A 72,089-nucleotide genomic window follows, 5' to 3' on the forward strand; every position below is an offset into this window, starting at 1 on the left:
AACTGAGTATGTTGCTGCTAGCTCAACTATTTGTTATGGTATATGAATTAGGAATGTACTGAAGTATCTGGGATTTCTTCAAGATAACCCCACAGAAGCCTACATCGACAACTGATCAACGATTGCACTTGCGAAAAATCTAGTTTACCATGAAAGAAGCAAACATATTAATATTCAGTATCATTTTATCAGTGAGCATGTAAATAATAAAGAAGTGAAGTTGATATCTTGCAGAACGTATGATTAGATTGATGACATTTTCACAAAACCACTCTAACATGCTATTTTTGCAAGACTAAAGACAATGCTCGGAATAACAAAGTTAGGAGAGCCAAGTTTAAAGGGGGATGTTAAAAATTAAACTTTACTCGTCGGCAGCCGTACCAACAAGCCACTTCTGTTGATATTGAAGATCGGTAGCCACCAACCTCACTAACTAACCCATCATCGTTGATTATTTTTATTTAGAATTTGCTATAAATCGATGTGTGTGTGTGTGTGTGTGTGTGTAATGAAGAGTGGTGTAGTGAGGGTGAATAACCAGTGAGAGATTTTGTTTTGAATTCCTCAGTATTCTTTTATAGATTGAAATTAAATGTTTTACAATTGAGTGAAATAGTCACTGAGTTTCAATCACAACTAGTGGTTGAGTGAGTTCCCTCCACCCATCATTATCATTCTCTCTTCTTTTTTTTTTTTTTTGATGATCTAAAATTCCAACCTTAACAAGCGCTTTAAACTCACCCAGGTGGCACCAAACTAGAGGGGATGAAAATATTGTCACCGGCCCATGGACACATTTTTTTGGTAATTTAGTAAGCAAATTATAAGTGAAAAATCGAACCTAAGACTTTGAGGTCACCAAAACTCAACTTTGTTCTCATATTCTATGTATCATTCTTGTGTGTGTGTGTGTGTGTGTGTGTATCATTGTCTTAAGAAATAAAAATATATGTTGAAACAAAATTTTCCTTGCTATCCCATGAGTAGCATGTGTTGTGCTCTAGGTCTTGAATTCAAATTATTCATGCATTAAATCATAGTTGTTGGTAGTTCTAACGACTCTTTGGCTAAGCATTGGGTCTTTTCTTCTGCCCTAACTCTTGGCTTATATGCTAACTCCTTGCTTGTATATTAACTATGATTGTTGGCCTCTAGAAATTATGCTGTCTTGTTGTCCGTGAGCAACATGCACTGCTCTTTGAGTTTCGAAGCTTCAAAATTCAAATTGTTGTAGTAACTTGGGAGGTTGGCATAGCCATGTGTTATTTTTCCCATGTAAATATGTAGGTGGTCTTCATATATATATATATATATGAAGACATATTCACTACAATATACAAAGAGATGTGGTATAATAATATAGAGAAAGAACTAAGATGAATACGCTTTGAGAAAAAAAAATAGTCGTGCTGATTTTTAGAGAACTCAAGCTTCCATTGAAAATTCACTTGATTTCTAAGATTTCTTGTACTTTGATTCTTTATTTTGTTGAGAAGCTTCTTGTGATATAATTTTTATATTATTGTTTTTCTTCTCACATAGGTTGAAACGTTTGGTTTTTTTTTTTTCACCATGTCCTCAAGTATTTATTTTAAGTGAATAAGAAAAAAAGCTCTAGAGTAATTCTTGATTGTGAGGATCTTTGATCCAAGAGAATTCTTAGTTTAACTAGTTTGGAGCCTCTTTATAGCCCAATTGGGTCTTGCACTTGGATAGGTAGTTTGAGTACTTTTTAGCACATATAATTGGCTTTTTGAATGAAAGGGACTTGCATAGGAATTGTGGATAGGTCATCCCAAATGCTTCCTACCACATAGTAGTTGTATGATTAATAGTTCTCAAGTTGTTGTATGAGTAAAGGATGCAAGTCATAGTTAGCCAAACCACATAAATTGAGTATTTCATAAACTTGCTTCTGCATAATGTCTTTGTCATTATACTTGAAAAATAATTAAATTTAGTTAAAACATTGATCACTCAATTCAGCCCTCCCCCTCCTCGAGTGCCATTTAATTGGACCAAGAATGAACATGTTGAAGTTCAACTCAATTCAATTTGATTTCGACCCTACGTGAAAAGAGACATTACAGGTTCACATATTCAAAAGAAAATCCTAATTTCCATTTCTTTTGGAAAAAAAATTTGCCAAAAGCTCATTTTAACATTTGCTTTTCTTTTAGTTTGACTAAAGTTGGAGCAGGCTTGTATTCATAATTTTCTTTTCGTTATTTTTTATTTAAGTCAATTTTTATTTTTGAGATGATAGAATGCTTAGCTCATGCACGCTCTTTGAGTTCCAAAGATCCAAATTCAAATTGTTGGATCAACTTGGGTAGTGGTGGCCCCAATAGCCAAGTGTTGTGTTTCCTTTATAAATATGTAGATGGTCTTCAAATAATAATAATAATAATAATAATAATAATAATAAAAATAAAGATATAGTGACATATTCACCTCATATACAAAGCATGGTGTGTGACATAGTGAAGAGTTGAATAGAAAATTATTTTCTAAGGAAAAAAAAAAAAGTTGCATTGATTTCTAGAGAACTCAAGAGCTTTCAATAAAAATTTACTTGATTCCGAAGATTTATTGTGTTCTAATTTCTTATTTTGTTGAGAAGTTTTTTGTGATGTAATTTTTATATTATACGTTGGTTGAAACCTTTGGTTTCTCTTATTTTCACTAAGTGCTAAAATATTTTTTTTTAAATGACGAAGGCTTGAGACTTGTATTGTATTGATTGTTATTTGTGTAATTTTCAATTGGAAGGATTTTTGGTCCAATGGACTTCCTAGTCCAACTAGTTTGGAGGCTCTGTAGCCCGATTGGGTCATGCTCCTTTTGCTTTGAAAGGTAGTTTGAGTGCCTTCTTACACATGTAGGTGGCTTTCTGGCTAAAAGTGTCTTGTTTGTGAATTGGGGACCAGTTGTCCAAAGTAGTTTCTCATTATAAAATTTTTATGTTCTTGTTTGTATGATTTGGTGGGGTGTTTTCATAGTTTTGCTTCTGCATAATATCTTTGTTATTATATTAGCTTGAAAAATAATTAAAGCTTGTTAAAACTCTGATCACTTAACTCACCCCCTCCTCCCACCATGGGTGCCACTTAATCGGACCAACAATGAAAATGTTGAAATTTATATTAATTTGATCGCATTCTGATATTAAGAGCCATTGTATTTTGAGAATCTTTCACATATTCAAAAGGAATTTTGTTTCCATTTCTTTAAATTATTTTTCAAGAAAAAAGTTTTCGAGCCTTTTGGAAAAGCTCATTTCAACATATGATTTTTTTTTTTTTTAATTTCATTAAAGTCGGAGGAGGGCTTGGATTTTTGTTATTTTTTACTAAGTTCATTTTTATTTTAAGGATGATAGAATGTTTTGCTCATGCACTACACTTTGAGTTTCAAAGCTCCGAATACAAATTATGGCATTAATTAACAGGGAGTCCTATATAGAAACATGCTTTGAGAAAGAAAAATAAAAAGGGAGTCCTATTGATTTCTAAAGAAATCAACAGCTCTCATTGAAAATTCACTTGAATTCTAAGATTTCTTGTGTTCAGATTTCTTATTTTGTTGAGAAGTTTCTTGTGGTTTAATTTTGATATTATTGTTTTATTTTTCTCATATGTCGAAACATTTGGTTTCTCTTATGTTCACTAATTCCTTGAGTATTTATTTTAAGTGAATAAGAAAAGGTTTGACAGTTATGTTGTCTGGTTTGTTATTTGTGTAATTCTCTATTATAAGGATATTTGATCCAAAGGACTAGTCCAACTAGTTCAGAGGCCCTTTATGTGAATATTTTGAGAAACCACCACACATTAACGTGGGTGTGAATACTATATTTATAATTACAAAGAATAATTACAATTAAATGATACCGTATGCATAATGGAAACTAATATTCTAGAATGAATAAAATATCTACAATCATGGGACTCAATGCAGCTATATTTGGGAAGTCTCAATGGAATGAGTTGTGCGATTCTCAACACTCCCCCTCAAGTTGGAGTAGATAGTGATCACACTCAACTTGCTCAGTAAATGGTTGAATTGTGTGAGTCCGAGTGCTTTTGTGAATAAATTTGCCTGCTGTTGACTTGTGGGTATGTGAATAGTTTGAATAACTTGGTGTTGGATCTTCTCTAGTACAAGATAACAATCGATCTCTATATGCTTTGTTCGCTCATGAAAAACTGGATTAGATGCAATGTGAATAGATGTTTTATTATCACAATATAGGTTGATTGGTTGTGGGTGAGCTATCTGAAGATTTGTCAAAAGTTGCTTTAACCAAGTAATTTCACAACAGGTTGATGCCATAGAGTGCTATTCTAGTTCAACTGAGGACCATGAAATTGTTGTTTGTTTCTTGGTTTTCCAAGAGATTGGTGATGTTCCTAATAAGATACAGTACCCACTAACAGATCGTCGAGTATCTCTGCACCGATCACAATCGGCATCACAAAATGCATCTAATTGAATACCATTGGAAGCTGACAAAAGAATTCCTTGTCCAGATGATTGTCTGAGATAGTGCAAAACCCAACATGCTACATCCAAGTGGGAAGTTCAAGGCTTATCCATGAATTGGCTCAATGTGTGCAACGCATATGCCAAATCTGGTCTAGTGATAGTCAAATATATCAGTTTCCCAAAAGTCTTCGATATGAAGATGGGTTCGAGATAAGTTCTTCATCTGTCTCATTAAGTGCCAAGTTTGGTTTCATTGGTAAATTACATGGTTTGACCCCAAGGAAACCAGTCTCCTCAAGTATCTCCAAGGCATATTTCCTTTGTGATAGGAAAATTCCAGTTTTGAAGCGAACCACCACTGTCCCTAGAAAGTATTCAAGAGACCAAGATCCTTCAATTTGAAGCATTCTCCTAAGTTGTTCTATTCCAAGTTGTTTCTTGTCAAAATAATATCGTCTACATAGACCAAGAAGATGGTGAAACTTGTTTCATGGGATCAGAAGAATATAGAGTAATCTGCTTTAGATTGCTTATAACGAACATTGATAAGTGTGGAAGATAATTTAGCATACCACTGCCTAGATGCTTGTTTGAGACCATATAAAGACTTGTTAAGCTTGCAGATTCTGGTCTCCCCCTTTCGTCCGAAACCAGGAGGAAGATGCATGTAGACATCTTCATCGAGATCACCATGTAGAAATGCATTATTAACATCAACCTGAAAGAGGTGCCAATTTTGGGTAGCGGAAGAGCGAGGACAGTGTGAACAATGACCATCTTGGCTATAGGGGCAAAGGTTTTAGTGTAATCAACCCCTTCCTTTTGGTTGTACCCTTTGGCAACAAGGCGAGCCTTGTAACGTTTTACAGATCCATTAGGATTGTGTTTGATTTTGTACACCCATTTGTAGCCAACGGGTCATTTGTGGGGTGGAAGAGGATTCAAAATCCAAGTTTGATTGGCTTCCAAGGCATCAATCTCAGCACGTATGGCAGCACGCCACTTGGGATCCTGCATGGCTTGCAAAAAGGACAGGGGTTTTTGGCAATAAAGATAGTAGTGGTGAAAGCATGATGTGTAGAAGAAAGAGAATCATAAGAAAGAAAATCAGAAAGAGGATAAGGAGTACCTAAAGAATGGACCACCTCCGAGTCAGATAATGGGATAGGATGAGAAGGGAGTGCTTGGTCAACATGGTAATCTCATAGGTCGGCAGGTGGCTGAACTGCACTTGTGGATTGTTGAACAGGGACCATAGGAGCTTGAGAAAGGGAATAAAGAGGAGGTGAGCAAGGAGGTGTCTGGGTAGGGTTCGTGGAGAGGATATCTAGAGATTCAAGAGGTTGCGGTAAGACAGAATAGGATGTTTCAAAAGGGGTGTGACTAAATGGAAATTGATCCTCATGGAAGTTGACATCATGGGAGACAAAGGTTTTGTGAGTGGCAAGATCATTTAACGCATAACCCTTTTAAGGCACAACGAATGACACGAGGGCCAAATTTAGAAGGGTGGCATAAGTGAGTGGAGGCATAACAGAGACACCCAAATACTCGAAGATGGTGATATTTAGGCGGGGTGTTGTAGAGTTTTTCATATGTAGATTTCCCGCCCAAAAGAGGAGTAGAGGTTTTGTTGATCAAATAAGTGGCAGTAAGAAAAACATGACCCCAAAATTCTTTGGGCATGTTGGCCTGAAATAGAAGAGTGTGGGCAACATTTAAAAGATGATGATGTTTATGTTCCGCAACCCCATTTTGTTAAGGAGTGGAAATGCAACTAGTTTGATGCACAATGCCCTTTTCAGAGTAAAATGATGGAATGTTGAATTCAGAATCATTATCACTGCGCACAATTTTGATTGTATAGGTAAATTGATTTTCGACGAGTCAAATAAATGTTTAGAGAAGAGGACGAGTTTCTAACTTATGATGCATTAAATAAACCCAACTACATCGAGTGTAATCATTAATAATGGTCAAGAAAAATTGTGCCCTAGTGAGTGATGGAACACTATAACCCCCCAAAATGTCAACATGTATTAATTGAAAAGGCATAGTAGAAGAAATGGAACTTGAAGGAAATTTAAGCAGTGTTTGTCTAGCCAATGGGAAAATGGAACATGGATCTAAATTAGAACAAATGACTGACATATGTTGTGAAAGTAAAGACAAAACTTTATTGGATAAATGACTGAGTCGGCGATGCCAAAGTTGGGAATTCGATGTAGCCACCTGACAATGTGTAGGAGATGGCTTGCGGAAGTAGTACACACCATCCTTCTTAATGCCCTGTCCAATCATCCTCATCAAGCGTAGGTCCTGAATAAAACACAGGTGTGCATAAAAAATGATTAAGCAATTGAGATTTTGACATAACAGGTGAACAGAAATGAGGTTGAAATGAAAGGAAGGAACACAAAGAACATTTTTCAAAATAAGGGAAGGAGAGAAAACAATAGATCCAATATGTGTTACCACAGCATGAGAACCATCAGGGAGTTGTACTATGCGACCAGAAACAAGAATAGAATAGGTTAAGTCAGTGGGAGAGCGCATCATGTGATTGGTGGCTCCACTGTCAAGAATCCAAAGATTTTTAGAAGAATGATGTGAGAATATACTTGATAAATAGAATGGAGATGCAAACGAGTGCCGAAGAACTCTGCAAAGAAGATCTGCACGATGATCCGATATGCGTTGCGTCAAAGGAGGCAGAGAGTCGTCGGTTAGAGCCTGAAGAAGTCGATGCCAGAGAGATCGGCAATGAAGCATGGAACGGAAGCAACAGGGACAAGTAAAGGGACTGGCGACGGTGGGAATTTGAGATCGTCGAGACGTCTGAATGGTCGGGCATAGAATGATGTCAGAGATGACAACATCGGAGGATGATGTCATCGGAGGTTGATTAAGGGGATGCGAGGGAGGTGGCAGCCATTAGGTACGATGAAAACGATGATGGGAACAAGTGATGCAAGGGTGGTGGTGTTCATAGGGACGAACGTGCAAATCTTCTGCCGGGAATTAGTCTAGTTGCAGAGAGGATCTGTTGCAACTGTATTGGCAAGACAGAATAGCTGGGAAAAAGGTGTAGATTCAGAAATAGGTCACGCTGAGGAAGAACGGTGACGGAGAACGAGAGTGGTAATGGCTAGAGGCGCATGAGGCAAAACGGTAGAGGAAGGATTGTGTTTGTACCGTCGAGAAACTAGGAAAAAACAGTGGATGGAATCTAGAAAGGGAAAAAAAATTTTCTGCACTGGAAGAAAAAAAAAAAGGAAGGGAAAAAACTTCGCTTTGATACCATGTGAATATTTTGAGAAACCACCACACATTAACGTGGGTGTGAATACTATATTTATAATTACAAAGAATAATTACCATTAAATGATACCGTATGTATAATGGAAACTAGTATCCTAGAATGAATGAAATATCTACAATCATGGGGGTCAATGCAGCTATATTTGGGAAGCCTCGGTGGAATGAGTTATGCGATCCTTAACACTTTAGCCCATTTGGGTGTTGCGCTCGTTGTATGGACAAGTAATTCGAGTGCCTTTTAGCACATGCAAGTGGCTTTCTAAATGAAAGTACTCATGTATGCAAATTGCTATCCGAAGTGCTTTCAAGTAAGTAGTAATTGTACGACTGACTAATAGTGAATACTCAAGTTGTTGTTTGAGCAAAGGATGTAGGTCACAATTGACCAAATCATAATAAAATTCTTGTGTTATTGCTTGTATGATTTTCCTGGGCTTTTCATAAATTTTCTTTCACATAACAACTTTGTTATTGTACCTAAAAAATAATTAAAGTTTGTTAAAACATTGATAACTCAATTTATCCCCCCTCCTCAGATGTCAGTTCACCAAACCAACAATGAATATGTTGAAGTTCAACTCAATTCGATTTGACCCTGATCTTATGTGGAAAGAACCATTACGGTTTTAGAACCTTTCACATCTTCAAAAGAATACTCTTGTTTCTATTTCTTTAATTATCTTTGGAGGAAAAAAAAGAAGAAAAAAACAGTAGTCTGACCTTTTGCAAAAACTCATTTCAACATCTGATTTTCTTTTAGTTTGATTGAAGTTGGAAGACTTGCATTCATAATCTTTCTTTCATTAAGTTAATTTTTATTTTTAAGATGATAGAAAATTTGAAAGTTAATGTTGACTCCTAAAAATGACCATATAGCGTATCACCAATCACCTACATCTATTAAACGATGAATCATAAAAACTTGATCTTAATGGTCTTAGCAAAATATCTCTAACCCGAATCAATTATATTTTTAGAGTATAGAATATTGGTTTGGAGTAAAGAGAGCATATTAATTAGTAGTAAAAAGGCAAATATTTATAAAATTTCAAGAAAACTAACCTTGAAAAGCAAGCATGGCCAGGTACCCCACTCTAACACGGGATGCCATATAGTCAGAGCTTGTGTTAATTTTACACCCTGCAATTAGATTGATAAGGGCTTAGCTAAGAAGAAGATAAACATGCTAGCTTAGTCAATTCTTCACAATAGTACTTGTCCTTTTCTTCTTTTTGCATATTGTATGAAAGGTTTAGATATCATCCTCAGGCCACACTTGCTAGCTGCTAGGTTCCCAGTAAAGAGTAGCTATGCGTGTTTGTCAAGATCTTTCAGCACTATAAATTTGTATTTTAAGAAACCAATTTGAAAGAAAAATTATACTTTTGGCTTTCTTATTTGTGATAGAAATACATACACAAACATATAATAAAAGACTGCCTTTCCAATGGCTGACATATATCTCACTCTACAGCATGATGGTGGCAATACTAGATAGCTAGCCAGCATTAATTTTTTATACTTTGTAAAGAAACTATTCTTCCTAAAATATTTTTGGTGGGTTTATGCAAAAGTCATGTTGGAAGTAGATGGTTATGTAGCAATAGATTTGGAGAATTCCTAGCATTCCAAATTAATTACAACTTTTTTATTGATACACTAATGATAACTTTACAGCGAAATTGAAAATTGTGAAGTGGAAATATCTAGATAAAGAATTTTTTTTCTTTCTTTTAGTCATCATTCATAATTTTAGTCAATTAATAAAATGATTGTCAACATTGTCTTATATGACATTATAGCATATTATAATGAAAAAGTATCCACGCTTTTCTCCTTATTTTTTTTTTATGGCGAATTAAGTCCTAAATTAATAAGAATGAAAAAAATGTATACTGGATGTGAATGATTCTTAAAGTTATAATGGTAAATAAATGGGTTGTTAAAAATAAATGATGTCACTATGAAAGGAAAACTCAAAGCTAGCTTAATTAGTACAATGCTAAAGCAATTGATTGTGGTGATCAAGTTAAACAGAATTTTTGTTTTGAATGAAAAGGGCAAAAAAAAAAATATATATGATTGAAAAGACATCTAAAGTACTTTAAACAAACAAATCATAAAAGTTGAGAAATTTATTTTTACAAATATGAAAAAATTATGTTGTTGCGTATGCATAGATACAAAATATTATTAGATGTTTTAGTTGCATCTTATATGTCTTAACCATGTTAATGAATTATATTGATATGACATTTAAACTATTATATATCGTTGAATATTTAATTGATTATATTTATCTATCGTGACATTATTTGCGCGTAGTGGGTCGTTAATGACTAAAGAATGTCAAGCTTAACTTTTGAGGAGTGATATATAATAAACTTCAAATGTCATATTAATGAAACTATTTGGATGGATTGCCTAATCACATCATATTTTAAATTATTAATCCATGAAATCTTTAGATTTTAAGTAATTTTAAGTGTTAGTTTTACAGTAATCCCAAAAGGGGGGTGAATTGGTATTTTAAAATTTCTCTCTTAGGTCAATTAACCAGTAGTAGTATTACACAACCTTAGAGTCAATATAGTGCACATATAAAATAAATCAACATATATGCTGAAATTAAATTACACAAGTAAGCTAATTACGAATGGAAGGTAAAACTAAAGAGAGATAACACTAGATATATTATTGAGGTTTAGCAAAATATTTACGTCCCCACCTTGGTTTACAAGCATAAGGATTACACTAAGGCACATTCATGGGTGAAGCGACACCAAAATACAATCATGTCAAATTAACACAGGGCTGACCTCAACCTTTACAACCAATCATTTCGGACTGCATTAACGACCCCTCAGGCCATGCCTGGAATACAACCAAATCACAATACAGGATGCGTACAAATTATTTGTTTCTTAAACAAGCAGATTTGCACCAGTATTAATCAATGCACACCAATAATGTAAGAACAATAAGTTCGTGTGCAATCAACACTCAATAGTAATGACTATATCCAATAAAACACAAGAGTGTATCAACAAGTTAATCTTTCAAACTACATATAGATGTATATCTCAATCACATTTTAGGGTTTCATAGATTTTCACAAAGAGTATTCTAAATATCTCTAAAAAAATATTTTATCAATATTAAAGCATAAGAGATATTCGAAAAATGAGCTTGTGAAAAGATATTTGCAAACTAAAAAATACAAGCTCAATGAGTCTTGCAATAAAGATGCAAAGACTCACTAACTACAAGATTTTTCCCACACACTGATTTATTAAATTAAATCAGGGAAAAACCTTGTGTTTAACTCTCAATTTGAAAATCAAATATATAACACAATGAGAGTTTCCTAGCAAATGAGAATAATATATAACCACTCAAAGAACTCTCACAAGGATTGATTTAGCAAAGGAATGATTGTATGAGAGAGTATATGCTTTGTATGAAAAAATAAGCTTTGAAAAATTTTAGAGGATTTTGTTACTAATCAAAATGGTAATCCATTACTAATCTGAGCAAATGAACTCACATATATATATAGGCAGGGCCAAAATTGTAACCGTTGGGGATGCATAAGAAATAACTAAATTTTTTTTAAAATAGTTTAAGAAAAATAACCCTGTTTAACCCCAATTAACCGCGGTAAAAATTAGGCGAACCCGAGAGTTTTGGTCAACCGAGCCATAGGTTCGTTCGCCCGAATAGACACATAAAAAAAGTAACTTTTCCATGTTCGGGTGCGTGAATGAGGATTTGGTTTGCTAACCAAGGCGCTTTTCCAATTTGTCCAAGGTTTGGTTGCTTGGTCTCAAGTTTCGTTTATCAAACTCACATGTTCAGTCGCCCAAGGGTGATTTGAACGCTAATATTTAGGCGCCCAAGTAGTTGGAAAAAGTTAGGGTAAATGTTCGGCTGATCGAAGATGGTACAGTCTTTTTGGTTCGATCGCCCGAAGTGAGGTCAACACGCTGACTATTCAATGGTTCAGTCGACTAAGGTGTTTTGAAAACCAAGGTTTGGTCGCCCGAAGCCCTATAATTTTTATACCTTTAGACCTGTTTCAGTTCAATAGTTTCCCCAGATAGTGTATGTGATAATGAGGACTAACTTAATTATAAGTGTAAGGACCTAGGGTCTTTCTATGGTCTTTGAGCTTATGAGTCCCTACATGCATGATGCACATCAATTATTACACACCATTCCTACTTAAATATTACAGACTTGAATTGAAATTAATATAAATTACAACAAATGAATATTATGGGTCGTTAATCTTCAAGTCACCTCATGCCATCATATGATCATGCTAATATGAGCTTGCACACAAACTTGATACACATTAAATACCAAAGTATTTGTCATAATCAAAACAGGGCATGACCTATAAGGTCAACAATCTCCCCTTTTTTGATGATGGATGACAAATACCTTATGTAAAAGTGGGTACAGCCAAGAAAGGCTCCCCTTGAAATGTATAAGGGAAATGTAAAGATTAAAAAGTTCAAAACATTTATCCCAAGTACCCAATTTTGCCTCTTCTCCCCCTTTTGGCAACAGCAAAAAGTGTCATAAATTTAAAGCATATAGGCAAGGCATTGAGCATGAATCATTTAAATACAAGATATGGTTGGGAAGATTTTTAGAAATTTCGCCAGCATATTGTTTGAAAATAGAGCATTTCCAAAAAATATATGTATAGAAAAGACCCTATTGAGTTCAAATTTATAATTATTCCCAATAACTAACTCAAACAGTCCAGTATGTTCAATATGGAAAACATAAGTAAAGTTATCAACATGCAAAAGATATGATAGTCGTGCATTACAAAACACACACAAAGATAGATTTAAAGTTCAGAGCAGTATATTTTCTATGTTAAGAAGCTCCCCCTAAGTTTGTGCACTCTATCAAAAATCTATGTGGCCTCCCTACTATGCATTAGTCCTAGCTCACATCCAATTTGTGTGAACCTAACTTCCTAAAGAGGTTTGATGAAAATATCAGTCCACTGCTCATTAGTGCACACAAACTCAAGAATCACATCCCCTTTTTGCACATGATCACGAATGAAATGATGTCTAATCTCATTATATTTGGTTCGTGAATGTGCAATAGGATTTTTAGATAAATTAATTGCACTAGTATTATTATCACATTTAATCCGAACTGTATCATAGTGCAATCCAAAATCCATAAGTTGTTGTTTCATATAAAGCGTTTGAGCATAACAACTTCCAACCGCAATATATTCTGCTTCGGCTGTGAATAAGGTAACAGAGTTTTGTTTCTTGGAGAACCAAGAAACTAGAGATTGTCCTAAATAATGACAAGTGTCGCTAGTACTCTTTCTATCTACCTTACTACCAATAAAGTCAGCATCAGTACAACTAACAACCTCAAATGTCGTATGCTTAGGGTACCATAAAGCTAACTCAATAATTCCAACTAGGTACCTAAGTATTCTTTTCATAGCTAATAGATGAGACTAATTAGGAGCGGCCTGAAACCTAGCACACATGCACACACTAAACATAATATCATATCAACTAGCTATAAGGTATAGGAGACTACCAATCATGCCACGATATAATTTCACAACAACAGGGATACCTTACTCATCTTTATCAAGTTTTGTGGAAGAACTCATAGGAGTACTAAGAATTTTACTATCTTCCATATTAAATTTCTTGAGCAAATCCCTAACATATTTAGATTGGCATATACAAGTCTCATGTTTAGCCTATTTGATTTGAAGTCCTAAGAAGAAACTTAGTTCAACCATCATGCTCATTTCAATGTCACTTTGCATGTATTTGGTAAACTCATTACACAAATCATCATTAGTTGCTCCAAAAATAATATCATCAACATATATTTGAACAAGGAGCATATCATCATTTTTAGATTTGATGAAAAGTATAGTGTCAATTTTGCCCCGGATAAACCCATTTTCTAAGAGAAAACCACTATACCTCTCATACCAAGCTCTAGGAGATTGTTTTAATATATACAAGGCTTTGGACAACCGGTATACATGATCATGATATTTATGATTTTCAAAACCGAGAGGTTGTTTTACATACACTTCTTCATTTATATAGCCATTTAAGAAGGCGCTTTTAACATCTATTTGGTACAATTTAAAGTTTTTAAAAGTGGCATAAGCAAGCAACATACGAATGACTTAAATTCTAGTTACAAGAGCATACGTTTCTTGAAAATCTATCCTTTCTTCTTGATTATATCCTTGGGCAACTAGTCTAACTTTATTTCTAGTTACTACCACATTTTCATTCTTTTTATTTCTATATACCCATTTAGTTCTAATAATAGTACGATCACTAGGCCTAGGAACTAGGGTCCAAAACCTTGCTTCTTTCAAATTGGTTATGTTGACCTTATTGGTCATGCCCAGTTTTGATTATGACAAATACTCATTGTATCTAATGAGTGTTTGAGTTTTTGTGCAGGAATCAAGAATGTTAAAATAAAGATGTGCACAAAGTCAAGTAAAGCCCGAAGACCAAAGTTTTATTCCATATTGTAATATATTTAATTGGTCTGTAATAGTAAGTAGGTACTTGGTTTGTAATAAGCTCACACACATTACATGTATGATTTACTATGTAAGCTCAAACAAACCATGAATAAGAAAGGACCTTAGAAAGACCTTAGGGTGTACCCTTTGGTCGACCGACACCGGACTTTTTTGGTGTCTTTATTTTGGACCCAAGTGACCCTAAGACACACACATGTACACATATGATTGTTAGACACTTGAATAGGGCTTGTTTGTTTCAAAATGGGACCGAAATGCACACATTATGCACTTTCAGTTGACTAGCCAAGCCAGTACATTTTGGCCTAGTCGACCGAAACCGGTCCGGGTCAACTGTTGACCAAGACCCTGGTCGACCGAGCCCTTACAGTTCATTTAACCCTAGTCCACCGAACCACCTAGGAGTCAACATTTTGACCTCCCGGTCGACCGACCACTTTTGTACTCCAACTACCTAGTCGATCGGAGGGTCCTCGGGAGAATTCCCAGTGGTCTGGTCGACCGAACTAGCTAGTTCAAAATGACCTGGTCGACCGAACCTCAGAAATTTGGAAAATCACCTTGCCCCGGTCGACTGACCACTCAGTTCAAAATACCCCTGGTCGATCGTACCACTTGAGTCCTAGTCGACCGAGACATTTCTGGTCGATCGGACCTCTCGGGTTGCCCTGATTTTTTTTACCGCAGTTAATATTTTTAAACAGGGTTAAAATGCTTTAAACATCATTAAACTTTCTTAATAATACCCAATAGGTCCCCAACGGTAATATTTTCTTCCATGTCTATATATATGACTTCATTTGAGAAAATTATATGTGATTAGCCACTTTGATTAGGGAAAAACTCTCTGAAAAATAAAAACCCTATACTACTCATTTTTTAGCCTCATTCACTCAAGCTTACCTTCAATTATCATCTACATCATTTGTAAGTGGATTGAGTGTGTGCTTGGTAAGGTTTGCTCTCCTTGTTTTATTTGCTTAACATAATTTTATTTGAGAGCAAAACCTAAGGATTCTTAAGGGACTTTGTTAATAAGTCTATCCTAAGAAGACTTTGTTGGATCTTCCTAGCTTGCACTTTCATTGCAATATCCTGAGAAGATCGTATAGTATTTTGTTTGCCAAATCTTTTCAAAATCATCTTCAAATATCTAGTGTGCTTTATATTGAATAAATACATTTGAAGAGATATTTTTTTGTTTGATAGTGGTCTTTGTAGCAATATTTGCTGAATACAAAGATTACACATCTTTACGAACCAAGCATATACATCATTTAATACTTACATGCTTGAGTTATCTTGTTGATTGAAATACTGGAGACTTGACATCTTTGTGTGAACTTATTTATTGAACATATCTTGTGATACAAAGACTGTTTTTTTGTCACTCTCATGTACGCATTACACTGATAGAAAATACATTTGAGAGTTGAACCATTTAGACCACATTGAGCTTACATATTATTTCATATTGTGGTGTATGTTATTGCGCGCATTTGGGTACATATCTGCTTTACATGAAAACTTATTCATTGTACCATTTGATTTTATTTCAAATACTGTTGTATTTCCAGGCATGGGCCTGAAGAGGGAGACTAGCCCTGGAATAGTTCCGGATTGGCTTAGACCCGGTTAGGAAAGCTAGGTGCGTCGTCCTGTTAAAGCGTATAGGTTGAGGTCATCCTTGCTAATTGACCTGGTTAAGGTTGAGGTCAGCCCTATGTTAATTTGACCTAACTGTAAACGGTGCCGCTCCACCCTTAAGTGAGCTATTAGTGGAATCCTCCAGCTTGCGAGCTAGAGGCGGGGACGTAAGCACAGTTGGCCGAACCCCAATAACATATCGTGTGTTCATTTACATTTTTGCACTTTATATTTACCTCGTGTATATATTATTGCACATTTGATTTAATTTCCACATCATTGTTATCTCGTATTCAAAAATTGCACAGACAAGTCCCTAGGTTGTGTATATACTGTTGTTGAATAGATTAACCTAGGAGAAAAAGTTTTAAATTCCAATTCACCCCCCCCCCTCTTCTTAGGAATACACCTTTTCTAACAGGTTAAGTTCTTCCTGTATAGACATTACCCAAGATTCATCTTTTATGACTTCTTTAATATTTTTAGGCTCATCCTGAGATAAGAATATAAAATGGCTAACTAGGTTTCTTAAGGAAGATCGGGTGGCTACACCACATGAAGGTTCACCTATAATTTGATCAAAAGGGTGGTTCCTAATGAATTTCCAATCCCTAGTGAAATTAGGAATAACTTCCCAAGAGGGGGGGGGGTGAATTGGCTTTTGAAAACTTTCTCTTTAGTTCTTTTAAAGTTTTTAACTTCTTTTAATATTTAACCAATTAACCAATTCTTTGACTTGTTTATTTATTTTTTCAATCAAACAAGAACTTGATTCCTTTTGAACAATCAATCAACAACACAATTAAACACAATTAAACATTCAATCTTCAACCACACAAATAATTAAACTAGTCAAGCCAATCAACCACAATGCTCAAACCAACAACCAATTTGATTGCCAAATATAAGTTCACTGCAACACTATTAGATTGATGAAATCATTCAAGATTTAGTACTCTTGGAATATAAAAAAAATCTTAATACCATCCAATCACAATCAATATAATATATGTAACTTTCAGCTTTTGATGTTTTCAGTCCTGTGGTGAATGTGAGTTTTGAACAAAGCCCTGTATATATGAAATTTCTTCTTCAATATGATGTTCAATATAAAATCCAATTACTCTATCCAAACTTCAGAATTCAAACAAACTCTTAAGTTAATTTATCTTTGGGATGTTTAGTCAAGTAACGTACTCCCATATGGTTTCCGCAAAGAATGGATCAACCAACGTACTCCCTTTCAGTTTCTCAAACCCAAATCAAAATCAAACTTTAAGGTTTACTTGATTTCCCAATATACGTAGTTTATACGATTTTCAAATTTAAACCATCCACGCAATTTAAATATGTACTGAAAATAAAGAGTAGGAAAAGAGAGAGCGAGACGGAGATTTTTACGAGGTTCGGCTTATGCCCAGCCTACGTCCTCGCCTTTGGTAAACCACCAAAGGATTCACTAAACCTATTCCTTTAATGGGCGGAACAAACCTTTACAACACTCCTTGGGTAAGGCTAGAGCCCACCTTCTCCAAACGACATCCCTTCGTCTGGTCACTCCTTAACTAGGTTAGAGCCCGCCTCTCTAAGAAATATCCCCTTTCTTAGCCAACAATCCAAACAACTCTCGGAATCATCAATCTACAAGATAAAGATCAAATAGATGTGTACAAAGAACTTGCTCCTCAAAGAGCTGGTTAGTACAACAATTACAATACAACTAATATACTTCAAAGTAAATCACAATATGAAATATAACTTGAAGCTCAAGGGAGTATATCACCGATTAATTCTTTCAATGATTGAAAGATTTAGAATTTGTAGCGCAATTCCAGGGGAAGAAGATCAGCTAAAACCCAGTTGAATTTGTGCACAATATGTGAGCTTGAGAGCAAGAGAGAGCCTTAAGAATTTGAGAGAAATTTGAGAGAGACTTTGAATATTTTCAGAATTTGAATTATTGGTGCCTTGATTCAATGATCTTTGAGGCTTATTTATAGACTTTAAAAAGTGTATAAGTTGATCCCCAAGTGTCCTGGAGTATTCCCAAAGTTTTTTATAAATTTTGAGCCCCAAGCAACCTCATTTAAAAATTTGACCGTTATGAAAAAATTCAAAACAGCCGTGTGACATATGACTGTCCATTTTTGGTAGTCATCTATCTAGTTAAATTAAAGACACAGTAGGGTGGCAGTCATCTGTCTAAACACGAACAGACATCTGTCAGTGCAACATCAAGCTGTCAGCTTTGAGCACCCTTAAGTCATTTGATCATAACTTTTTCTGTGTAACTCCAAATTTGATGTTCTTTGTGTCCAATGAAATATAAGAGAAAATTCTACAACTTTCATGTTGAACACATTTTAAAATAATGAGTTTTGATAGAGAAAAATGTACCTCAATGTGGATATAGAAAAATTGACAGCATTTGGAAAATCCTCTTTTTGGTGTTTTTCATTCCAAAAATGATTATAACCTTTTTGAAATAATTTTTGACCTTATAAAAATATTTTCCAAGTATTTTCAAAGGTATCTAGGTCCAATAAATTTACCTAAGAGTTTCATGCATCCATATTGAAATTCTTTGAAACACTTACATGAAATTTCCTAGATTTTTTCAATTCTTGAATTCCTCGAGGCCTTTATACTTGTTTCATCTTTTTTTGAGTTTTTCATGTTTGATCACTTGGGCTTTCATTCTTTGAAGCTATTTCTTTAATATCAATTCTCTTATGATCTTTGGGTTTTAAACTTTAAATCCATTTTTGAATCCATGCTTCAAACTTGATATAATCATCCTTATCTGAGGTACAAGCAATCATGAACTCTTTAACCTTGCATTCTTCATTTAGTCCTGAAAATACATCACTTAACATAGCATGTTAAGATCCACTTTTTCGTTAGTATCAAAATAGGATATTAAGTCTTGTAAGGCCAACAATCTCCCCCTTTTTGATGATGACAAACAAGAAGCCAAAATCGTAGTGAGCCTTAAAAAGACTCCCCCTTTCAATAAGCATCATGTTAACAATATTTGCAAGATCAATATCAATTTCAAAAACCTCTTTTACAATCATTCTCATCACTTCATTTAAGTTCATGTTTATCAAACAATATCAAATACTTCTCCTCTTAATATATATTATGTTTATGCTCAGGTTTTGCAATTTGCAATACTATACTTAATTTTTACTTTAAAACTTCTCCCCCTTTTGACATCCATAAAAAAAAAAATGATTAAGTTCAAGTAAAATCACATGTTGAGCATATCATCAAACATACATATCAACATATGTACACTCTCAATTTATTTGTCAATATAGCATGTGTAGTGTGTTTTAATTGTCATATCTTTACTAACAACTTTTTTTCCTTTGACATTATTCAAGATTTCTTTATGATACCAATTTAAAATTGAATTCATGATATCTATTTAAAATTCATGATACCAATTGAGAATTTATACCAATTGAAAATTTAATTCATGATACCAATTGAAAATTCTCTGAATTGATTAATAGGAAAACAATCATAATATAAGCAATATGACATAACACTCCCCCTGAATTCAATACATTCAGTTTTGTTATCAATTTTGCTTTCATCATCCCATGTTTCAAAACATTGATTCACATCATGTATCAAATATCAATATCATGCTAATATCATCAATGCCATACTATGCTCATAGATATAATCATACTTATCATGCTTAAAAGACAAATTTAACTTTTAGATTGTGATACCAAGTGACCTTTGTAAAATTGTGATACCAATTAAAATTTTTAAAATGTGATACAAAAAATATTTGTGGATACCAAAGACTTTATAGATATCAAAGTCATTATCACATTATACATAGCTCATGGATACCAATATAACCATTATATCTCTCATAGCTCATGGATATCAATATAACCATTATATCTCTCATAACTCATTTAGACTTAAAATCTCAATTTGTTCTTCTTTGAAAAATAAGTTCCAAGACTTAAAATTACAGCCTCTAAGTCTCATTGCCTAGTGAGCTTAAAAAAATCATACTTGAATGAACTTGAAGTACTTATGTAATAAGTTCAATTTGATATTTTCTCAATATTTTCTTAAGTTAAGCTTTGTAAAAATCATCCTATGATTTTGGCCAACAATGTCATTTTGAATCTGTTATAATAAGCTCTTAACTCATTTGTTACGTTTTTCTATTTCAACTAGTTTGTTTGTTGATCATGAATTAAGTTACTTTCTCAATTTTTAAAGGGGAATGACTTAATCCATGGAGTTTTTCATTTATAAACTAGTCTTTCACCTTGGTACCCATATTTTCTTGGGTCCGGTTGGTTTAATAAAGGATGTTTCTTTAACTCTCCATATTTGTTTAGTTTTCACACCTTTCCTCTTAAATGGACATTCAAACTTTATATGCCCATTTTTCTTACATTAACAGCATATGGTGTTAGTGTAAGCATTAAAGGATGTGCAGGCATTATCTTTGGAGGCTTTTGAGAAATAACCCATGTAAAGATTCCTTTTCTTTTTATTTTCAATTCCATTAAATCTAATGCCTTCTTTGTGTAGAGACATTCTTTGGGAGCCTACCATTTTGTCAAAGTTTGTTTTTCCTTTTGTAAAGTTATAAATGATTCTTTCTTTATCTTTAATCTGGTTTTTGAGATCATTTAACTCTGTCTCTTTATTGTTATCAACCTTCTTGACATGAGGAATAGCTTCCCAAGAGGGGGGGTGAATTGGATTCTTTTTTAATTTTAATGTTTTTTAAGCTATTGATTTTAATTACCCAAAAAACAAGATATATAAATGATAACTACACTTAAAAATACTAAAATTCACAAGTCAATTAATGAAATTAACGTAATTCAATCACTCAACCAAAAATATTAGAGCTTTAGTCTATTTTTCTGTAAACTCATAGTATGCACTTTACTTTATCAAGATTTCTGCAGATTAACCAACGTACTCCCTTTTTGGGTTTCCGTAAATGATTAATCAAAACGTACGTTCTAAATATCAAGTACCTTTGTTTCTTTCTCACTTAAGAATCTGCAACCTGCACATTTAAATCATACCACAATAGCAAGTAAATAATATAAAGTAAAGCAGAGGGAAAGACACAAGATTTTTACGAGGTTCGGCTTCAACACAGCCTACGTCCTTGCCTTTCGTAAAACACTAAAGGATTCCACTATATCGGTTCCGTTACCTGGTGGAACAATATCAATTTATAACCACTCCTTTTGTCAGGCTAGAGCCTGCCTCTCCAAACAGTAACCCCTTGTTTGGTCCAACGATTCAACAACTCTAAATCGTTTAAGAATGATGATAAAGAAATTTGTGTACAAAAGAGAACTCTTACAATAGAGTAGATTAGTACAATGATCAGCTCACTTATACTCCAAAGTAATTCAAATATAAGAAATTTGAAACTCAATGCTTAGTATGAATTACCAAATAATTTTTCAAAGAAAATGAAAGATTCTAATTTTTTAAAGCTTTGCTTCAAAAAATATAAATCAATATCTGATCAGAAAGTTTAAGCATAAGAAAATTTTAGATGCTTTGAGAAATTTGAATATTTGAAAATCACTTGATCTAAAAACCTTTGAAAAATAGTTTGATCTAAAAACCTTGAAGGTTGTTTGATCTTAAACTTTGAAAATTGTTGGATCTGAAACTTTGAAGATTTCTGAATCTAAAACTCTTGAAGATTTCTGGATCTAAAACTTTTGAGAATTGCTTAATTTCAAAAACCTTTCAATATTGCCTCTATGATCATTATTTTAAACCTTTGAAACTTTTGACTATTTATAGATTTTTTTAGAAGCCATCCATTACTCCCAAAGATTCCTAAAATTTATTTCCAAATATTTTGAAATAAATATGTTTAAAAATGTGGTTTAAAAAATCTTCCCTTCTTAAGCCCTTTTTATTTATTAAAAAAAAAAAATACTTTTTAGAGTATATATGTTTTAAAAAAAAATATTTTTGATTTTCTATGAGCTTCGAACCACTTTATATTTGAGTTTAACCTTTGAAGTTCTTACATTAAGAACATCCTAAAATATAATTCTTTAATCTTCAATCTTGTTCTTCCATCATTTTTGTTGTTTCAATCTTTTATTTGAACTTTTCACCAATATAATTTTATTCCCTATGTTGTTTGTAATCCATAAGTTTTTCTTTGTGTTCTTCAAGGATTCTTTGTAATCCATAAACTATACTTGTGTTCTTCAAGAATTCTTTGTAATCCATAGGCTTTTTTATGCACTTAGGCTTTGTCACTTTCCTGAAAAAAATTTTACTTGAAACATATTAAACATATCATTAATTTTTTATCATCAAAATAAGAATTGTAAGCCTTATTAGGCCAACAATCTCCCCATTTTTGACGATGACAAATCGAAAGCAAAAATAATAGAATTTTAATATTCATGGCTCCCCCTATCAATTAGCATGATACAATTCATGTATGTAAGTCCAAAAGATAATCCATGAATAAACCATACATACACGTAAAAGATTCATCCATCCATTTAAAAGGTATTTAAAACGTTTTACAAACCATTATATATCATATTTTTGCACTCACTTCTCTTAAACATTTTCTCCCCCTTTGGACATCAATCAAAAAGGAAAAAGAGATACAAAAACAAAGAAATGCTGCAAGTCAAAGTACTAGTTTTAGAAAACCAAAGATAGCCTAGTCGATAAAACTTGAATTACATAAAAACACATAAAAGTGATAGGTAAAGGCACATCAGTCGGAGGCTTCCATATTTTCACTTTCATCATCTCCTTCTTCTTCTTCTCCAGATTCATCCTCACTGGATGTAGCAGAACTGATACTCATAGGAGATTTTCCTTTAGAGGAATTGGCCAACTGTTGCTCAATCTTTTCAACTTGCTTATCAATTTGTGAACAATGAGTTTCTATGGATTTAACCTTCTTTTGCAAAGTACTGAGGTCAAATTTCATACCATCACTAAATGTCATGTAATGGTTAAAAAATGGAACAAACCATGACGGAGTATCTGGATGAGGCTAAACTAAAGGTGTGTGGATAGATAATGAAGAAGGTGGTGGTGCAGATAAGACATTCTTATGTCCTTTATGGAACCACCCTTGAGGAGAATTTTTGTAGCCCATCCGTTTTAGAACAGTGTCAGAAAAGATATCATAGTATGTCTTGCTAGAAAAGTTGAATGGGAGTTAAAACATTAAAATGAGCAAAAATCATATTCAACATTCCCGCATATGGTAGGACAACACGGGGAGCATCAACTTTCATGATAATCCACTGAATGATCAAACTTGGAAGATCCATCTTCTTCCCTTTGAAGATGCACCACATTACAAAATAATCCAGGAACAAAATGTGATCGTGAGAACCAGATCTCGGTAAAATGTTGTTTGTAATGAGCTTGTGCAAAATGAGGGTTTTCAAACTAAGCTGCTTATAAAGTGATGGATGACCAAATTTTACTGGAGTGGCAGTCATAACCAGTGGCAAAAACTCTTGTGGTGTAAAACCTTGAGCCATAATCCATTGCTTCTCAATAATATGAATCTCAAAATCCCCTGGCTTAATTCGAAGAATCTTTCCCAAAGATATGGGATTTAGATGGATGTATTTCCCAAGAAAATTTGTTTTGATTCCATTTTTGCATCGCTCCATGTTTACGTAAAACATACGTACAACATTAGGATAATAGCCTTTTGCTTGGTAGGTGATAAACTTATCCCTTCCAATGTTCTTGAAAAGTTCCAAGATTTCCGGAAAATCAGAATTGAAGAATGTTACGTCGAGTACCTTACCTAATATCGGTTCAGCTGAAGCAATTTGATTTTGGTAAAGGTGCTTGGCGTGTGGAGTGACTAGCCATTTCTCCACCTCATCGTTATTTATTCTTGTGGAAGAGGAACATCCTTTAACACCAACGGATTTTGATCTAGGCATGTTTGGATGAAGAAGAAAATCAAAGAAACTCTAAGTTAAGCTTGGTGCTTGTGTGGAGGAAGGATTTGATACTAGGTTGCAAGATGCTTTAAGCAAGATTTGTGTATGGAAAGTGATGGAGACGAAGGGTTTCAGAGAGAAAAAATGAATGGTCAGGTGCCTGGTGGGTTTTAAAATGACTTAGGGTTTTAAACCCTACCCGCCACGAGGCAGTCGCCTGCTTCAATGTGGCAGGCGCCTGTCTTTATGGAATTTTGAAAAACAGGAGCCAGGTAGTTGCCTGGTACCCTGGTGGCAGTCGCTTGTCAACCAGAACAATTTCTAGATTACTTCACGACTGTGAAGCATGCCCAATTCTTTTCTTATAAATATGAATCATTCTTTCGACAAAGGTTTTGTAAAAACATCTACTAATTGATCATGTGTATTTACGAATTCTAGTACTATATCTTCATTTTGTACATGATCTCTCAAGAAATGATGTTTTATATCGATGTGTTTTATTCTTGAGTGAGATACTGGATTTTTTGAAATATTAATAACACTTGTGTTGTTATCACAATTGATAGGGATAGTTTGATATTGTATTTGAAAATCTTTTAACTGTTGTTTCATATATAATGTTTGAGCACAACAACTTCTTGTAGCAATGTATTCTGCTTCTGTTGTGGATAATGCTACAGAATTATTTTTTTTTAAAAACCATGAAACTAGAGAATGTCCTAGAAAATGACAAGTTCCACTTGTGCTTTTTCTATCTATTTTACATCCAGCAAAGTCTGCGTCTAAATAACTAATCATTTAAAATCTAGATTCCTTTGGATACCATAAACCTAGTTCAAGTGTACCTAAGAGATACCTAAGAATTCTTTTGATTGCTGTTTGATGTGATTCCTTTGGGGCTGACTGAAATCTTGCACACATACATACACTAAACATAATATCTGGCCTACTTGCTATTAAATAGAATAGGCTTCCTATCATTCCTCGATAATGCTTAGTAACAACTTGTTTCCCTTTTTCATCTTTGTCAAGACTAGTTGAAGTACTCATAGAAGTTCCTATGGGTTTACTTTCTTCCATATCAAACTTTTTTAACATGTCTTTAATGTATTTAGTTTGATTTATAAAGATTCCATTTTTTGCTTGTTTCATTTGTAATCCAAGAAAGTAATTTAATTCTCCCATCATACTCATCTCAAACTCGTTTTGCATACCTGTGGCAAATTCTTTACATAGATCTTTATTTGTAGCTCCAAATATAATATCATCCATATATATTTGAACTAATAACAAATCTTTGTTTTTAGTTTTAATGAATAAGGTGCTATCAACTTTTCCTCTTGTAAATTCATTTTTAAGTAAGAATTTACTTAATCTCTCATACCAAGCTCTTGGAGCTTGTTTCAAACCATAAAGAGCTTTTGTCAATTTGAATACATGGTTTGGATTTTTAGAATTTTCAAACCCTGGTGGTTGTTTGACATATACTTCTTCATTTATATATCCATTCAAAAATGCACTCTTCACATCCATTTGATATAACTTAAAATCCTTATGGGCCGCATAGGCTAAAAGCATCCTAATGGCTTCCATTCTTGCCACAGGTGCAAAATTTTCATCGTAATCAATTCCCTCTTCTTGATTGTATCCTTGTGCCACTAACCTAGCTTTATTTCTCACAACAACTCCATTTTCATCCTTCTTATTTCTAAACACCCATTTAGTTCCTATAATTGATTTATCTTTGGGTTTTGGTATTAGTTTCCATACTTGACTTCTTTCGAATTGATTTAATTCCTCTTGCATAGCTATAATCCAAGAGTCATCATTTAAGGCATCTTCAATATTTTTTGGCTCATGTTGGGATAAGAAAGCATAATGATTGCAAATATTTTTTAGTGAGGCTCTAGTTGTTATTCCTTTTGAGGTTTCACCAAGAATTTGTTCTTTTGGGTGATTTTTGTCATATTTCCACTCTTTAGGAAGTTTCAGTTTCTCTGAAAGGTTTTCATTTAATGCATCATTGTTCTTTTCTTCTTTTATTTCAAGAACATCTTCCTTTTGTGAAGTTACTTCTTTTTCATCATTCATATCTTTAATGTTATAATGATTTGATTCATCAAAAGTTATATGAATTGATTCCATAATTGTAGAAGTTCTTTTATTATAAATCCTATAAGCTTTATTATTTATAGAATAACCTAAGAAAATACCTTCATCCGACGTTGCATCAAATTTTCCTAGGTCATCTTTAGTATTTAATATAAAACATTTGCAACCGAATATATGAAAGTAGGATATATTTGGTTTTCTATCTTTCCAAAGTTCATATGGTGTTTCATCTATTTTTGATCTTATTGATACCCTATTTACAATATAACATGCTGTATTTACAGCTTCTGCCCAAAAATATTTAGGTAAACTATTTTCATTAAGCATTGTTCTTGTCATTTCTTGCAAAGTTCTATTTTTCCTTTCGACAACTCCATTTTGCTGTGGAATTCTAGGTGCTGAAAAATTGTGAGTTATTCTATATTCATTACAAAATTTATCAACTTCTTTATTTTTAAACTCTCTTCTTTGGTCACTTTTAAAGCTTGTTACATTATAACCTTTCTCATTTTGTAGTTTCTTGCATAAGGTTATTAATTGATTGCAAGCTTCATCTTTGTTTGCTAAAAATATTACCCAAGTAAATCTTGAAAAATCATCTACTATTACAAAAGCATATTATTTTCCACCTAAACTTAAGGTTCTAGTTGGACCAAATAAGTTTAAGTGTAGGAGTTCTAGGGGTCTTTTGGTGGATATGAATTTTTTCTTTTTAAAACTTATTTTTACTTGTTTTCCTTTTTGACAAGCATCACATATCTTGTCATTTACATACTAAATATTTGGTAATCCTTTTACAAGATTTTTCTTAGATAATTTAGATAGTAGGTCCATGCTAGCACGTCCTAATTTCCTATGCCATAGCCAACTTGCTTTATTCATGGCTGTTAAACAAGTTATGTTTTGATTTGTTATTTTCTCAATATTTATACAGTAAACATTATTTATTCTATGAGCCATAAACAAGGTTTCTTTATTTTTGGGATTCTGGATGACACATTTTTCTTTCATAAACATTACTTCGAACCCTTTATCACTTAATTGACTGATACTTAAAAGATTATGTTTTAGTCATTCTACTAATAACACATTATCTATAGTGAGTGAAGGTTCTTTACCAATTTTACCTATACCGACAATTTTACCTTTGCCATTGTCGCCAAAGGTGACGTATCCCCCATTTTTTGTTTTAAGGTAGTGAACTTGTTTTTGTCACCGGTCGTATGTCTTGAGCATCCGCTATCCAAGTACCATTTGTTCGTTGTCGTTGTTGTCTTAAAGCAAACCTATAATAAGAGACACTATGTGTTAGTTTTTGGAACCCAAACTCTTTTGACTTTCATTGTTTTACTGTTAGTTCCATTATTTGTTTTCCATTCTCCTTGGACTTTAACATATTTTTTCTTTAATGGGCAATTAAACATTATATGACCTTTAGTCTTGCACATATAGCAAGTGGTGTGTTCGTGTTTTTTATTTGATGAAGTGCTAGCATAAAACCTAACTTCCTTATTAAAGTATCCCATGTATAGCTTTTTATTCTTTTTATTTGTTTTACCATTGTAGCCTATTCCTTCTTTGTTTCCATGAAGCCTTTGCTATCCAATCATCTTTTCAAAGTTCTCTTTACCTTTAGTAAAGTTATAGATAATCTTTTCCTTATCCTTAACTATCTTTTTGAGTTCATTTATTTCTAAATCTTTCTTATTCAAACCATCTATATGAGTTTTATCTAATTCTTGTTTTATTTCTTCTTCCAACTTCTTAATATAAGTATTTCTTTCTTCTTCAATAACTTTGAATGATTCTAGTTGCTTTACTAGTTCTTGATTCTAATCTTTCAAAGTTATATTTATTTTAGACACTTTTATAAATCTTTTATGTAGTGAAAATAATTCAGTTTGTAATTCCTTGTAAGAAGGCAAACTATCACATGACTCATCACAAGACACATTTTGAGATTCTGTTGAAGAGTAATAAGAATTTACCTCTTCATCATTTTTCATGAAGCATATATTTGCCATCTCTTGTTCACTTGATTTAGTTTCAGTTCCGCTGAAGCTTGAATTGTCCCAAGTAGCTTTCATTGCTTCCTTCTTTTTCTTCTTGTCCTTCTTGAACAATGGATACTTCGGTTTAATATGTCCTGGATTTTTGCAATGATAACAAATTGGTAATTCATTCTTACCTTTATTTTCTTTCCTACTTGTATCTCCTTTTTCAATTTTCTTTTTGTAGAATTTTCTAGGTAACCTTTTATTTCTTCTATAGAATTTTCCTAGTCTCTTAGTAATGAATGCCAATTCATCTTGATCTAGGTCACTTGTTTCACTTTGTTCTTCACTAGAGCTATGGCTAGATGTCTTTAGAGCTATGGATTTTTTATGCTTTGGTTCAGGATTTCTTTCTTTCAGTGCCATTTCATATGTAAGAAGTGAACCTATAAGTTCATCCAAAGACGTAGTCTTAAGGTTTCTACCTTCCGTGATAGCTGTGGCCTTTGGTTCCCAAATAGAGGGTAGACCTCTTAGAATTTTCCTAATCATTTCATATGTAATATAGGTTTTTCCTAAGGCATTTAAAGAGTTTATTATGTGGGTAAATATGATATACATGCTTGATATTGTTTCTTCAGAATTCATTTTCAAGGCTTTGTATTCACTTGTTAGCATATCTATCCTGTTGTCTCTAACATCGACGGTTCCTTCATAACTTACTTCTAACTTATCCCAAATTTCCTTAGCTATTTTGCAAGCCATGACTCGATTAAACTCATTAGCATCTAATGCACAATATAACGCATTTATAGCACTTACATTTATCTGAAGCATTTTATAGTCTAAGTTTGTCATGTCTTTCTTTTCTTTTGGAATGTGTTTTCCATCAACTTACTTAGTGGGAATAAGATTTCCATCCATAACAACTTCCCAAGCTTTCCAATCCATGTGTTGTAGATATATTTCCTTTCTTTTTTTCCAAAAAGTGTAATTGTGTCCACAAAAGATTGGTGGACGGGTTGAGGATTGTCCTTCACCAAAGGGTGCTACTCCAATGTTTGTCATTAGATCTTTTTATAGTTTCTTGTTAGGAATTTCTATAACGAGGCTCTGATACCAATTGAAATGAGGAATAGCTTCCCAAGAGGGGGGTGAATTGGATTATTTTTAAATTTTAATGATTTTTAAGCTATTGATTTTAATTACCCAAAAAACAAGATATATAAAAGATAACTACACTTAAAAATACTGAAATTTAAATTTACAAGTCAATTAATGAAATCAACGTAATTCAATCACTCAACCAAAAATATTAGAACTTTAGTTGATTTTTCTGTAAACTCTTAGTATGCACTTTACTTGATCAAGATTTCTACAGATTAACCAACGTACTCCCTTTTTGGGTTTCCGCAAATGATTAATCAAAACGTACTTTCTAAATATCAAGTAGCTTTGTTTCTTTCTCACTTAACAATCTACAACTTGCACATTTAAATCATACCACAATAACAAGTAAATAATATAAAGTAAAGCAGAGAGAAAGACACAAGATTTTTATTAGGTTCAACTTCAACACAGGCTACGTCCTCGCCTTTGGCAAAACACCAAAGGATTCCACTATATCAGTTCTGTTACCTGGTGGAACAATACCAATTTACAACTACTTCTTCTGTCAGGTTAGAGCCCGCCTCTCCAAATAATAACCCCTTGTTTGGTCCAACGATTCAACAACTCTGAATCGTTTAAGAATGATGATAAAGAAATTTGTGTACAAAAGAGAACTTTCACAATAAAGTAGATTAGTACAATGATCAGCTCACTTATACTCCAAAGTAATTCAAATATAAGAAATTTGTAGCTCAGCCCTTAGTATGAATTACCAAATGATTTTTCAAAGAAAATGAAAGATTATGATTTTTTAAAGCTTTGCTTCAAAAAAATATAAATCAATATCCGATCAGAAAGTTTAAGCACAAAAAAATTTTAGATCCTTTGAGAAATTTGAATATTTGAAAATCACTTGATCTAAAAACCTTTGAAAAATAGCTTGATCTAAAAACCTTGAAGGTTGCGTTATCTTAAACTTTGAAGATTGTTGGATCTGAAACTTTGAAGATTTCTGGATCTGAAACTTTTGAAAATTTCTCGATCTGAAACTTTTGAGAATTGCTTAATTTCAAAAACCTTTCAATATTGCCTCTATGATCATTATTTTAAACCTTTGAATCTTTTGACTATTTATAGATGTTTTTAGAAGCCATCCATTACTCCCAAAGATTCTTAAAATTCATTTCCAAATATTTTGAAATAAATATGTTTAAAAATACGGTTTAAAAAATCTTCCCTTCTTAAGCCCTTTTTATTTATTAAAAAAAAAAAAACTTTTTAGAGTATATATGTTTAAAAAAATATTTTTGATTTTCTATGAGCTTCAAACCACTTTATATTTGAGTTTAACCTTTGAAGTACTTACATTAAGAACATCCTAAAATATAATTCTTCAATCTTCAATCTTGTTCTTCCATCATCTTTTTTGTTTCAATCTTTTATTTGAGCTTTTCACCAGTATAATTTTATTCCTCATGCTCTTTGTAATCCATAAGCTTTTCTTTGTGTTCTTCAAGGATTCTTTGTAATCCATAAACTATACTTGTATTCGTCAAGAATTCTTTGTAATCCATAGGCTTCTTATGCACTTGGGCTTTGTCACTTTCCTAAAAAAATTTTACTTGAAACATATTAAACATATCATTGATTTGTTATCATCAAAATAAGAATTGTAAGCCTTATTAGGCCAACACTTCTTTTGAGATTTCTCTAACTCTAGAGATAATTTTGTTATTTTATCTACTAATTCATAAATATATATATCTTTCTTATATTCTATAGAGGATAGGGATCGAAGGTCTTTTATCATCTTTTCGTTCTTGCTTTCTAATTCTTTAATTTTCAAATCTTTTTTATTTTCAGCAAGATTTTTAGATTCTAGCTCCTTTGTCATAGCTTCATTGTTACTTTCTATTTTCTTGATTCTTGAATCCTTTTCTCTTTTAAATTTTCTAAGCGATTATAACTCTTTCATCATTCCTTCATTCTTGTTTTTCAATGATGAGTTTTGTTTGGTTACTTTAACTAACATCTTATGCACCTTGAATAAGTCATTTTGAAGTTCTTCATAAGATGACATGCTTTCATCATCGGATTCATCACTACAAGACTTATTTGAAGATTTAGATGAGGAGCTTTCCTCATCATCCCAAGCCATAAAGCACGTATAAGCAACCTCTTGGTCACTTGATTCATTTTCCGAACTACTTGTACTCATCATGTTCCAAGTAGTGGCTTTCATGGCCTTTTTCTTTTTCTTCTTAGACTTTTTCTTAAGTAGAGACATTCCAGTTTTGAATGTCCAGCTTTGTTGCAATTATAGCATATAGGAGTTTTATTTTTAGATTTATTTTTGTTAATTTCTTCTTCTTCTTCATCTGATTCGGAGTTTTGGTTTCTTCTTTTAAATTTGTTTCCCCTTCTTAGTATCCTTACTAGCTTTTTAGATAATGAAGGCTACTTCATCTTCATCCATTTCTTCTTCACTACTAGAGTTTGAGGCTTTGAAGGTTATAGATTCTTGGCTTTTGGTTTTTCGATTCTTTTCATTCATTGTCATTTCATATGTAAGGGGAGAACCTATAAGTTCATCTAAGGAAGTGTTTTTCAAATTTCTTCGTTCGGTTATGGTAGTGGCTTCTGGTTCCCATACGGTTGGTAGCCCTCTAAGAATTTTCCTTATCATCTCACGAGTAGTGTAGGTTTTTCCTAGTGCATTTAGGGAATTTATTATGTGAGTGAACCTAGTAAACATATTAGTTATGGATTCATTCGGGTTCATCATAAAAGCATATTGATCCTATTATCCCTAACATCTATGGTTCCTTCGTAAATGACTTCAAGCTTGTCCCATATTTCCTTAGCTGATTTACAAACCATTACTCTATTAAATTCATTGGCATCTAAAGCACAATATAGAGCATTCATAGCATTAGAATTTACTTACAGCATCTTATAGTCTAAGTCTTTTATATCAATTTTATCCTTAGGGACTTGTTTTCCATCAACTATCTTAGTCGGAATTTGGTCACCTTCCATGATAACCTCCCAAGCTTTCCAATTCATAGTTTGAAGATATATTTGCTTTCACTTTTTCCAAAAGGTATAGTTCAAACCACAAAAGATTGGTGGCCTAGTTGAAGATTGTCCCTCTTCAAAGGGAGCTACACCTAAGTTAGCTATTAAGATCTTTTTATAGCTACTATTTAGGATTTGCTATAATCCCTCTCATATACCAATTGAAATTAGGAACAACTTCCCAAGAGAGAGAGGGGGGGGGTGAATTGGCTTTTGAAAACTTTCTCTTTAGTTCTTTTAAAGTTCTTAACTTCTTTTAATATTTAACCAATTAACCAATTCTTTGACTTGTTTATTTATTTTGTCAATCAAACAAGAACTTGATTCCTTTTGAACAATCAATCAACAACACAATTAAACACAATTAAACATTCAATCTTCAACCACACAAATAATTAAACTAGTCAAGCCAATCAACCACAATGCTCAAACCAACAACCAATTTGATTGCCAAATATAAGTTCACTGCAACACTATTAGATTGATGAAATCATTCAAGATTTAGTACTCTTGGAATATAAAACAAATCTTTATACCATCCAATTACAATCAATATAATATATGTAACTTTCAGCTTTTGATGTTTTCAGTCCCGTGGTGAATGTGAGTTTTGAACAAAGCCCTGTATATATGAAATTTCTTCTTCAATATGATGTTCAATATAAAATCCAATTACTCTTTCCAAACTTCAGAATTAAAACAACCTCTTAAGTTAATTTATCTTTGGAATGTTTAGCCAAGTAACGTACTCCCGTATGGTTTCCTCAAAGAATGGTTCAACCAACGTACTCCCTTTTGGTTTCCGCAACCCAAATCAAAATCAAACTTTAAGGTTTAGTTGATTTCCAAATATACATAGTTTATATGATTTTCAAATTTAAACCATCCACGCAATTTAAATATGTACTGAAAATAAAGAGTAAGGAAAGAGAGAGTGAGACGAAGATTTTTACAAGGTTCGGCTTATACCCAACCTACATCCTCACCTTTGGTAAAACGCCAAAGAATTCACTAAACCTGTTCCTTTAATGGGCGGAAAAAACCTTTACAACACTCATTAGGTAAGGTTAGAGTCCGCCTTCTCCAAACGATAACCCTTCATCTGGTCACTCCTTAATTAGGCTAGAGCTTGCCTCTCTAAGCAATATCCCCTTGCTTAGCCAACGATCCAAACAACCCTTGGAATCATCAATCTACAAGATAAAGATCAAATAGATGTATACAAAAAACTTGCTTCTCAAAGAGCTGGTTAGTACAACAATTATAGCACAACTAATATACTTCAAAGTAAATCACAATATGGAATATAACTTGAAGCTCAAGTGAGTATATCACCGATTAATTCTTTCAATGATTGAAAGATTTAGAATTTGTAGCACAATTCTGGTGGAAGAAGATCAGCTAAAATTCAATTGAATTCGTGCACAATATGTGAGCTTGAGAGCAAGAGAGAGCCTTAAGAATTTGAGAGCAATTTGAGAGAGACATTGAATTTTTTCAGAATTTGAATTCTTGGTGCCTTGATTCAATGATCTTTGAGGCTTATTTATAGACTTTAAAAAGTGTATAACTTGATCCCCAAGTGTCCTGGAGTATTCCCCAAGTTTTTACAAATTTTGAGCTCCAAGCAACCTCATTTAAAAATTTGACCGTTATGAAAAAATTCAAAACAGCTACGTGATAGATGACTATCCATTTTTGCCAGTTGTCTATCCAGTTAAATTAAAGACACAGTAGGGTGGCAGTCGTCTGTTTGAACACGGATAGGCGTCTGTCAGTGTAACACCAAGCTGTCAGATTCGAGCACCCTTAAGTCATTTGATCATAACCTTTCTGTGTAACTCCACATTTGACGTTCTTGGTGTCAAATGAAATCTAAGAGAAAATCCTGCAACTTTCATGTTGAATACTTTTTAAAATAAGGAGCTGTTGATAGAGAAAAATGCACCTCAATGTGGATGTAGAAAAATTGAGAGCATTTGGAAAATCATCTTTTTGGTGCTTTTCATTCAAAAAATGATTCTAACCTTTTTGAAACAATTTTTGACCTTATAAAAATATTTTACAAGTATGTTCAAAGGTTTCTAGGTCCAATAAATTTACCTAATATTTTCTAACCTTCTTGAAACAATTTTTGACCTTATAAAAATATTTTACAAGTATGTTCAAAGATTTCTAGGTCCATATTGAAATTCTTTGAAGTGCTTACATGAAATTTCCTAGATTTTTTCAATTCTTGAATTCCTTGAGGCCTTTATACTTGTTTCATCTTTTTTTGAGCTTTTCATGTTGATCACTTGGGCTTTCATTCTTTGAAGCTATTTCTTTAATATCAATGCTCTCATGATCTTCAGGCTTTGAACTTTAAATCCATTTTTGAATCCATGCTTCAAGCTTGATATAATCATCCTTATCTGAGGTACAAGCTCTCATGAACTTTTTAACCTTGCATTCTTCATTTAGTATTGAAAATACATCACTTAACATAGCATGTTAAGATCCACTTGTTTGTTAGCATCAAAATAGGGTATTAAGCCATGTAAGGCCAACACCTAGGTAGCTCTTGAACATCACTTTTAACTTTATCATTTTCAATTGATTTATCATTTGCTTCTGAATTAATATTCACATTATTTTCAATAGATAACTTATTTAAACCTTTTCTAATATCAATATCATCTTTATCATCTCTTTTAGAAAACAAATTAGATTCATCAAATACAACATTAATAGATTCAACACCTGTTAAAGTTATCTTGTTAAATACTCTATATGCTCTAGTATTAAGTGAATAACCAAGGAAAATACCTTCATCAAATTTAGAGTCAAATTTCCCTAAGTGCTTATTATCTCTAAGTACAAAACATTTACAACCAAAGACATGAAAATAAGAAATGTCAGGTCTATGGCTGTTCCACAATTCATATGGAATCCTATTAAGTGAAGGTCTGATTAACACTCTATTCATGACATAACATGTAGTACTCACAACTTCTGCCCATAAATATTTGGGTAATTTATGCTTATTTAGCATAGTCCTACCCATTTCTTGCAAGTACCTATTCTTTCTTTCTACAACTCCGTTTTGTTGTGGAGTCCTGGGTGCAGAAAAATTATGCGAAATGCCCTCTAAGTCACAATAGTTTTCTATGCCATCATTTTTAAATTCAGTTCCCTTATCATTTTGAATTCTTCTACATAGTTTGGTGAATTGTTCACGTGATTCATCTTTATAAGAAAGAAATAGCACCCATGTGAACTTAGAATAATCATCCACAATAACAAAGGCATACAATTTTTCACCTATACTTTAAACTTGATTAGGACCAAATAAATCTAAGTGTAGCATTTCAAGTGGTCTAGTGGTAGATATGAATTTCTTTTTCTTAAAACTTGATTTTGTTTACTTACCCATTTGACATGCATCACAAATCTTATTTTTCACAAAAGGTGTTTTAGGTAAGCCTTTAACCAAATCCTCTTTCACAAGTTTTGATAACAAATCCATGCTTGCATGTCCTAAACGTCTATGCCATAACCAACTAGCTTCATTTATTACTGAAAAACATGTAACTTGTTGAGAAGCTAAATTATCAAAACTGGTGTACAAATTTTCATGTCGTTCAGTAATAAAAAGTACTTTGCTATTAGATTTACTTTACTCTTCAACAATGCATTTATCATTTTCAAAAGATACTTTATACCCTTTATCACACAATTGGTTAATACTTAACAAATTATGTTTCAAACCATCAACAAGTAATACATTATCAATAACAAGGGAAGGTTCCTTACCAACCTTACCTACATCGATGATTTGCCCCTATGCATTGTCTCCGAATGTCACATATCCTCCACCATTGGAAGTGATGGATGCGAACTTGGCCTTGTCGCTAGTCATATGCTGTGAGAAGCCACTATCCAAGTACCACTTGTCCTTAGATGAGGACGATCTTAAGCACACCTACAAGAAAATTTAAGTAACTAATGCTGGTCTCCAAATTCTGTTAGTTCCATAGGTGTTAGTGCCTCAATCACCTTTGACTCTCCAAACCTTTTTAATTCTTACATATCTATTTCTAAGTGGACAATCAAACTGAATATGGTCAATTTGTTTGCATTTAAAATATATTAATCGACACCGAGGATCTTTAGGTGGAATTTTGGATTTTGATTCTCTAGTAAAATGTCTTATATAAAGATCAAGTCATCTCACATTTTAAATACCATTAAATCCAGGACCTTCTTTGCTAAGAGAATTTCTTTAGGCCCCAAGAAGTTTTTCAAAATTTCGTTGGCCCTCAGTAAATTTATAAACAATTTTGGAGCTATCCTCAAATTTTCTCTCAAACTCGGCAATTTTCAAATCTTTTTTTTTTTTTTTTTTAAGAATCGAGGCATGAGAATTTTGTACAATTTCAAATAGTTTTGACGATTTTTCACATTTTTTTTCACAACATTATTCTCCTTGGTCATTTTGTTTAACAATTTAGATACACGAATATATTCATATTGCAATTCTTTAAAAGCAGGCATGCTATCAGAATCACAATCATCATCAGAATAATATGAAGTAAGGAATAAGAAGACAATGCCTCATCATCCCGTGCCATCAGGCCCAAGTTGGCAATCTTAGAGTCACTGTAATCTGAATATGAATCGCTGCTATTTTGTCTATCCCATGAAGTGCTTGCTTTCATGACATTCTTCTTTTTCATAGACTCCTTTTTCAGCAACGAGCAATCAGGTTTGATATGCCCGACCTTGTTGCAATTGTAGCACGTGGGAGCGTTCAATTTTTTTTTCTTTTACTAGGCTCTCTCTTCTCAAATACTGAATCTCTAAACTTTCTGTATGACCTACTGTTCTTTTTGAAGAACCTGCTAAATTTTCTGGTTAGCATGGCCATATCATCTCTAGATTCAGGTTCACTGCACTCACTAGATATATTAGTAGACGTTTTTAATGCAATCACTTTTCTCATTCTATTGTACTTATTCAGTCTCTCATTAATAGCTAACTCATAAGTGATAAGTGAACCTATCAAATCATCTAGTGACATAGTCTTAATATCTCTACCCTCAGATATGGCCATAGCATTTGCTTCCCAAATAGGTGGCAAACCCCTAAGGATTTTCCTAATCATTTCATACGTGGGATTGGTCGTACCTAATGCATGCAATGAATTAATAATGTGTGTGAAGTGAGTGTACATGCTCTGAATGGACTCACCAGTATTCATTCTAAATGTTTCACACTCACTAGTCAACATGTCTATCCTACTATCCTTAACATCCCTAGTACCCTCATAGGTGACCTATAACTTATCCCATATCTCCTTAGAGGAAGAACATGTCATAACTTCGTTAAATTCATTAAAATCAAGACCACAATAGAGATTATTCATGGCAGTAACATTTATACTAAGAGTTTTCATATCATCATTTGTATATTCTTCTTCAGTCCTAGGAACTCTGGTTGATCACCATCAGATTTCATAGGAACATAGTTTCCCTAAGAGACAACTCTCCACACCTTCCAGTCAATATTTTGAAGATAAATATGCATCCTCTATTTCCAGAATATGTAATTAACACCACTAAAAATCGAAGGACATGTGGAAGAGGGTCCCTCAGGGAGATGGGTTATAGTGTTATGAGCCATCTAGATCTTTTGCAAAATTTTTTTAAAATCTAAGCTACTAGGCTCTGATACCAATTGTTAGCTTTACTGTAATCTCAAGAGGGGGGTGAATTGATATTTTTAAAATTTCTCCTCTGTGTCAATTAACCAACAATAGTATTACACAACCCTAGGGTCAATCTAGTGCAGATATAAAATAAATCAATATATATGCTGAAATTAAATTACACAAGTAAGCTAATTACGCATGCAAGGTAAAATAGGTAAAGAGAGATAACATCGGATATCTTATTGAGTTTCAGCAAAAGGCCTACATCCCCGCCTTGGCTCACAAGCACAAGGATTACACTAAGCCACACTTCACAGGTGGAGCGGCACCGAAATACAACCAGATCAAATTAACGTAGGGCTAACCTCAACCTTTACAATCAATCCTTCCGACTGGATTAACAACCCCTCAAATCACGCCTGGAATACAACCAAATCACAATTCAAGATGTGTACAAATTATATGTTTCTTAAACAAGCAGATTTGTACCAGTATTAATCAATGCACACCAATAATGTAAGAACAATAAGCTCAATGTTATATGTGTGCAATCAACACTCAATAGTAATGACTATATCCAATCAAGCAAAAAAGTGTATCAACAAGCTAATCTTTGAAACTACGTATAAATGTATATCTTAATCACAGTTTAGGGTTTCAAAGATTTTCACTAAGAGAATTCCAAATATATCTAAAAAATATTTTCTTAATATTCAAGCACAAGAGATATTCGAAAAATGAGCTTGTGAAAAGATTTTTGCACACTAAAAAATACAAGCTCAATTAGTCTTGCAATAATGATGCAAAGACTCACTAGTTACAAGATTTTTCCCACACACTGATTTATTAAATAAATTTGGGGGAAAAACCTTATGCTCAACTCTCAATACGAAAATCAAATATACAACACAATGAGAGTTTCCTGGCAAATGAGAATAATGTATAACCACTTAAAGAACTCTCACAAAGATTGATTTAGCAAAGGAATGATTATATGAGAGAGTGTAGGCTTTGTATGAAAAAATAAGTTTTGAAAAATTTCAGAGGATTTTGTTACTAATCAAATGTCAATCCATTACTAATCTGAGCAAATGAACCCATATATATAGGCAGGGCCAAAATTATAACCGTTGGGGATACATAGGGAATAATTATATTTGTTTTAAAATAGTTTAATAAAATTAACCATATTTAATCCCAATTAACCGCAGTAAAAATTAGGCCAACCCGAGAGTTTTGGTTAACCGAACCATAGGTTCGATCGCCCAAACAAACACATCAAAAAAAATATTTTTCCATGTTTGGGGTGCCTAAATGAGGATTCAGTTTGCTGACCAAGGCAATTTTTCAATCTGTCAAAGGTTCGATCACCTGGTCTCAAGTTCGGCTTACCGAACTCACATGTTCGGTCACCCGAGGGTGATTTGAACACTAATATTCGGGCACCTGAGTAGTTGGAAAAAGTCAAGGTAAATGTTCGGTTGACCGAAAACGGTAAAGTCTTTTCGGTTCGATCGCTCGAAGTCAGGTCAACACGCTGACTATTTAACAGTTCAGTCGACCGAGGTGTTTTACTCCAAGGTATAATTTTCATTATACCTTAAGTCCTGTTTCAATTCAATAGTTTCCCCTGATAGTATATGTGATAATGGGGGCTAACTTAAGTGTAAGTATAAGGACCTAGGGTCTTTCTAAGGTCTTTGAGTTTATCAATCCCTAGATGCATGATGCACATCAATTATTACAGACCATTCTTACTTAAATATTATAGACCCGAATTGAACTTAATATAAATTACAACAAATGAATATTTTGAGTCTTTATTCTTTAAGTTATCTCATGCCATCATATGATCTTATCAATATGAACATGCACACAAATTTGATAGACATTAAATACCAAAATATTTGTTAGAATCAAAACAGAATATGACCTATAAAGTCAACATTAAGAAAACTTAATTTCATTCGATAACTATTAATTGACCGAAAATCATATAAATTAGATTTAAGAATATAATTAATTATTTAAAGTATGACATATAATAATTTTTGTCATATTAAGGTATAAAATTAGTTAATAATTCAAATTTTTAAGTAATTGTATGAAAAATAGATAAAGTATTGGAAAAAAAAAAAAAAAAAAACCAATAAAAGGTGGCCTTCTAAAATATTACTTTTATATTTAAAATAACCTGAGAAGAACATGAACGCAGGCTTCCTCCGCAACCGGGTCAGAAAAAAGAGAAACCCACCAGTGTACACACTCATAATTCCACCCACATGCATTAAAAAAATAAAAATTCAAGGATTAAAATAAAATTAGACAAAAATCCCCTCATGAAATAACCCTAAAACAATATTTATATAGCAAGGCCCAGGGTAGTCAAAAACAAACCACCTCACCATCTTTTTTTCATCATTCAAAAAGTAAGCCACCGCATAAAGCCACAGCACAAACAATCCCAAAACATTCTTTCTTGCATTAAAGGCCAGCAGCTGCAGATAATTAAAGGTCGTGATCTCTCTCTCTCTCTCTCTCTGAAGACATCAGCTATACTTTTTTTTTTTTTTTTATACTTTTTCTCCATCTATCTGAGTTCATGGATACTGATAAATGGCCGCAGGTAGGGATATTAATTTTCTTGCTTTATATATGCATAGCATCTTTTTTCTCCCCACTGCATAATAAAAAATCGACCAATTCATTCTGGCCTAAACTGGGTCACATCGATCTAAATCTAATATAAGTTTTCAGAACATGTTGTGGGTTTCAATATTCTAGGAGTTACTTCTATCAGAGAACTAATGTTCGATCTTGGCAAGTGCAAGTCCCGCTCATAATATATGTATTTTTTTTTTCTTTTCTCTTGTTTTTCAAATTCAACATTTTGTTACTATGTTCTTGAAACATGAAAGCAGTGCACTTTTCTTCCTTCCTTTTGGCTTATTAACTGAAAAAGATACTAAAAAGTATGATTAGTTATCACTAGAAATGTTCTACTTTTTTCTTTCTTTCTTCTTCTTCACCTTTTTTTTTTTTTCCAATATGATCATCCAAGTGAAAAGCTCCAGCTAGCTATATATATATATATATATATATATATATATATATATATATATATATCTTGTTTTGTCTGTCTGTTCGTTTTCTCTATTTGTTCTCTCTATTGTGGATTAATTTCTTAGTGTTGATCCCTTTCCTTGTTGAATCTCTCTCTCTCTCTCTCTCTCTCTCTCTCTCTCTCTCTCTCTCTCTCTCTTACAGGATAGTAGTTCTGAACTGGTGAAGCCCATGGAACAGATAGGTGGCAATAGTAATCCATGTTCTAGGCCTCTGTTAGAGAGAAGGGCAAGGCCTCAGAAGGAGGAAGCTTTGAACTGTCCAAGGTGCAATTCAACCAACACCAAGTTCTGCTACTACAACAACTACAGTCTCACCCAACCAAGGTACTTCTGTAAGACTTGCAGGAGGTACTGGACTGAAGGTGGCTCTCTAAGAAATGTTCCTGTTGGAGGGGGCTCTAGAAAGAACAAGAGATCCACTTTATCATCACCATCATCATCAACATTGACAACATCGTCATCATCGTCACCGGCCTCGTGCGTAAAAATCCCCGATCTGAACCCACCAAGCATCTCGCATTTTTCATCTCCTCATCAAAACCCTAGGATCCATGAATGCCAAGATCTTAACCTCACCTTTCCAGCCACAGTGCCTAATTATCTTGGTTTGTCCCAATTTGTCCATGCACCCAAAATTGAAAGCAGCAGCATCAATCAGCATAACCCTTCTAGTGCTACTACTACTACTTCCACTTCATCTGCCCTTCCAGCCCTGGAGCTGCTTAGGAGTACCACTGGAATTGCCCCTAGAGGGTTGAACTCTTTCGTCCCACTGCCGATGACGGATTCAAGTTCGAGTAATTCGTTATACCCATCGGGATTTTCATTTCAAGAATACAAACCAACCCTTAATTTTTCAGTTGATGGACTTGGTAATAGGTTCGGGAGCACTTCAGGCCTTCAAGGGATTCAAGAACATGGTGGAAGGCTTATGTTTCCATTTGGAGAAATGAAGCAACTTTCAAGCACCACAGCTAGTGAAGTTGATCAGAATAAGGGGCAGGGAGGGAGTTCATCAACTGGGTGTTGGAATGGTATGTTGGGTGGAGGATCATGGTAAAGAAAGAAGACAAGCATTGCCAAGGAGTATCTTTTTCACTTGTTTTTTTTTTTTCCCCTTTCTTTTGCTTTTTCACATGGTTAAATATATGAATGGATGAATTCCCAGAACTAACATATAAGATACATTTGCTTAATTTGTTTGCTTTTTTTTTTTTTTTGGTTCTCTATTTTTCTCTCTTCTCATTTGGTAATATTAATTACTGTGAACTTAACGTTAATTTGATGTTGATGAAGTTTAATTATTTGGCTTCAAAAAGATTTTATATATATATATATATATATTTTGACGGGTGAGCAATTAATCAGCACCAGTATCCTTAATTAATGTATAATACAGCAATATTAGTGTGTTCAATGTAGCTGGTTTAGTTCAATAATTCTAGTTGTCGGCAGTTAGTGAGTTTAAGTTGTGTATATATATTAAAAAGTATTTTCTTAGTGCGTTTTGTTTGATTAACAATGAACAGATCCATATTGGTAAGGAAGGGAATGAATGAATGAATGCCAATGGGTTGGGTCGGCATCACTAATCAATTATATATAATGATGCTGATAACCAGCCAGCAGCAGAGTTGGACACTGGAATGATGGTCTTGACCTTCTTTCCAGCTCTATCTCAACACTCTCGTGTCTTATCCACACCGCAGCAGCCATTTAAATCACCTTCATCCACTGATCAAAGGATCTTTCTCTCTCATTCTTTCTCTCTCTCCATATATATAATACGAAAAGCTGGTTTTGACCCATGATGAGGTTGATGCATATTCTGCAAAGTGCAAACTACAAATTAAATGAGTTTATTTTATATAATATATAATCTACATATCTTCTGAGTTGTTTCCTGTTCAAGAAAAGTTACTTAAAAATGCCTTTCCGTAAGTGTAAAATCAGCGCAGATCGAACAAAATTAATTAACCATGTATTCATCAGATTTTTTTTTTCTTTTTTGAACTAAAGTATAAATTAATTAATTGACCAGCTCACCTGCCTCAACAAAAAAAAAAAAAAGAAAAAAAATAACCTAATCATTTTAATATGCAGTGATCAGTTTAGGGAAGACCCTTCTGATACTGCCCCAATGTCTCTGTGTGTCATCATTACTTCCATGTTATGAACCTTCTTTTTATATTCAAAGATTGAGAAAAATCTGACAGACCCACCTCTCTTTGGTCTCTGGAGCGACTTCCAAACATTCCTCTCCCCTCACTCTATACCTAGACTTTATTTTATATAATAATACATAATATTGAAACTAAGGCAGCATATATTTGCTAAATATTTGATTTGATTTTTTATTTTTTTAAATATAATAATTTATAATTAAATACTTTATTTCACTGTATTTGTCATATGGTGTAATTTTGTCCGCAATTGGAGGCCTCCCTCCCTCCCCGGTCACCACTCCATCATGGGCCCCTTTCTCCCCAATTTTAGGCCGGCGCCTCTCTCCATATGGATTGAAATCAACACTCTAATTAGAGAAATTAACCAAATATATATAAATACATATATATATATATATATGTAATGTTTATGCTTAAAGTGAGATGAAGAATTAAAGGATATTGTATCTTTTTTTATTACATTGGACTCCCGACACCAACAAGCCTTTCGGACCCCCTGGTGCGGCACCAAACTTACGGATCATCGTCCTCCCCCTAGGTCTCGCTGATCAGGTAAAGTTCGGAATGCGGACTCGGCTTCCGTGCATCAGTTGGACGTTCGGCCAACCCAACCCCCGGGACACACCTCCATTACCATCCACGGTCCTCACTGACTCACAGAACAAACCCTCACCATTTACAGTCTTCGCTAGCTCATAAAGTAAATTCTCATTATCCACAGATACCGCTGGTTCCGTAAGTATATTTTCATGGAATTGAACCTCCGATTCTCCTTCTTACGTGCTAATGTCTTTCCACCGCGCCATACCTGTGGGGGCAGGATATTATATTTATATTAGACATTAATATTCGTTTTGTATGTTTCTAAATATACATTGGATGCTTTAACAACGTACTGGTATTTTGATTTTGAAAAAAAACTAAAAAATGAAACATTTTTTTAACAAAAAAGGGTTTATTATTAATAATCATGTATATTAAGGGCTCGTATAGTTGTGAAATATGTTTTTTAATTTTTAATTTTTAGTTTCTCAACAAATTGTAAAAAATTTTAACTTAATTTTTATTTTTTAAGATTCGTACAAAAAAGTAAAAAATAAAGAGTTTGTTTAAATGTTCAAAATAATTTTTTATTTTTTATTTCTAGATTTCAAAATAATCACCAAAAAAAAAAAGACAACTTGTTTTTCAATTTTTCATAATTTTATGGAAGGTAACATTTAGAATCAGGAATTTTGGGGAACGAATTTGAATTTGCATGGATTTACTAGAAACTTTATGCATAATCAATACAAATGAAAGTTTAAGATCCAAATTTCATGTTTCCATACGCAAAGTAAGACTTAGATATCTAAAAGAATTATGAAAGGATGTCTTCTACATTTTTTATAAAAATTTGAAAAATTAAAAAACAAGGTGGTATTTTTGTAATTATTTGAAAAATTAGAAATAGAAAATAAAATTATTTCCTTAGACAAATAGTGTCAAAATTGTTTTTAATTATTCATTTATATCATACAAATGTTGTGAAAATGAAAAATCAGCTAACTTTTTTGTAATTTTTTGAAAAACTAAGATAAAATGAAAACTATTTTTCATAACTAAAGAGACCCTAAGATTTTATTCTTTTTCAAGGAAAAAAAGTATATAACAACACAACTGGAAATTCATAAAGTATCGTGATTCATATAAATTGTATAATATGTTTAAATTGGATTTATGGGTGGCTGAATTTAGACAAGATTATGTTAGAAACACTCAAAATCAATTTCAGCCCATTGTTTTATAAACGAGTTCGGGTTAGATTCAAATAACTTACCATTAAGAATATTATATGCCAAAGTAAATTTTAGATATACTAAAGAAAACCCATGAGGTCATGCATTTTAATTAAAATGTTGACTACGCTAATTATTAATTACCAAACAGTGTTAACAAATAGATTATACACAAATATATATATATATATATATATATATATATATATATATACATATAATAAACAAAAATTCATTAGCTTGCTGTAATTTGAAAAGATCAGTTAGGCCAACTCAAGCTCACCCCACATATATATTCTCCATGAAAAAGAAGGAAAAAATTTTTCTCGGGCATTTCTTTCCCATATTCTTTAAAAAAAAATAATAAAATCTAAAGGAAATTTGATTCTTCTCTTTGAATAAGTTCCTTTTGTCTTACCGCTTCTTTTTTCCTTTGTGTTTTTTTCCCAAAACAGAAATATATATATAGATCAACTGGAAGTGACAGCATTACGTAGATCTTCCAGCAATATAGATATGTATATGATGTCAATGGAGGCTTCCATATCAATTTCTTTAACTAATTAATTCAGAAAGTGCATGCTCAAGTGGCCTCGTACAGCACTTGTACGTACGTTCTCTAATATATAATACCTGCAATAATGTTTCCACAGAATTTTATCAGCATTGCACTCTGAATGATTAATCAAAAGCCATTGATAGATTAAAACTCCTTTTTTTTTTTCTTCTTTTTCCGTTTGGATTAGTGAAAGTTCCTCGATATTACTGAAATGAATCGCTGGGAGTACTTACTACTTAATTACTACTTGATGACATATATGCATAATGGGCAATCTTTCTCGCGTTCTGGTGGTCGGATATGGTTCATAACCTACAGCAAATCATTTTGCAGCTTCCAAGGACACACACAGTGATTGTATTAACTTAATAGGACATTCCGCCGGACCATAGCATATGTTGATTTAGGTTCTTCTCCTTATGGTTCTCTTTTGACCCATCCCTCCATAAAGGGGCTAGTGAAAATTGCTGTGATCACATGGACTGCTACAATTTAATTCCTAGTCTATAAAGGCTACTGCCCTAGGCCATTAAAAGGGTTAAAGCTTTGGTGGTCCTTGAATGATTCCATGATACATAATTGGTCCATATATATGTCATCATAAAATAGTTATAGGGTTTCATTTTGCCTTAAAATGACTAGTTTGCTCTCCCTACTAATTCTTGGCACCCAATCAGGGAAAACCACGCAATACAGTATTTCGGTTCCACATGCTTTTGTGGGATTAGTTTTGATAGCACTTTTCATGAGCCCGTCCGCTCTAGTTCAGAATGACTAGTCAAGACTCTATTCACCAGCTACACGAGGCTATATACACGACTTTTCTCATGTATTTGACGTTGGACCACATGTGTTAATGCAACCGTGATAGTAGGATTACCTATTATAATGTTTTTGATATTTGAAAAGGATCTTTATACTATATTTTGGCTCGATAGTTGTGAGCGAAAGATATTTTAACTATTGAATTTGTGCTTTATAGCCACATGCCGTCCAATGAGCTCGAGATCCACCCCACCTCCACTGGATTTGTTCCCAAAAAGTGTCTAAAAACTGTTGACCTTCATCCTTGGTGGAAAATAGAGAACTCAAAATGCGTGTAGAGAGAATTTAGAGAAAGAATTATAGAGGATTTTGAATCTTTGAACCCACTTGATTCCCTCCCTACAACGTATCTGGGTCTTCCTTTGGGAGTTAAATCAAACTCTCACTACATTTGGGACCCAGTGGTGGAAAAAATAGAGAGGAAGCTGACTCCTTGGAAGTCTAAATTTCTTTCTATGGGAGGTAGATTGACCCTTATTAATGCAGCCCTTTTTAATCAACCCATTTATTCCATGTCAATGTTTTCCCTACCTAAGAAGATAGAGCAGGCTTTAGAGAGGATGCAAAAAAAATTTCTTTGGAGAGGAATAGAGGAAAATTTTAAATATCCATTGGAAAAATGATATTTAGTCACTTGCTCTAAATCCTGTGGCAGATTGGGTATTAAACACCTAGAGATGATGAGCGAAACTCTTTTGGGGAAATGAATATGGCAGTTCGATAGAGAAGACAACGATTTTTGGAAATTAATAATTTGCATTAAGTACAACGTATCCGATTAGTACCCGCAGTTAAGTTCGGGAGGATCTGGGTGGAGCCCATGGAAAAGTATCATCAATCTTATGCCAACTGTTTGGGATAATCTAAGAATCAATGTAGGGAATGGGAAAAAAACAAAAACAAGAAAACAAAATTTTGGCTTGACAAATGGGCAGCAAAATCCACCCTTCAGGAGCTATACCCGAATATCTTCATAGCGACTAAACAGAGGAATGATGTAGTGGCTGACTTGCTTAGCTTCCACAACAACAGGTTGTTCTAGGATATCCCATTTAACAAATATGTTAGAGGTAAGGAGGCCAAAAAATTTATCGAGTTGTTTAATTTGGTTTACAATGTCATGATTAGCAGGGGAAGATCGATTCATGCTTGTGCGAGCTTTCCACAACCCAGAATTTCATAGTAAAAAGTCTTTACAATTATCTTACTCATAAGGACGCTCAAATTAATCCAAGCCTTCCATATAATCAATTGTGGAACTCAATCATCCCTTTAAAAGTGAGTATATTTTGTTGACTTGCAACTGATAACAGGATTATCACTACTGATAATTGTTACCTTTTTTAGTCCGATCTCTATTTCAATACTGAAAAACACAAATGTTTCTTATGTGTGTGTTTAAGTGCTGAACATGTATAATCCAGGTCACACATAAGATCAATAGAATATGGAAGCCAAGACAGGACTTAAAGCTCAAATCTAGCGTATTCCATGATGTCAAAGAGCAAAGGAGAAGAGGAAGACATAATATTTCTTTTGTAATTGCATTTATTTTTATTATTTGGTATGTAATAATGCATGCATCTGCATGATATGGTTATTTGCTCAGACAGGACCATAGATTGACCATAGGGAGCCACAAGACCGTAGACTGTCTCAAAGACCATAAATTGACTTTAAGTCCCAAAATATCTCATGAAAAGTCCCCTGTAACTTAGAAGTTATATTTATGTGAACAGGTGTGACTTTGAATAAAAATTCTGGACTTAAATGCACAATTTTAATATGCTTGGTCAACTGAACCTGAACCTACATAGACTTTCGGTCGACCGAACCTTCCAGGGTCAACAGTTGACTATTCAGTCAACTACTTTTAAAATGACCTTGCACTGCACGGTCGACCGAACTGGCACGTGGGTAATTCCCAATGCGCTAATCGACCGAACTCTTAGTTGAAATTTGATCTGGTCGACCAAACGTCAAAATTTGGTCAACCGAACATGCCCTGGTCGACCAAACCTCAGAGGATCCAAAATCATTTAAATATTGTCGACCAAAACTTTAGTTCGAAAATGCCATGGTCAACTGAACTTAGTGATATGGTCGACCAAACCTCAAATATGGTTAGCCAAAACTCTTGGGTTGGAATTTTTTGAAAGCGCTACAACGACATTAACTTTTAATTAAACTTTTCCAAAATACCGAGCGTGTCACCAATGATCATAATTTTCGAAAAATCTATAAATACCCCCTCATAACTCTAGATTAGCAACTTTGATTAGTCCAAATTTTCTCTCTAATCCATTGTTAATCAAAGTTCCCCCTAAATGTTTTTTTATTGTTAAAATCATTCTTTTGGAGCCAAATCTTTTATACAAATCTCTCTAACTCTCTTTCATGCATTTATTTCAAAATCATTTTTTAGGAGAGTATTTTATTTAGGGCATTTTATTTGCTTTTACTCTCACATAGCTTTTATCTTTGAAAAACATTTTTGAGAGTATTTGCTCAGGTTTTCTCCTAGTTATTTCTTTGATAAATATTTTTGGGAGAAAATTATTTACAGCTCAAATATTTTCTTGAGTTTAAATTCATAGATACTCCAAATATTTTTTATTTGCAAAAATATTTATAGGAGAACAATAAGACTCATTTTTCATATATATTTTATTTATACAAAATTATTTAGATAAGCACCCTTTACTCTACTAAGCTTAACTCATATCATATTAGAGTGCAGGTATTTGAGCTTTTAATGTTGGACATCTCTGCTTGTTTGTAGAAGCATTTTTATATGTACAAAAATGGTTTATTGTACTAGTTGGGTTCATCCCATTAATTGAACTGGAGAGTCTCAGCCCCGTAAGTGAGACCGATTTGGTTCAGCCTAAAAATTGAACTGAGATTTTTCATCTCCCTGTAAGGAGAGGATGTAAACGGCTTCTACTCTACCCATTTAAGTGAGCAGGGATAGTGTAATCCTTGGGAGGGTATGCCCAAGGCGGTGATGTAGGCTAGTTTGGCCAAACCTCGATAACAAAAATCATGTGTTCTTCTCTCCCTATCTCATTTACTTTCTGTACTGTAATTTTCACATGTGTATGTTTGTCTATTTATAGTTATAATTATTTGTGAAAAGTAAGATATAATCCCAAGAGGGAGGGTGAATTGGATTTTAAAAATTTCTTTTATTTCGTTTAACCAATTCTTGACTTGTTTGTTTGATTTACCAATCACACAAGAACTTAGTTCTTTTAATCCACAACACTATTTTTTTTATCCAAATAAGTAATCAACTAATCAATTAAACTATCCAATCAAGAACAATGTTCAAACCAAACAACCAATTGATTTGCCAATTATAAGTTAACTGCAACACTATTTAGATTTGCAAGATTCAACACTCATTGGAATATAAACACAATCCACTCAATATCAAACTTTTAAACCATTCAATCACAATATAGCTTTTGTTGTCAGCCCTGGATATATCAATTTGAATTAAGCCCTGTATATATGAAATTTTTTTCTTTAATGCAATTCACAACTCCAATCCCAAACAACTTCAGAATTTAAATAACCTCTTGGTTAATTTTTCTTTAGGTATTAACCAAACAATGTACTTCCATTTGAGGTTTCCGCAAAAGTTTGATCAACCAACGTACTCCCTTTCGGTTTCTGCAATCCCAAATCAAAATTAAACCTTAAGTTTATTTAACTTCCAATTTACGTAGCTTGTATGATTTAAATATTTAAAACATCCACGCAATTTTATATGTACGGAAAAATAAAGAGAGTAAGGGAAAGAGAGAGTGAGACAGGGATTTTTACGAGGTTCAGCTTATACCCAGCCTACGTCCTCGCATTTGGCAAATCACCAAAGGATTCACTAAACTTGCTCCTTTAACGGGCAGAACAAACCTTTACAACACTCCTTGGGTAAGGTTAGAGGCCGCCTTTTCCAAACAATATGCCCTTGTTTGGTCCAACGATTCAATACTCAAACTGTCAATCAATCTGTTACAAAGATTCAGAACAAGGCGTACAAGAACTTGCTCCTCAAAGAGCTGATTAGTACAAATTGAAAAACTATGTACTTCAGTAAATTCAGAACATGAAAATTCAATATGAAGCTCTAAAGATTTATCACCGTAAGTTTCTTTCAATAGATGAAAGAATCAACAATCAATGCATAACCACAGTGAGAAAACTCAGCAAGACTTCAGAGAATTTCGTGAGTGATGAGAGCAATAGAGAGCTTTCAGAATTTCAATAAGCTTTAAGAGAGTATGATGGCTGAATTGATTTCTTGGTGTCTAAATTTATGAAACTTGAGGGTATTTATAGATGTAAAAAGGCTTCTTACTTGTTCCCCAAGTTTACTTTGAGTAGGGTCCAAGTTGTAAATTAGTTTGGGCTTCAAATAATTTAAATTTCAAAAATATGCCCCTTAGAAATTTTAAAATCTACCGCAAGGCAGACGATTATGTAGTCACTGGCAGTCGACTGTCCTTGTATTACACTTATAAAATTCACAAACAAAGAGGTGGCAATCACCTGTCCTCAGGTTGGCAGTCGTCTGTCACTAGAATAACTCAGTTTTAAAATCTGTCATGTCATATTTTTGCGTGGAACTGTCATATCATATTTTCATCAAATTCATAACATTTTGAAATCAATATAAAATCATATCTTGCTATATATCATCATAAAATAGTCTAGTCATAATCGTTTAGTCATTTCTCATGCCACACAATTTGAGTGATAATTCATAATATAATAAGTGCTTGGGAAAAATATAAATTTTTCTGAAAAATAAGATATAACCTTTTCTAGGGCTTTCTCAAACTCATAATACCAGGTTTTTCCCAAATACGAATATATATAATAAATAAACCATAATTTTCATACCTTGAATTATTTAGAAAACCACAAACAGTATTCCAATAATTATATACTATATTTTAACCGATTGAATCCTCTAAAACAACTGAAATAATTTACTCCCCTTACCTTATCCTTAGAGTGGTGCCTAGAATCCCTAAACCACAATTCTACTCCTATTAAAATGATAAGAATCGAAGTTAGGACCTTGTGGTGGTGTCCGATCATCGATTTGGTTGAAGATTTAAGAGAAGTTGAGGAGAGAGAGAGAGAGAGAGAGAGAGAGAGAGAGAGTATTTTCACAGCCCTAGGAGAGAGGAGAGAGAGAGAGAGAGAGTGTATAAATTTCTAAACAAAATGAGCTGCTGCCCTATTTATAAGCCACTGTCCCAGACAAGAAACCATCGAAGGTTTGGTTTTTAACCAAGCTGTTTTTTTTTTACAATTTTACCTTTACCAAGCCTCAGTAACTCAAAACCGTCGACTTTTTTTTCCTGAGCTCCACCAAACCGTCGATGGTTTGGTCTACACCAAACCAATTTTCCTATTTTCTTTATTATTCTTATTATTATTATTTTTTATTTTTCGGGTCTCTATAGCGACGATATTCTATGAGAGATTTTCTGCTACAGTTTCCTATTTTGAATTTCAAACCTTGTTAAACCCTTTTGGGTATAAAACTAAGTTCTGTCTATGTTCCTAGGGTTTCTCGTTGGCCTCTTTTGGGTTAGTGACAGACCTAGAAAGCCATTGAGAGCCAATTAGATTAGGATTTTCTGCTTTCTATTTCAATTTCTATACTAGTTTATGCTTGGATTCTTGAAGGCCTGTAACAACCTTCAAGTTCCTCATGTTGCCACGTAGATTAGGGTTATCTATTGTATTCTTGATCGTTAGTGACAGAATTTCAAGTTTTCAATTGAAGCCATCTTTTCTATTTTCTTTTACATGTTTTCCTTTACATGCTTTCCTTTATATGCTTTCATTTACTGCTTTCATTTCAATACCATGCAAGTTTATATCTTTGAGATTGATGATACCCTAGGGGATAGGATAGCCTAGTTAGGGATTCGCCACCTATACGGATTAAGCTACGGTTCATGTATGGGTTGGATTCGTGATCATTAAGATAAAGTACACCTTGGTTCCTAATCATGCTCCGAACGATTGGTGCACCTTCGCTACTCTATGCCCTCGAATGGTTCACTTAGCCATTAGCTTAAGACGAATAGCTGACCAGACATAACTTGCGCAAAACGACAATCCAAATGTGATTCATGATCTAAGATCTGCTTTATAGGAGTAATGATAACATAGAATTTACTTGCTTTCGGTAGATTGTTAGAAAAACCTCCCAAAATCTCATCTTTTTCCTTTTTACACAAAGTTATAGTAAACTAGGTTGGAAGTGGTAAACACTACCTTTTAGTCCTTGAGGATCGATACCCTACTTACTCACTATTCTACTGAACTTGGGAGTAAATTGGTTTATAAATTTTATCTTTGATAGTTAAGGACCTAAGCCTTGGTGAAGCCTACCATATTTTGGCGCCGTTTCCGACGATTAAGTCATAGTTATAAACCAATATCTAGTTTAGCGTGTTATACTTTATTTTTCTTTGTTTTATTTTATGTTTCTTTTATTTGCTACTCTAAAGTCTTGAGTGTGTGCTACATGTGTATATGCTGGGTTTGCGTTCTTTGGATCCTAAGTTAGTTCCTATAGACCCTGAGATTGAGAGATCCTGTAGGTCCATTAGGAAATCCACCTCTAATCCCGAGTTTGCTAAGTCATCTGAACCTAAATTCATAATTGAACGTAATCTGGATCCCGCCTTTCAAAATCCAAAACCCCAAGCTCCCCACCAACCTATGATGGCGGAGCAACCTCTTCGGCCCCTTAGAGACTACTTTATGCCCAACACATACACCTCGCTAACTTGCATCCGATTTGCGGATGTCGAGGTGGCTTAGTTTGAAATCAAGACTTCCATCATCTCATTGCTTCCCAATTTCTATAGAAATTCTAATGAAAATTCTTACAGGCATCTAGATGAATTTCTTAAAATTTGTTCCACCATTCGAATACATAATTTTGGTGACAATGCCCTCCAATTGAGACTTTTTCTATTCACTCTGAAGGACAAGGCCAAGTATTGGCCGAATTCCTTAGATCCGAACTCGGTGACCACCTAGGCCACCATGCAACATAAGTTCTTAAAAAAGTACTTCCTAATTGGGAAGACTAACTAGTTAAGGAAGGTCATCACTAGTTTCTCACAATTGGATGGGGAACTATTTTTCGTTACTTGGGAGTGTTTTAGGGACCTCTTGCATAATTGACCACATCACCAAGTCCTTAGGTGGCAATTGGTTCTAACCTTCTATGAAGGATTAGCTGAGCGAGACCGGTCCATGGTAGATGCATCTTGTGGAGGTACTTTCCTCACCAAACACGAGAATGAGGCTTAGGCACTCTTCGAAAACCTCATCGAAAATTCTCAGCAACGTGTTGTCGCTGCTCGTAAACCATCCCAAACTTCATCTTCCAATTATAAGGGGGTTTATGAGTTAGCCACCAACCATGACCTTGTGCACACACTGCACACCATAGTTAAAAAGCTAGAATAGTTCTTGTCCTTAGGACAAGAACCACAGTTTGTGGCGTGTACAGAGGTGTCTGTCATTTTTTCTGATCCTTCACATACTTGCTACAATTGCCCCTATGCACCTCCCCCACCTGAGTTTGTGTAAGAGGAATTTAAGGCTAACCATAAGGTATGATAGGCCAGAGAATAACCCAATTCAAACACGTACAATCTTGGGTGGAACAAGCATTCTAACTTCTCCTAGAGGCCATAAGTTTCGAGTTTCCAATCTCAAAAACCTCATATATCACCCACTGCTCCACCTCTTCATCCATACCAAAATGCCTAAAATCCTCCCATGTCTGCCCCCAGATCGTCATCTTATTAGAAATTATCTCCTCCTCAACCCAAATATGATTCTTTTCAGGAGACGGTGTTGAAAGCTCTCAAGAACATTAAGGCTCAATGCCAAGTTGATCGGCAGTTACTTCACTCTCACTCCTAGTCAATTTCCAAGCTAGAAGCCACCACAGGGCAACTAGCTACCTCTTTGAGTAGGAGAGATGAGGGTAAATTGCCAAGTCAGGCTCTAGTGAACCCTAAGGGTCAATATGGGGTAGATTGTGAACCTGCTACTGGTCCTTCTTCATATAATAAGCAAGCCTAGGTTGTGACCATTCTTCGAAGTGGTAGGGAGGTAAATAATAAGGTTGGGGAGAAGTTAGACCTAGAAAAAGGTAGGAAGAAAATGAGGGAAGAACCTAGAGATAAACAATGTGATCCTCCTTCTCCTAATCTGGTAGCTAATACCGAGATACCTACCCTATCCACTAATGGAGCACTTCCCCACTATATCCCTGCAATGTCATTCCCTACAACTCTTCATGCATCCTCTAAATCTAACAAGGAGGTCACCACTGAGTCCATCATAGACATATTCATACAAGTCAAGGTCAATATTCTTCTTTTAGATGCTATCAAGCAAGTTCCTGCATATACCAAGTTCCTCAAAGACTTGTGCAAGCAAGAGCAAAAATCAAGGGTGCACATAAACAAACAAATGCAGCTGGCCAAGCATATGAGCTCCATTCTTTTAGGTCACCTCCCTCCTAAACTAAAAGACCCTGGCACGCCAACCATCTCATGTGTGATCAGCGATTACACTATTGATAGGGATCTTTTAGATTTAGGAGCAAGTGTGAACCTCCTTCCATACTCATTCTATAAGCAATTCAATTTAGAATAGCTGAATCCCACCCCAGTCACCTTAAGTTTCATTGATTGATTAGTAGAAAGGTCCCGAGGTGTGATAGAATATGTCTTCGACAAGGTCAAAGAGTTCTACTATCCCATTGACTTCATTGTCTTGGATATGGAACCTTCCGACTCATCCAAGGATCCAATCCCTGTCCTATTAGGATGACCTTTCTTAGCCACGGCTAACACCTGTATTCAATGTAGGACTGGGATTATAGACGTGTCCTTTGGCAATATGCAGCTCCAGTTGAATGTATTCCGTACTTCCCAACATCTACTTAATGACATCCAAGTTGTGGATGTTGATATAATGGATGCATATGTTAAGGAAGAGGCTCCTTCAATTATGTGGATGGACCCTTTAGAGGATATACTTCAGCTCAAGAGCCCCTCTATATCTGTTCTAGAGGATCCGTATGAGCTGATTCTTGCCATTCACTATTCAGCCTCTAGTTTAGAGGGATAGCTGTGGGTAAGTGAGACTTGGTTTAATGAAGAAATGGTGGAAGAAACCCTTAGTTTTGAACCAAGGTGAGATCAATATGAGCTTTCATCACGTTTGGTTGAAGACGGTAAACTTAGTGCTTTTGGGAGGCAACCCTAGTATTTTGCTTTTCGTTTGAAGTCCTTAGGTTGTATAGGAGTATGGATGAAGATGGTAAACTTAGCGCTTCCGAAAGGCGACCCACGTATTTTTCTTTTCCTTTTGTGTCATTTGGATGTAAATGGTAGCATAGATAGGGTTAGGCTCTTAAGGATAGGTTTTGCATTAGTTGGGGGAGCAACCAGGGCGCAACTAGCACACATATGTGTGACCTAGTCAAGCTCTGTAAGTCTTCCGAGCTTCCAAAGTATTGAGAAGTTTTATCAAAGGCGTGACCAGCACTCTGCTGGTGCGACTATGTTGAAATTGCCATAAGTCATGTTTAAAACCCTTTTCTTGTGAAACTCGAAACCACTTTATCTCAACCCTTTTGATCCTCCTTTGTCACACCTCCCTCTGACCTGGTCACCCGAGCTCTTTTCACCACCTTTGAGCCTCTGGAAACCCTTAGGCCAACTGATTTAGCTCTAGCGATCTCTCCTTCGTGCAAAACCCTATTCGGCGACCTAGAATTTACAACCATTTGCTTCCTTTGCACTTGTGCCTCTTCATCTTCTCCATTTTCTTCCCTATCCACCCCTAGTGGAAGATTTGTATACGTTCAAGATCCCAAACTGACGAGAAGCAAAGCTAATCACCATGATCCGCAGCTCAGCGGTGAAGGACCGGAGATCCACCAAGGGAAGATTCGTTTTTAAGGGAGCAGGAACGGTTTGATGGAGAAAATGAGGGCTCCAAGGGTGCCCCCTAAGGATACACAGCTTTCCCTGGCATGTGCTACAGTGCCACCCCTGGATAGTACCCCACAGCATCCGTTCAGTACAGTTCGGCCAACCACTCCACTCCCCCCTCTAACCCCTAAAATTTGAGGCCTAATGGTGGCAATGGTCCAAGCAATAGCCACTGTAGTTGCAACCTCTTCTGGCCCCAAAACTTCTCTTGAAAATCCTTATCCGATTTCCAATTCTGATTCTGACTAGGGTATGACTAGTTTTTAGGACCCATTTTTTGAGCTCTCTATGTATGTACTGTGCTTAGGCACACTTTTTATTTTCTTTTATTTTCTTTTATTTTCTTTTATTTTACTTGTATTTTCTTTTCATTTGTATCACCATGTTTTTGAAAGGTTGTACTAGTGCATGATGTTAAGCATACATTGTACTGCCTTTGCAATTAATGAATATACATGATGCTTTTGGTTCCCTTGTCTTTTTTGCTTCAGTGTATTATTGTGTACATGCTATTTCTAGATTTTATATGTTTATTACTGATGTAGGTACACTAATTGATTTCATAGTACCGTGCAATGTTTCCTTCCCTTTGTTTCCAAGTTCTTTCTTTCCACACTTCAATAGGGACTTCAAAGTTTTAAGTTGGGGGTAGGGGTAGGAAAACACTACACGACAAATTTCAAGCACAAAAATGACACAAATTTTCAATAATTTTCAATACCATGTTAACACTTTTATGCCCTTTACATACTACTTTATCACCTACATGTTACATGCATAGGCTTATCATTTATATGACCTTGTTGTGCTCACTAACGAATGAGTGAGTTGCTTATGTGTAGTTTCACATACTATAGCCAATATATTACTTTCTCACTCTATGAGGATTGACTAATGGTTCATTCGTTTTAATACTATAGTGTAAGATTTTTTATTTACATGGTACTTCACAAGGTTAGATGCACTATCACATGATTCGTAGCACTTAGGGTTTTTTAAGAGCACTAAGAGAACAATCGTGGTGACTATGACACCTTGTGAGGTACTATTGAGCCTTTCATTTTTCTTAAGTTTTTGACGTCAAACTCTGAGTTCACGGAACTCAACTATCATTTTCTGGATTTTCTTTGCATGCTATTCTTCATTTTTGCATTTTCTAGCCTAGAGGCAATGTCTAGTGGGGAGATATAAACCTAGGTCTTGTAACCTACTCAATATGTGAAAATTAAGCCACCCCTAGAGATAGACCTATTTCCTGGACTTCTTTTTTAGCTTAATTTCTTATCGGTGGTATGAAGACAAAAAAAGTTGTGAAAATTGTCCTAGCTGACCATGAAAGTAAGAAAAATGCATAAAAGATCAAGGAAAAGAGAAAAGGAAATGAAAAAAAAAACATAGAATACCTACTTCAAAATATAAAAGGGTCAAGCTAGGGACACAACACCCATGTTCCTACATGTATGAAGATTCTTCTTCGGTTGTCCAATGCATAAGATGTACTCATGCCTAGTCTATGAATAGATCAATCTAGGCTGATCTTGGTTGGATGTGGCAAGTAGGTGCAAAGGCGCTAAGGTGAAGGACCCGACACCTCATTAATAGGCAAGATCCCATTTTTATAAGACAAGTTCACTCCTTGTTTAGCGTTAGTTCTTCAAAATATATGGGATGTTTGATCATAACATTCTTCCTCATATATGAGAGTGAACTTATCTTCTTGAGTGTTTTTGAGAGTATACTAATGAGGTTGAGTCAAGATAACCATTCTGCAGGTGTCTAAGGTTAACCTGAGTATGACAAATCATTCACTTCACACATGCCTTGTGATGTTGCCTATCCATACTTGGATATATGATAATGTTAACTCTGAATTGCAATTGCTAGATTGATTCTCTATGAGTGTGCTCTTCTTAATGGCTATACAATGTTGAGATCTGCATGGATGATTTGTTGCGAAGTTGTTTGTATAATAGAGTCATGTATGAAAAAGCCTGTATGTAATTAAGCTGTATTCCTATATGTGAAATGGAATAATTGTGTTACATGTGATCTTAGTAGATGTTCACTGATATTGGTGTTTGTGGGTATCGCCTTAGAAACCCTTACAAGACTACAACTCATTTACTAGGGTCACCTAGGGGTTTAAAGCCTTGTTGCATACGGTAAATGCAATCGTGTTTCCCACAAAAGAGGTTTCTAGTTTTCTTAGTTTTTATTTGCTTGAGGACTAGCAAAGTGTAATTTGGGGGTTGTGATGAGTCCCTTGTTGGCCTTTTTAGTCCAATCCCTATTTTGATGCTGACAAAGCATAAGTATCTTACCTGTGCACTGAACTTATGAATATGGTTAATTCTTTACATGCACGGATGGTAAGGACACAAGGAAGCCATAAGGACTACAAAGACCATACTTCATGATGGCTTAACAGGAGGAAAAAAGAATGAAGCCATTTTTGTGCTGTATTGAAATGCATTTAATTTTATTTGGATTGTAATTTATTACGGTTTGTAATAATTGCATCATGCATGATAGGTTTATATGCTCAAGACCATAGATAGACCTTAGGGATCACCTTCGGTCGACCGACATTGGGTTTTTGGGGTTAACTCAAAAGCCCATTGACTGACTATAGGTTCTGTTGACCTTATAGCTCATGCCTAGTTTTGATGATGTCAAATACTCCTGTATTTAATAAATATTTAGCTTATGTGCAGGTTCATATTAGCATATCATCAATGGCACGAGAAAGCTCAAAGCTTGAAGACCAGTTCGTATTTTCAGTTGTAATATATTTAGTGGTCTATTTGGTCTATAATAGTAATTAGGACATTTGGTTTGTAATAAGCACACACAACACATGCATGGTTTATCTTGTAAGCTCAAATCAAACCATAATGCAAAATGACCTTAGCATGACCTTAGGGCATATCCTTCTGTCGACCAACACCGGATTTTTTCGATGTCTTCAAATTGAACCCCAAGTGACCCTAGGATACACACATATACACATTTTTTTATTAGGCATTTGAATAGGGTTTATATGCTTCAAAATTGGACCGAAATGCACACATGGTGCACTTTTGGTCGACCAGCACATTCAGTTCATTTTGGCCTAGTCGACCGAAACCAGGCCTGGGTCAACAGTTGACCAAGGCTCTGGTCGATTGAACCAGAATAGTTCAAAAAGCCCCGGTCGACCAAAACCCTTTTTGGTCAACATTTTGATCACCAGGTCGACCGAACCAGGTAGTTCAAAAGGCTTTGGTCGACCGAAACCTCCCTAGGTCAAAAATTTGACCATCTGATCGACCGACCTTTTTTGTACTCCAACTACCTAGTCGACCAAAGGGTCCTTGGGAGAATTCCCAACTGTCTAGTCGACTAAACTAGCCAGTTCAGAATGGCCTAGTCGACCGAACCTCGAAAAATTGAGAAATCGCCCTTTTCTGGTCGACCGAGCCCTTAGTTCAAAAGCCCCCTAGTCGACCGAACCATATGAGTCTTGGTCGACTGAAACTGATCTGGTCAACCGGACCTCTCGGGTTGCCATAATTTTTACCGCGAATAAATAATTTTAAACAGAGTTAAAATGATTTAAGTGTCATTAAACTTTTCCAACAATCCCTAATAGGTCCCTAACGGTCAAATATTTTGGTATGTCTACATATACTGTTTCATTTGGGAGAATTAAGGAGGATTAGCAAAAAGCAAAAATCATATTTCTCTCTCAAGCCAAATACTCCCTACTGCTTATACTACTTCTAAATCCACTAAAACTGACCTACTTCATCTCAGTATCATTTGTAAGTGTATTTGAGTGTTATTGGTTAGAGGTTTGCTCTCTCATTTGGTGAATGTGTGAATTGATTTTTCTAACTAGAGCATAGCCTAAGTATTCTCAGGAGGCTTTGCTAATAAGCCTATCCTAAGAAGACTTGTTAAACTTCCAAGTGTTGCATTCTCATTGCAATAACTTCGGAAGGTTGTATTAGTTTTGGCTTGCAAAAATATTTTCAAAAGTACTCAAATATCTTATGGTATTCATATTGATATATTTGTGAAAAGCTAATTTGTGTGTTTTATATTAATCTTTGTGGCAATATCCATTCAAGTCTATACCATTTGCTGAAATACAAAGATTACATATATCTTGCAATCCAAGCATATACATATTCATATGATTGAGATATTCTATTGATTGATATTCTTGAGGCTTGTTTGATATTCTGTGTGAACAAGTTTGATTGAATATTTTGAAATACACAGATTATTATTGATACTCTCACGTACTCACTACACTTATAGAAAACATCATTGAGAGTTGAACTACTAAGACCACACTGAGCTTACATTATTAAATCATCTGTGGTGTATGTGATATTGTGTACATTTGTGGTACAAATTTGATTTACATGAAAGCACCCATACATTGTACCTTTTGATTGTATATCTGAGAGATTCCAGGCGTGGCCTGAAGGGGTGGTAATCTAGCCCGGTAAGGATTGGTAAAGGTTGTAGGTCAGCCCTGTGATAATTTGACCTGGTTTGTATAGGTTTCGCTCCACCCGTTTAAGTGAGCAAGTTATTGTGATAATCCTTGTGCTGGTTAGCCAAGGCAAGGACGTAGGCAGTTGGCCGAACCTCGATAACATATCTGTGTGTCACCTTTCTCTTTACAGCTTTCTGGTGCTTGTGTAATTGATTAAACTGCTTTATTTAATTTCTGATGTTACTTGCACTAGATTGACCGTAGGATTGTTAACATACTGTTGTGAGGAGGAATACCTAGGGGATAGATTTTAAAAATACCAATTCACCCCCCCTCTTGGGATCATGGTAAAGCTAACAGGTTCCCATGCACATAATGAAAATTCCTTGAATTTGAAAGGGCTTCGGGTGACCAAACTTGCATGGTTAAAATGGTTTAGGCAACCAAATGAGCAAAGAGTCAACAAGTTGACTTGGCTCGGGCGACTGAACACATTTTGAATTGACTTTTCGCAGTCAACCGAATGCTCAAAGTAACTTTTCTCACCGTCCCCGAGCGACCATGCTCTTAGTTTAAATTGGGCTAAGGCGACTGAATGTTGGGTTTCAGCAACTCGAATGTTGGACCAAGCCCTCGAAACAACGAAGGTTGGGAAATCACCTTAAAGCTCAATTGCCCGAATTCACCTCAACCACCGGAACTTAAGAACAAACCTGCGTCTGCTCGGGCAATCAGCCCAAAGGACCGAGCGACTGAACCTCTCAAGTAACTTAATTTAACCATGGTAATTAGGGTTAAAAATTCAATTAAACATTTTTAAAATCCTTAATTTATCCCCTGATGGTTATTTTTTTCTAGACTCTATATATAGCCCTTCATATAGTCAAATTAAAGGGGGATTAGAAAATAGATTAGCAAAAACTCTCTAAAATTTTTTATTCTCCTATTTGCTTTTATCACATATATTCTTTCGAGCTGAACTATTTATACTCTCTCAAACTCTTATTTTGATTAAAACATATTGGAATAAAGAGTACCACTATTTTTATTCTCCTTTGCAAATTCATTACAAGGTTGAAGGAGATTGATCTTCATTAATTGTGTGCATACTCATACATGGTTTTAAACCTACACTCTCACATTTCTATACTCATCTTGAAAATTATTTTTCTTTGAGAGTCTGCTTGTGATTTTCCCATATTGTTTTTGATTGATTATCATTGTTGGGAAGTATTATTTTTGATTGTGAGTTTCTTACACACAAGTTGCAAGAACTAAAAATTTGAATTCTTGATAAATCTTTTGCAAACTTTATCCATAAACTCTAGTGTGCTTTATTTGTGAAAAATATTATTGTGGTACTTGCTTAAGGTTGTTTAGATTCTATGATTGCTTTTATGGTGAATAACATATTTTAGAATCAAAAACCTTACTTACTCACATGTATACACATTGATATATATATATATATATATATATATATATATATATCTTGCTGTGAGTAGATACTCTATTTAGAACAAATCTCAGTTGAGCTTTAAATATCTATCATACGTGAGTGCATTCATTTTACTATGCTTATTGCTGGTATATATATGCTTAGTTAAGAAGCATTTGAATTTTACACAAAAATCATATTGATTATTATATTCCAAGCGTGGCCTGAAAGGGTGTTGGTCTAGCCCATAACGATCGATTGTAATTAAAGCGTGGCCTGAAGTGGGCCTTCTCCTCCCTTTTAAGGAGAGGTTGTAAAAGTTGAGGTCAGCCCTAGTAGTTTGACCCAATGTAGTATTCAGTGCCACTTCACCTGTTAAGAAAGCTTTAGTGGAATCCTTGGGCTTGCGAGCTAGAGGCAGGGACGTAGGTAGGATTGGCCAAACCCCAATAACATATCATGTGTCGCTTTCTCTTTCCCTTATCTCTTTATTTTCGATATATGTATGCTTGCACTTAAATTATTGTGAATTTTTTTATTTGGTTTGAATTTCTGCATACATATCTACTAAGGAAATACTGAGTTTGCTATGATTGTTATAACTTCTGCTCAGTGTTAAATTATTAGGTGATTGATATTTGCTTAGACAGACCCTAGGTTATGAAATACTATTGTTGGATTAGTTGAACTTAGGAAGAAATATTTTAAATTTCCAATTCACCTCCCTCTTAGAAATACACCAATTCCAACATCCCTAAAATGAGCCATTTTAGGCCCTCATTTACCTTTGTTTTATCTTCATTTACCTTGTAAATACCCTTTGTTATCATAGTTCATAGTTATGCAAGGTTTGTTCATGTTTCAGGAAAAACAAGTTAAAATCGAGGAGTTAAGCATTACGAGAAGACAAGGGAGTAATTGGAGTACACAAAGCTCAAATTAGATGCTCAACCAAGCCCCAAGAGCCTCGATTCATCAAAGGAAAGAAGACCTTGTTTGACCATGTGGATGACTAGCTAACACAGGGGCGACCGGGTCACAAGCTTTAGACTCCAAGGTTAAGATTGAAAGAAAAATGTTGTAAGGTTCAACCAAGTGCTCGACAAAGTGACCCTCTGGGGCGACTAGGTCGAGATACTAAAGCCTACTAAGCAAAAGATATTGAGAGTCTCAACCAAGTGTTCAACCAAGAGAACATGAAGGGCGACCAGGTCGAGACCTTGAGCTTAATTGAAGGATTAAGATCTTGCAAGTCTCAACCAGCAAAACCCATTGGCGCGACTAGGTTGAAGAGGATGAAATTTGAATTCTTGATTTCTCGGAAGCCTTGACTAGGGCGCGACTAAGGAAACCTATGGGTGTGACCAGGTTGATAGCGACGATCTTCTATGCAAGATTTTCTGCTAAAGTTTCCTATTTTGAATTTCAAACCTTGTAAACCCTATTGGGTATAAATCTAAGTTTCTTCTATGTTCTTATGGTTCCTCTTTGGTCTCCTTTGGGTTAGTGATAGACCTAGAAAGCCATTAAAAGCCATTACATTAGGATTTACTGCTTTCTATTTCAATTTTTGTACTGGTTTATTCTTGGATTCGTAAAGGCCTGTGACAACCTTCAAGTTCCTCGTGTTGCCGCGTAGATTAGGGTTCTCAATTGTATTCTCTATCATTAGTGATAGACTTTCGAGTTTGCAATTGAAGCCATCTTTACTACTTTATTTTACATGCTTTCCTTTACCTGCTTTCCTTTACATGCTTTCATTTAGATGCTTTCCTTTACTACTTTCATTTCAATACCATGCAAGTTTACATCTTTGAGAGTGATGATGCCCTAGGGGATAGGACAGCCTAGTTAGGGATTCAATCACATATACGGATTTGGCTACAGTTTATGTATGGGGTGGATTCATGATCATTGAGATAGAGTATGCCCTGGTTTCGAATCATGATCCGGACGATTGGTGCACCTTTGCTACTCTATGCCCTTGAATGGTTCACTTAGTCGTTAGCCTAAAATGGATAGCTGACCGGACATAACTTGCACAAAATGATAGTCTGGGTATGATTCATGATCTAAGATCTGCTTTGGAGTAATAATAACATAGAATTTACATGCTTTCAGTAGATTGTTAGAAAAAAAACCCCCAAAATCTCTTTTTTTTTTTTTTTTCCTTTTTACATAAAGTTATAGTAAACTAGGCTAGAAGTGGTAAATAACTGCACTTTAGTCCTTGAGGATTGATACCCGACTTACTCACTATTCTACTAAACTTGGTAGTAGTTAAGTTTATAAATTTTATCTTTGGTAGTTAAGGACCCAAATCTTGGCAAAGCCTACCAGAACCTAAAGAAGCATTTTCTTACTTTGATTATTTGGCTAAGGATGCTCAACCATGGGACATTTCTTGTGCTTATAATCGAGTTGAACCATTGAGGACCATAAGTGGGGGAGGTAAGTATACTTTGAATAAGGAAGATGATTTGCATTCAAAATTGCTTTATTGTCAAAGAAATTAAAAGCAATTGAGTTAAAGAAAGTGCATTAAGTTCAAGGTATTCCAAAGCAAGAAAAAAGTAGTATTTGTGTAGGTGAAAGTCATATGACATCCAAATGCCCTATTAATCCAGCTTTTAAGGAAGTTTTTCTTGATTCTTCTCACCCTGTTAATATGATTTATAAGCTTTTTCTGCACCATATTCTAACACTTATAATGCAGGTTGCAAAAATCATCCTAACTTCAGTTGGAGAAATGATCATCCTATGAATTCAGCATATCCCGGAGCCAATGCACCTCAATATTCAATTCCTACCCAATTGAATGCACAACCTCTAGCTCCTACGAAACCCATGGATGACCCATTTCAACAAATGGCCTCTACTCTTCAACAGTTCACGCAAAGCCAAACCACCATCAATAATAAAACCTCTCAAGTCATCAATGACATAAGGAGTAGTTTGACTAGGTTGAATACAACCTTGAGTGCACAAAAGAAAGCTAAATTCCCATCTCAACCCTATCCAAATCCTCAAGTGTAGGTTGCTGCCATGGAACATTCATCCTCTACTAGAACAAATGTCAAGACTTGCAAGGCCATAACAACCCTCTGTATCGGTAAGGTGATTGGCACACCAAATAATGAAGCTGACCCAAATGGGGAAAGTTCCAATTCCAAAGAACAAGGTAAAAATTATGATGTTAATGTTTCTTTAGAACCAAAAGTAACTGCTCCAACACTTTTTCCTCAAAGATTGATCCCATTGCATAAAAATAAACATTATGATGAGATTTTAGATATTTTTAGACAAATTTGCATTAACATTCCTCTTGTTGATGTCATTCAGCAAATCCTAGTGTAGTGATCCTAAAAAAAAATTAATTAAACAATAATAATTATTAATTAAATAATATAATATAATATATTATATTAATATAATATAATATTAATATAATATAATATTATATTATATTATATTAATATTATTCAATATAATAATATAATATTATATATATATATATATTGTAAAGACCTGAAAATTCATGCCATTTTTTTATATATATTTTTATTTAAATTACTCTTATACCCTTGAATTATCTATTATAACATCTCAGGCCCAAGGTGGGCACTAAGGAGATTCCTGTTCATAAGATAGCATTCCTATGCAGCGGAAAACATAAAGTCATACACCCATATTTACAATACCAGAATTCAGTAATTTCTCAAACATTAATACATACATATCTATCCAAAAATCCTCCACCAGATGCCCTATAAACTACTGATAAATACATCTTCCCAAAACCACATACCCTTCTGACAGGGCAGTATAACTATCCTCTCTACCTCCAAGCTTGATCTGCTCGTCTAGCTGGATCACCTAAAGTATGTTAAACTACTGGGATAAGACAACTCTTAGTAAGATGAGATATGTTATTACTAGTGTGTGGCAACTGAGTTTACACGAATAATATACTGATAAATAATTGAAACTAAGATAGCATCTAAAATAATACTGTATAACTCACACTTATGTGGCTTAAAATACAACTGTAATATATGAGCTTTCTATTTATTCATACTTCTAGTATTATAATATATCTGGTATTATTCTGTAAATATGTATACATATAGATAACTGTGAAAAATTCCCTGGAAAATGTATGTCATGATTTACCCCACATGACTAGTTGTGCGGCCCGTAGGCGGGACTAAACACTGGTTGGCCTACTAGTGCTAGTCTAATTGTATGCATAAACATGCCTGTAGCACGAAAGGCCCACTCCACCTAGTTTAGATGCCAGAGAGCACTACACACTACTTGTGGCACAATCTATTATTCCATACTCTATCTGAGATGTACGGTTGCACTCTGAACTGAAATAGCTACGGTACCGTGCTCTGATACTGATCTGATTCATCAGGGTTTGATGTTGTATAATACTATTTTCTATATATAACTTACTATTTCATCATGATTCCAAAAGAACCATAAAACTGTAAAATTGATCTAAATATACTGAATTATCTGAGCTAAAATATCCATTGGAATTAGTGTATTCCCAAGGGGGGTGAATTGGAAATTTAAAAAATTATCTCCTAGGTTCAACTAAGCTAATAGTACTATTACACAACCTAGGGTCTGTCTATGTAATCCCAAATGCACAAATAAATATAATAAGAGGAAATTTAAATCAGGCTCAGCATTCACAAACTATTGAAGAATAATATACACGCGCAGTAAATAAATTGCAGAAAAATAAAGTGCACACACGATATGTTATCGGGGTTTGGCCAATACTGCCTACGTTCCCGCCTTTAAATTTCAACTCCGAGGATTCCACTAATGCTCACTTAACGGGTGGAGCAACATCGGTTACAATCGGGTCAAATTACACTATAGCTAACCTCAACCTTTGCACTCTCCTTGTGGGGTGGAGAAGGTCCTAGGTCAAATTCACAGGGCTGGCCCAAACCTTTACAATCCACTCCTTAACAAGGCAGAGTATACCCTCTTCAAGCCCACACCTAGAATACAATTAATCAGCTCAATTTTTGTGTACAAATAAAGTTGCTTCTAATACAAGCAGATTATGTACCGATATAGCACAGTGTAATCAATGCACATCAATATGATGAGAACTATAAGTTTAGTGCAATATGCATGCTAACACTCAATCTAATGTTTATAGTCAATCAAGAACAAGAGTGTACCAATAAGATAATCTTTGAAACTATGTATAGATGTATATCTCAATGACAATTTAGGGTTTCAAAGATTTCTACCAAAAGTATTCAGAATATCTCCAAAATATTTCCTCAATATTCAAGCACAAAGAGATATTCAAAAGTAAGCTTGTGAAAAGAGTTTTTCTTAACCAAAAATACAAGCTCAATGAGTCTCGTAATGAAGATGCAAAGACTCACTAGCTATAAGACTTTTCCCACACACAGATTTATTAAATAAAATCGGGGGAAAAAATCTTTGCTCAACTCTCAATATGAAAATCAAACAATAACAAATATAATGAGAGTTTCTAGAAAATGAGAATGACGAATAACCACTCAAAGTACTCTCACAAAGTTTGGTTTAGCAAAGGAATGATAGTATGTGATAGTATAGGGTTTGTATTTGGAAAAATATCTCTAAAAAATACAGAGGATATTTTGCTAATCAAAGTATTAATCCTAGACTAACCTGAGCAAATGAACCCCTATATAGAGAGAAGGTTAAAATTATAACCGTTGGGGATGCACAGGGAATTATTAAATTTGTTTTAAAAACATTTAATAAAATTAACCTTGTTTAAATAAAAATAATCACGGTAAAAATAAGGACAACCCGAGAGTTTCAAGCGCTTCACTCATGGTTCGGTCGCCCGAACAGACACAATAGAAAAAGTTAATTTTTGAAGTTTGGGTGCATGAACGTGGGTTCGGTTTGCTAACCGAATACGATTTCCATTCAGTCTGAGGTTTAGTCGCCTGGTCCAGAGTTCGGTTTATCGAACGTCCAAGTTCGGTCGCCCAAGGGTAAAATGAACTATACGTTCAAGCGCCCGAGGACGGTGGAAAAGTACAAGTACAAGTTTGGTCGACCATGAATGGTACAATCCTTTTGGTTCGGTCACCCGAAACCAAGTCAACTTGCTGACTGTCAATGGTTTGGTCGCCCGAGGTGTTTTAAACACCATAGTTCGGTCACCCGATGCCTCACCAATTTAACCCTCTAAGTTCTGTTTTACTTCATTTAATTTCCTTAATAATATATGTGATATTGGGGGCTATCTTACGTGTAAGTGCAAGGACCTAAGGTCTTTCTAAGGTCTTTGAGCTAACCCTAAAAATCCGGCGTCAGTTGATTGAAGGCCAACTGAAGGGTGATCCCTAAGGTCCATCTATGGTCTTGAGCTTATAAGTTCCTACCATGCATGATATGCAAATTATTACAGACCGATAGATAATTAATGTTATAGACCCAAATTAAATGAAATATAAGTTATAACAAATAAATATGTTGGGTCTTCATTTTCTTCACGGTAGTGTGCACTATATGATACTGCCAATTTATCCTGCACACAAACTTGGTAAACATTAAATACCTTGTATTTGTCATTATCAAAAATGAAATAGGACTCAAAAAGTCAACAATATCCCCCTTTTTTATGATGACAAATACAAATGCAAAAATAGGTAAAGCCAAATAAAGCTCCCATAAGAATATGCATACCAATTTTCGTAAGTGTATTTCTCCCTCTTTTGGCATCAGCAAAATGGGTATAAGTATATAACAAGAAATAAATATAATTTTTTTTGAAAAATATGACAATGAAGCACACAAACGGTATAGCTGGTCATTCAAATTTAAAATGACATAACAAACATGATTAGACCAGAAGTATCTTCAAACCATAGCAATTTAAATCATGTCATAAGACCCATCAAAGATTTTATTTTAAAACATACGGCATATCATAACAGGTAAAAGCTTTAAGCATAAAACAGACTAATTAGTTTGTATGCATTCTCATGTGTAGTTGTCGAACCAGTTATGCAATTTAAAAGACATATATATATATATATATATATATATATATGTGTGTGTGTGTGTGTGTGTGTGTGTGTGTGTGTGTGTGTGTGTGTGTGTGTGTGTGTGTGTGTGTATGTATATAATAATAATAAGGCAAGAGATAAATATTTTTAGTTTTGAATTTAGATCTTGCCATAAAGTATTAAAATAAAATTCTGGTGATGCTTGCCAAAAAATTTTTTTAAAGGTTATGCAAGCAAGCAACAGAAATCTGGTTTAGCATTTAAGCACAAATTCATAAGATAACTAGAATAGGACAACCATATAGATCCTAAAAATTTATTAATCACATGTAAGATCATATGACAAATCAAATGACAGTGGCAAATCAACATGTTTCAAATTATGATTTTCAATAAATACACTTGATTCAATAACATATCTAAGCTAAAAAGTTTGTGAGCATAATATGATAGGCATTTTAATTTTGGATGCCCCCCCCCCCCCCACCATCAATTTTAATTCTAGCTTAGATATGGTGAACTACTTATATTACCCAAAGATAAAATTCATTTAATATGCCAATCAGTATAAGCTTTCATTTTTAAGTCTTTTGAAAACGAATATACAGGCTTAAGATTATTCACCTTACCATTCGACCAGTATAATCATCCCTAAAGGTCACACATGCATCATAAAATATATATTAAGGCATGGAATACAGCACATAACTGAGAACAATCCATATCAAAACTTAGAACTTTAAAAACGGGATATGATGTTCAAGGATTTTAGAAGAGCCTCAATATTCAAAAAGTACACCATAATGCATATGAATCCATTAAGCTCTTTTCCCAGGGATGGAGTTTCTCTAAATATTCGATGATTATGTTAGGATGAAATTTAATATTCAATTATTTTTTACTCATCCATTCAAAAATGTTTTAACTTTTATTTTAACATAATCATCTTTGTACAAGGATTTATTTTGGGAAAAAAAAAATCTATCGAAATTTCGGCAGCATGTTGTCTGTAAATTGAACGTTTTCCAATAAAACTTGTACCTAATAGGTTCAAATAAGCAATTTATGATTCAGTTTAAGGCATGCGAGAACCTATATCCACTACCAACATGCAATTCACATCCACTGCATCCGCCATGCAGGAGGCTTTCAATACAAGCAGACAATCAGGTAGCAATCAACAAATCAATATATATATATATATAATCTATCCATCAAAGAATATAAATAGTAGACAATAGAGGATGGATTCACATGAACATTTAGGTATAAAAAAAAATATATAAGAGCATTTTAATTTATATAACCATGAAAGAATATATGTTCCCCTTAAGTTATTCACTCGACTCATTTTATGTTTTTATTTCATCTTCAAGTTCGATAACCAAGAGTTATAATATTTTCAGTGATTTTAGCTTGGCTTTGAGTTCTTTGGCTTATCGGACCAAAAATTCATAAACAATACTTCTTTAGGGTCATAAGCCAACACATGCCTCTTTTCTTTTATGAATTTCAATGCGTGAGAGGCACAAGGTTGGATAGCTTTGACTTTTATTGCATGTTCATAGGTCTCTTTGAATTTTCATTCCATCATCTAGATTTAAAACCTAGTGCAGCCACTTTAGCCATTCAAGATAATTTGAAGCTCTAAGAGATTTGACTTGACGTTTTGAGAGCTTATGAAGCAAGATAGGATAAATACTCTTAACAATTAAATTATCACTAAGTTCAGAAGATCATTTAGAATGAGTGGACATTTTCCAAAATATTTTCATGCTTAGTAATAATGTCCATCTTTGAGCAAAGAGTGTCTAGGAGTGTATGAATTTTTGAATGCAGCTCTTTGGACAGTGGTATGTATCCTTTAGATATAATTACTATTTGGAGTAGGGATACGAACCAAGGAGTGGGTGAAACCTTACGTAATATGATCATAATTTGGTAAGGAGTTCCTATGAAGGAGATAGTGAACCAAGATTAGAGGATTTTTATATTATAAATTCAAAGAAAACATTTTGATTCCCTTACTGATTAACTCAAATTTTGATTACAAGGGATGTCTTTTAAACGAGCACTTGTATAATAGGCATTTGTGATCATTAGTGCTTAAGCCTAAAGTAATGACTGCTACTTAGTCAAGGCTTTAAAGTTCAAGGATGGGTTTAGGATTAAATGATATATAGTGTGAGGTGGATCCCCTAAACCACATGCTTATGCTATGGACAACAGTGTCTTAACTTAAGATGATTTATCTTTAAGCATGAGTTAAGCATTTGAATTATTTACCAAGCAAAAGTGCATTGTCCATTTTGAAGTGGATTTTCATTCAAGTATGTTACAACCAATGTTTTCATATATTATCCAATCATTATGATATTTCTTCATTAAGTGATTAGAATAGATATTTTACTTTACTTGTTCTTTGGCTTAATTATCTAGGATTCTTAGTGTTCAATATAGTGTATAGTGAATGCATCTACTAAGAATTTTCATTTTAAGCACCAACCACTTCCCAAGCCTACAGTCATCACTACCCTTAAACCTAGGAACTAAAAAAGAATTAAATAATTATGCAATA

The 72,089-nt window shown here is 34.3% G+C and overlaps 1 protein-coding gene across 1 annotated transcript; it reads left to right on the top strand.

The window, feature by feature from the left end:
- The first annotated feature begins 40,521 nt into the window (after positions 1 to 40,521).
- Positions 40,522 to 42,334, top strand: LOC131166113 (dof zinc finger protein DOF2.5). The gene is made up of 2 exons (XM_058124410.1): positions 40,522 to 40,624; positions 41,266 to 42,334. The coding sequence occupies exons 1-2, from the start codon at positions 40,601 to 40,603 to the stop codon at positions 42,181 to 42,183; spliced, it is 942 nt and encodes a 313-aa protein (XP_057980393.1). The 5' UTR covers positions 40,522 to 40,600; the 3' UTR covers positions 42,184 to 42,334.
- The last annotated feature ends 29,755 nt before the right edge of the window (positions 42,335 to 72,089 follow it).

The sequence above is a fragment of the Malania oleifera genome, chromosome 10 (assembly GCF_029873635.1).
Source record: "Malania oleifera isolate guangnan ecotype guangnan chromosome 10, ASM2987363v1, whole genome shotgun sequence".
In the NCBI taxonomy this organism is placed as follows: domain Eukaryota; kingdom Viridiplantae; phylum Streptophyta; class Magnoliopsida; order Santalales; family Ximeniaceae; genus Malania; species Malania oleifera.

Coding starts and splice junctions, on each gene's coding strand:
- LOC131166113 (XM_058124410.1), top strand. CDS start 40,601: ATGGATACTGATAAATGGCCGCAG. Junction 40,625..41,265: donor ATACTGATAAATGGCCGCAG/GTAGGGATATTA, acceptor TCTCTCTTACAG/GATAGTAGTTCTGAACTGGT.